Here is a 69,168-nt window from a genome sequence, read left to right on the forward strand (position 1 = left end):
GGCAGGGGCTGCGGGAGTCGGGTCCAGCCCCACTGTAGGTCCGTCTGTTGGAGTCGCTCCTTGCAGATGGGAGGGAGGGGGCATCAGTTCCATCCCAGCTCAGGTGGACAGAGTGCTTCCGTCTGTCCACACCCCGTGTGTGCAGAGCCCACAGCCAGCAGGGACCACAGGGACCGGCCGTCTGAGCCCCAGGAGGGTCAGCCAGTTCCTGCTCCCCGGGCTGTGGGGACCCTGCAGCAGTGATCCCAGAATGCCCTGCCGGTCCCGACTACCAGGTGCAAGGGACGGACAGATAGACGCATGGACATAGCTGGAGAAGAAAGTGAGTCCCTTCTCCTCTGGCAGCTGGGGGACGTGCAAGGCTGCATCTGAAGTCACGAGCGTTCGGAGGATGTGCCCCATTCCTAGGGACTGTCCCCCACCCCTCGGCAGCCATCTCTCTGGGGCATCCTTCCCTCCGTGGCTCACAGGACTAAAGCGTCACTCAGGATGGCTGACCAACAGTCAAGACAGATTCAGGCCTGCCCTCTGCCGGGGGTCACACAGGACCCCAGACACACGCACACGTGGCCCATCCCACAGAGCTCCCAGGACGCACCGGCCCCCGGCCCACTGCCCTGGGCACCAGCACGGTCCTCCTGCCTCAGCTGGGGGTGCTCAGGCAAGGAACCCTCCAGCGCCCGAATCAGCCTCAGAACCAAGAAGTCAGGGGTGACCTGTGCCCCTCGGTCCACGGCAGCTGTGTCCCATGATGCCCCCAGCCCTCCATCTACTGCCCCCAGCACTCCATCTACTGCCCCCAGCCCTCCATCTACTGCCCCCAGCCCTCCATCTGCTGCCACCAGACCTCCATCTACTGCCCCCAACCCTCCATCTACTGCCCCCAGCTCTCCATCTGCTGCCACCAGACCTCCATCTACTGCCCACAGGCCTCCATCTACTGCCCCCAGCACTCCATCTGCTGCCCCCAGCTCTCCATCTGCTGCCCCCAGCCCTCCATCTACTGCCCCCAGCCCTCCATCTACTGCCCCCAGCCCTCCATCTACGGCCCACAGGCCTCCATCTACTGCCCCCAGCACTCCATCTACTGCCCCCAGCTCTCCATCTACTGCCCCCAGACCTCCATCTGCTGCCCCCAGCCCTCCATCTGCTGCCACCAGACCTCCATCTACTGCCCACAGGCCTCCATCTACTGCCCCCAGCACTCCATCTACTGCCCCCAGCTCTCCATCTGCTGCCCCCAGCCCTCCATCTACTGCCCCCAGCCCTCCATCTACGGCCCCCAACCTTCCATCTACTGTCCCCAGCACTCCATCTGCTGCCCCCAGCCCTCAATCTGCTGCCCCCAGCTCTCCATCTGCTGCCCCCAGCCCTCCATCTGCTGCCACCAGACCTCCATCTACTGCCCCCAACCCTCCATCTACTGCCCCCAGCTCTCCATCTGCTGCCACCAGACCTCCATCTACTGCCCACAGGCCTCCATCTACTGCCCCCAGCACTCCATCTGCTGCCCCCAGCTCTCCATCTGCTGCCCCCAGCCCTCCATCTACTGCCCCCAGCCCTCCATCTACTGCCCCCAGCCCTCCATCTACGGCCCACAGGCCTCCATCTACTGCCCCCAGCACTCCATCTACTGCCCCCAGCTCTCCATCTACTGCCCCCAGACCTCCATCTGCTGCCCCCAGCCCTCCATCTGCTGCCACCAGACCTCCATCTACTGCCCACAGGCCTCCATCTACTGCCCCCAGCACTCCATCTACTGCCCCCAGCTCTCCATCTGCTGCCCCCAGCCCTCCATCTACTGCCCCCAGCACTCCATCTACTGCCCCCAGCTCTCCATCTGCTGCCCCCAGCCCTCCATCTACTGCCCCCAGCCCTCCATCTACGGCCCCCAACCTTCCATCTACTGTCCCCAGCACTCCATCTGCTGCCCCCAGCCCTCAATCTGCTGCCCCCAGCTCTCCATCTGCTGCCCCCAGCCCTCCATCTGCTGCCCCCAGATCTCCATCTGCTGCCCCCAGCTCTCCATCTACTGCCCCCAGCTCTCCATCTGCTGTCCCCAGCCCTCCATCTGCTGCCCCCAGCCCTCCATCTACTGCCCCCAGCCCTCCAACTACTGTCCCCAGCCCTCCATCTACTGCCCCCAGCCCTCCATCTACTGCCCCCAGCCCTCCATCTACTGCCCCCAGCCCTCCATCTGCTGCCCCTAGCCCTCCATCTACTGCCCCCAGCCCTCCGTCTGCTGCCCCCAGCTCTCCATCTGCTGCCCCCAGCCCTCCATCTGCTGCCCCCAGCCCTCCATCTACTGCCCCCAGCCCTCCATCTACTGCCCCTAGCCCTCCATCTACTGCCCCCAGCCCTCCGTCTGCTGCCCCCAGCTCTCCATCTGCTGCCCCCAGCCCTCCATCTGCTGCCCCCAGCCCTCCATCTACTGCCCCCAGCCCTCCATCTGCTGCCCCCAGCCCTCCATCTGCTGCCCCCAGCCCTCCATCTGCTGCCCCCAGCCCTCCATCTGCTGCCCCCAGCCCTCCATCTGCTGCCCCCAGCCCTCCATCTGCTGCATCCCCTCCATCATTCAGTGTTAGACAAGGGTGACTGACCGCTGGAGCCAGAGCCAGGCCACCGTGAGTCTCTGCTGCCCTCAGGTGGGCCGTGGCTGCAATAGCAGCGAGCTGTGTGGGGTTGGACCACCTTCACAGGACTGGGGGCTGTGAGGCCGGGGGGCTGATGCTGAGGAGAGAGCAGCTTGGGGATGGAGACGGCGGAGCCCTCGGCGTCCACAGGGCCCTGGGTGCATGAGCTGGGTGCTGACCCCTGGGTCCCGCTGGCTGCCATGGGGTCCCTTACACACACTCGCACACTGTCACTCTTTGTTTTGACCAGAGCTTTTCTGCGGGAGGAGTGACATGGGGAGACTGGAGACCCCCAAGAGCAGGCGGGGTGCCAGCACCCAGGGGTGTGGGCAGCAGCCCGGGGCTCTGCACGGACTTGGCAGACTTCCGTGAGCCGGGATCTCTGCAAACAGGACGTGCGTGACAGTGATGGGCGAATCCTAACAGCCGCTTTGGGCTGTCAGAAAAGCCGTGACGTGTTTTTCTTTTTCTTAGCAAAATGCCATATGACTGCCAACATCCTGGTGAATCTTTGGGCTATACCACTACTGCAAGAAAAAAAGTCCATTAACCACCTCTCAAGATTGCTAGGGAGCCATTTGCATGAATTTGAGCACATAAACGCCAGAAGTGAAGCATCAATCTTGCCATTCTGTAGGGCCTAGCTTTCTAGTGAATCAAAGTTTGCAGGACAAGGCCTCCGTCACTGCTAGTTCTCAGCTACTAAGTGCACATGGAACGGCAGGGTTTGAATCAGCACGATAGAGAGGAGGGAAATGCGGTGATTGGGAGAGAGGCATGTGGCATCATTCTTTGATCCAACAACGACGGCGCTGTCCCAGTGCATGTCAGATGCACCGCACTGTTCAGCCAAGTGCGATTAGCAGCAGGCACGGACGGAGCCAGTCGGGGACATGGCAGGGAACAGCCGCAGGAGCGCAGCCACACGCCACACGCCACACGGCGGGGCCCGCATGGGGAGCCCAGTCAGGGGCACGGAGTTTCTCTGCACCCACAGTGGCAGACCCGGGGTGCACCAAGGGCCATAGGGGATTCAAGATAAAATGGAGTAAATACCCTTTTGCGAAAGGGAGAAGCAGTTCTACGACGTAAACGCACTTCTGAACAGAACTGAGAAGCAGGCGCCAGTCCCTGAGCGGCAGCCGTCTGCTCCCGCTGCGTGGAGGGCGCCACACGGTGCTGGAGCCCAGGCGTCGCGCTAATCTCGGCGCTGACTTCTGGAGTCCGACGTGATGATCCTCCTTCGCGTTTACAGCCGGCTTTGCAAACGGCTACATTCCATGCATGGATAAGGCAAAATTAAATTAAAACCCGGCTCTAAAAGCTAGAGGAAGCTGGACGCGGTGAGCGCAGCTGCCATCTGAGCCCCTGGCGCCGCAAAGGACTTCAGAGCATCGCACATCACAGCCGAGGGAGAGAGAAGAGCCGCGACCTGACAGCTGCTGGCCTCAGGCGCCTCGGTGGCTCTGCGGGAGGCGAGGGGCCCGCATCGCGTCCCCCAATGGTGCGGACGCAGGGGGGCGGCACGGGTGCTGTGAGCTGGGCCCATCGGGAATCTCCTCACAGGGCGGGAAAATGGGCTTCCCGACGGCATGGGAGAGAGGAAGGCTCAAGAGGAAGAGGCCCCGCAGGCCTAGTGAGAGCTGCCTAGTGCAGACGCCTTGTGCCTCTGGGACGGACCCTGTCAGCCCGACCACAGGGCCGTCTGGGATGGACCCTGTCAGCCTGATCACGGGACCGTCTGGGATGGACTCTGTCAGCCTGATCACGGGGCCGTCTGGGATGGACCCTGTCAGCCCGACCACGGGGCCGTCCGGGATGGACCTTGTCAGCCTGATCACGGGGCCAGTCTGGGATGGACCCTGTCAGCCTGATCACGGGGCCGTCTGGGATGGACCCTGTCAGCCTGATCACGGGGCCGTCTGGGATGGACTATGTCAGCCTGATCACGGGGCCGTCTGGGATGGACCTTGTCAGCCTGATCACGGGGCCAGTCTGGGATGGACCCTGTCAGCCTGATCACGGGGCCCTCTGGGATGGACTATGTCAGCCCAACCATGGGGCCATCCGTGATGGACCCTGTCAGCCTGATCACGGGGCCGTCTGGGATGGACCCTGTCAGCCATCTGAAATGAGCGGGCAGTGCAGAGGCAGGACCTCGCCCCCTTTCTCCTGTGACGCCCGCCCACTGCATCGCGCCGTCCCCCTCAGGGAAGCCCATCCCGTGAGGGGAGACAGGAGGCGCCAGCGACGTTTAGTATCAGCAGGAGGCCGAGCCCGTGTCAGACATCGCGCGTTGTCACGGGTCCCGGCGGCTGACTTCAGACCCCGCCGAGAAGGCCCCTGCGAAGTGGAAGCCCAGCCCTCGGGAGGATGGTGTCTGGAGCCTCCCGCCACCCCCGGAGCAGGGAGAGAACAGAGCCGTTGCCGTGATGCAGAGCTCGAGGGAGCCGTGTGAATCCTGCCCAGGGCGGGAACTAAATCATTCAGCAGTTTCTTCCCGGCAAAAGTCGGGCAGCTAATAAAGGAAGAGGCAGAATGTCTCCACTTTGAAACCATCCCGGAGTGAACTGGCAGATCTGACCGCATGATCAGCGCCATCCCTGGGGTGAGCAGAGACCCCGACATCAGCCCGCCCGCCCCCATGCACAGGCCGGGCAGGGCTCCACCCCGGCCTCCCCACTGGCGGCAGCTCCAAGTCTGATCGTACAGGGTGCCCTGCAAACACGGGCACCCATCACGTGCCCGCGGTCAGAAAACTCCAAGCCGTGAGCTGTCCCGCGGGGCTGGCAGAATGTCCTTAGAAGAGAGAGGGGCAGAGAGAGGGGTAAAGTGCAAGGGAGGGATTGTGAGAGCGTGGGGGACAAGAACGGGGAGAGAGGGAAGCAGAAAGCAGAGAGCAGAGCCCCGAGGGGCATCTCAGCTGAGTGACTGTGCAGCCTGACTGTGGTCCCACAGAGAGAGCAGGCAGCCGCCCCCCGGCGCCCAGGGCTGCAGGGAGTCCCTGTGGGAGTGGAGGAGGAGAAGGTGCCTCATCTTCGGCCTCCTGTCCCCCAGTGTGCAGAGAACTGGGAAACGAGGGCCGGGCGGTGGCGCACCTGGTTAAGCGCACTTAGTACAAAGCACAAGGACAGGCCCAGGGATCTGGGTTCAAGCCCCCGGCTCCCCACCTGCCGGGGGGTCGATTTGCAGGCGGTGAAGCAGGTCTGCAGGTGTCTGTCTTTCTCTCTCTCCCTCTCTGTCTTCCCTTCCTCTCTCCATTTCTCTCTGTCCTGTCCAATAAAATGGGAAAATGGCCACCGGCAGTGGATTGGTAGTGCTGGCATGAAGCCCCAGTGATAACCCTGGAGGCAAAAAAAAAAAAAAAAAGAAAGAAAGAAAAGAAAAGAAAGGAAGAGAGAAGGAAAGGAGAGGAGAGGAGAGGAGAGAGAGGAGAGGAGAGGAGAGGAGAGGGAGAGGGAGAGGGAGAGGAGAGGGAGAGGGAGAGGGAGAGGGAGAGGAGAGGGAGAGGGAGAGGGAGAGAGGGAGAGGGAGAGGGAGAGAGAGGGAGAGGGAGAGGGAGAGGGAGAGGAGAGGGAGAGGGAGAGGGAGAGGGAGAGAGGGAGAGGGAGAGGGAGAGGAGAGGGAGAGGGAGAGGGAGAGGGAGAGAGGGAGAGGGAGAGGAGAGGGAGGGAGAGGGAGAGGGAGAGGGAGAGGGAGAGAGGGAGAGGGAGAGGGAGAGGGAGAGGGAGAGGGAGAGGGAGAGGGAGAGGGAGAGGGAGGGGAGGGGGAGGGGGAGAGGGAGAGGGAGGAAGGGGGAGGGGGAGGGGAGGGGGAGGGGGAGAGGGAGAGGGAGAGGGAGAGAGGGAGAGAGAGGAGAGGAGAGGAGAGGAGAGGAGAGGAGAGGAGAGGAGAGGAGAGGAGAGGAGAGGAGAGGAGAGGAGAAGGGAGGGGAATGGAGGGAAGGGAAGGGAAGAAAGGAAGCATCAGCAGAAATCACCACGGCCAGCAGAGGCTCTGTCACCCTGGTGCCTTGCCCTTCCCCAAAGGCCCCACAGGTAGGGCAGCCAAGCCCCAACCCCGCAGAGGGAGACACCACGTCCTCAGAACGTGCAGGGCACAGACATGTCACCCCGGCAGGTGTCTCTTCCCCAAAGGACGGAGATGAACTCCACCCATGACTGGGTCTCCAAGACCCTGGAGGGTGGTTTCAGGACACACCACACAAAGCCAGGGGCCACTCCTCGAACCCAGGGCAGGAAATGCCATGAGGGGCAGCATCCGGGCGCCCCAGGCCCCGTGAGCGCAACTGAGGGGGCTCCGTCTGCACTCAGAGGCCGGCCCCCAGAAACCCAGCCACCTGCAACCGCTGCTCTGGGGAACGTGAGCCGGGCGGGTGAGCTGAGATGCGGTGTCTCTGCAGGCCGGCTCACGGGTCTCAGTCTCTTCCGAGTCTCTGTCCGTGAGAGACGTCGTGAGGGTCTGAGGGGCACTCCCATACCCCCGGTGCACTAAGGCTCTCCAGGAGAAGCCAGACCACCCCTGTTCCCTGTGGGCGCCCCTGGCTGCCACCTCCAGCCCCCAGATGTCCCGTCCCTGCCCCCCGGGCGCTGAGCTGACCAGCTGGGCTCCTCTGCCCCTTCCTGACGGGCCCCACAGGACACCTGCTCTCCAAGGAAGCGCCCAGCCCCAGGGACCCCCGCCCAGTTCCAAGAGCCCACCCCCCAGATGCCCACTGTCTCCGGCAGGGAGATGAGCTGCTCTCATGGTGACAGGGTGCGTGGACACAGCCCGTGGGGAGGTCCCGAGTCCCACAACCCACCCCACGCGGCGAGCCTCTTGGCCCCCAGCCTGTGAAACGCCTCTTGGATGGCTGAGGAAACAGCTTCACCATGTATTTGGTGTGTTTATTGATCTGTCAGTGACGCCGAGGATGTCTGTAAGGCTGTGAACCGGCTCTGCAACGTGTGATCTTTATATCACAGAGCAAATAAGAAAAACCTTGAGCCTCCGAGAAAAAAGCTCTCCCGTCTGTGCTGTGTGGCGAGAGGCCAGAGGGAGGCCACTGGCCAGATGAGGGACGCGGGTGGCCAGGTGGGGCGGCGCACAGAGTGAGGCATCAGCAGAGACCGTCACTCAGTGGCCCCTCCCGGGGATGACCCAGCTGTGAGCAGCACCCAAGCCAATTTCTTCCTCTATTCCTGGGAGAAACGGCACAGCATGGCCCCACACCCTCAGAGGCCCCGGGTGCTGTCCATGGTTCACAGGCCATGCTGGGCGTGGATGGGTCAAGGCTCAAACCCAGGGCCTCGTGCTCCCAGCCCCAGTGGAAAAATAACAGGAATAAAATAAAGCTTTGGTGGGGCGGGCGGTGGTGCACATTGTACTAAGCACAAGGATCCCAGTTTGAGCCCCCGGCTCCCCATCTGTAGGGGGGAAGCTTCCTGAGTGGTGACGCAGGTCTGCAGGCGTCTCTGTCTCTCTCCCTCTCTATCACCCCCTTCCCTCCCAATTTCCGGCTGTCTCTATCCAAATAAATAAATAAAGATAGTTTTTTTTAAAAAAGTCAACGTCAGAGGATCCATGAGGAACTCTGGCCGCTGGAGCAGGTGTCGGAGTGAGCAGGTGTGGCTCAGAGGGTAGGGCTTCCAGGGCTCCAGAGGGTGGAGGTGGGCTGGGACGCAGGCACAGAGAGGACAGGGCGCTGGCCCCCAGCCCACCCACCACCCCTCAGGGCAGTGGGTCCCGTCCAGGCCCGGGAGGGACATGCCACTGCCCCTCCTCCCACACCTCCAGAGGCTACATGTGGGTCCACTCCCCAGGGGAGTGTGGGGCACAGGGCCCTGCACCCCACAGGGGGGACTCACAAGGGTGGCCGGGGTCACCCTCCCTAGAGGACAGGGACAGGAGGGGCAGCACAGGGGCCCTGAGACCACCTGGACCATGGGGTAGGGCTGTGGGGAGTCAGGGAGGGCTTGGAGTTGCCCAACTCTCCTGTCGGGGAGTTGGGGGCATGAGGAATGAGGGTCTGCCCCAGGGGGCTGCCGCCCTGACGTCCAGCCCCAGCCTCCCCCGAGTCCCGTCTCCCCCCACCACGCGTCCCCCTGCACCCTCTGCCCTGGGCTCTCCCACATCTCCCCCTGCAGCACCCCTGACTGCCCCCAGGTGCAAATCTTCTCCCACAACTGGAGCTGCCTGCAGCCAACCCCCCCCCCATCTGGAGACTGAAGCCCACCCCCAGCTTAGAGGTGTCCACCCCCCACCCTGGTTAAGGACGTCCTTGAACAGGACTTGACCCCCGCTAGGCTCTTAGGAGACTGCGAGAGTGGGGTTGGGGCAGCTGGGGCCCCCCAGGTGGGAACAGGGAACTCCAGAGTGGCCAAGGGGTCTGTCCCCAAGCTGCTCTGGCCCCTGTGGCCCAGCCCCTCCCCGGGCCACACTGTCCTTCTACTCCCGGCCCTGGGCTGTAAGTGATGCCAGGCCTACGACGATGGCGTTGCTCTGCCCAGGGTCTGGCAGCTCACAGACAGGCGGGGAGACATCTGGGGAAGGGCTCGGTGCCCGCCTGGTACATGAATCCTGGATCTGATGCCCAGCAAATCAGAAATAAAAACCTGGCCAAACCCCAGAACTCAAGAATGAGTCCCCAGAGCAGGGAGGTCAAGGGCTGGCCCTGGGGACAGCTTTGGAGCCTGGGAGGCGTCACCTGCCCACCTCTGCTCCCACCTCCCATCTGGGCTGGTCTCCCCCCTGGGAAGCGAACCCCCAGCCCTCAGGGCTCCCCCAGTTGGACGGAACTGCCCAGGACATGCACCCCAGCTGGGCCTCCCGTTTGTAGAGAACTTAAAAGAGTTCGTCACAACCTTCGAGAGCAGAAATGCCCCATAGTCATTTGTTCTATCAACACGCAAGGAATGAAATTAACTTTTTAGAGGAAATATTAGTTCAGCACCAAACAGCCTTTCGCTGACAGCTCACCCCCAGCTGCCACCTTGCCGGCCTGAATAAATAATGAGGGCAGAAACAGAAAATACAGCTATTTACCTTAAAGAATAGAATTTCAAATCCCATGAAACACTTGCTGGCATTTCAGGCTTTGATGAAAAAAGAATAGGTTTACACCAAACTGTATTTTCAACAAGTTAATTAAGCCAATAAAGAGAAACTATTTGTGTTTCCTGCTCTAATAATAATTTTAAAAAGATGTGTTTGACCAGCTCTCACCTGGTGGGATATTTGAGAGGCGTACTGCATAGCAAGTAAATGCAAAACTCCACTTCAAGTTCTAATCACTGCTCAGAATTCCACCCGCGAACGAAGCTTCTGCACAGCCCCGCTGTAATTAACTTTCGTTGTTTAGAAAAGCAATGCTATAAAAGTCCATCCTATCACATTTCCCTCCATGCGCACTTTTTTTTTAGTTACACTTAGAAATCTATACACTGAGACTCTCATTTCAACCCAAGACAGTGAGAGCACTTGATGAACTCGTGTGAGAATGGCAAATTGAAGAAGAAAGCAATTAGCAGAAGTGAATTCTGAAACTCACTCACAGAGATCGGACTCTACGTTACATCAACAAGCAGCACTATAGACGCCGGACTTCTGAAGACCCGGCTTCCTGCGACACCACATTCTGCCCACCAGGGACAGGAGGGTGGAGGCGTACCCCACAGTCCTTCTCACCTCCTGAGCCTGGAAGCTCCCATCCAGCAATCTTGTTTCCATCTGCCAAGCAGCTGGACAGAACAGAGGCTCTGGATGTGATGACCACAGACAAGCCACCCAGGACAGGGGCAGGAGTCCATCCACACACTCTGGGTCCTGTCCACACACTCTGGGTCCTGTCCAAACACTCTGGGTACTATCCACACATACTGGGTCCTGTCCACACACTCTGGGTCCATCCACACACTCTGGGTCGTGTCCACACACTCTGGGTCCTGTCCACACACTCTGGGTCCATCCACACACTCTGGATCCATCCATACACTCTGGGTCCTGTCCACACACTCTGGGTCCTGTCCACACACTCTGGGTCCATCCACACACTCTGGGTCCTGTCCACACACTCTGGGTCCATCCACACACTCTGGGTCCATCCACACACTCTGGGTCCATCCACACACTCTGGGTCCATCCACAAACTCTGGGTCCTGTCCACACACTCTGGGTCCATCCACACACTCCGGGTCCATCCACAAACTCTGGGTCCATCCACACACTCTGGGTCCTGTCCACACACTCTGGGTCCATCCACACACTCTGGGTCCATCCAAACACTCTGGGTCCATCCACACACACTGAGTCCTGTCCACACACTCTGGGTCCATCCACACACTCTGGGTCCATCCACACACTCTGGATCCTGTCCACACACTCTGGGTCCTGTCCACACAATCTGGGTCCATCCACACACTCTGGGTCCATCCACAAACTGTGGGTCCTGTCCACACACTCTGGTTCCAACACACACACTTTGGGTCCATCCACACACTCTGGGTCCTGTCCACACACTCTGGGTCCATCCACACACTCTGGGTCCATCCACACACTCTGGGTCCGGTCTACACACTCTGGGTCCATCCACACACTCTGGGTCCCGTCTACACACTCTGGGTCCATCCACACACTCTGGGTCCTGTCCACACACACTGGGTCCTATCCACACACTCTGGTTCCATCTACAAACTCTCTGGGTCCATCCACACACTCTAGGTCCTGTCTACACACTCTGGGTCCATCCACACACTCTGGGTCCTGTCCACACACTCTGGGTCCATCCACACACTCTGGGTCCATCCACACACTCTGGATCCTGTCCACACACTCTGGGTCCTGTCCACACACTCTGGTTCCAACACACACTTTGGGTCCATCAACACACTCTGGGTCCTGTCCACACACTCTGGGTCCATCCACACACTCTGGGTCCATCCACACACTCTGGGGTCCTGTCCACACACTCTGGGTCCATCCACACACTCTGGTTCCATCCACACACTCTGGGTCCATCCACACACTCTGGGGTCCATCCACACACTCTGGGTCCTGTCCACACACTCTGGGTCCTGTCCACACACTCTGGGTCCTGTCCACACACTCTGGGTCCATCCACACACTCTGGTCCCATCCACACACTCTGGGGTCCTGTCCACACACTCTGGGTCCATCCACACACTCTGGATCCTGTCCACACACTCTGGGTCCATCCACACACTCTGGGTCCATCCACACACTCTGGGGTCCTGTCCACACACTCTGGGTCCATCCACACACTCTGGATCCTGTCCACACACTTTGGGTCCTGTCCACACACTCTGGGTCCTGTCCACACACTCTGGTTCCAACACACACTTTGGGTCCATCCACACACTCTGGGTCCTGTCCACACACACTGAGTCCTATCCACACACTCTGGTTCCATCTACACACTCTCTGGGTCCATCCACACACTCTGGGTCCTGTCTACACACTCTGGGTCCATCCACACACTCTGGGTCCTGTCCACACACTCTGGGTCCATCCACACACTCTGGGTCCATCCACACACTCTGGATCCTGTCCACACACTCGGGATCCTGTCCACACACTCTGGGTCCATCCACACACTCTGGGTCCTGTCCACACACTCTGGGTCCATCCACACACTCTGGGTCCATCCACACACTCTGGATCCTGTCCACACACTCTGGGTCCTGTCCACACACTCTGGTTCCATCTACAAACTCTCTGGGTCCATCCACACACTCTGGGTCCTGTCTACACACTTTGGGTCCATCCACACACTCTGGGTCCTGTCCACACACTCTGGGTCCATCCACACACTCTGGGTCCATCCACACACTCTGGATCCTGTCCACACACTCTGGGTCCTGTCCACACACTCTGGTTCCAACACACACTTTGGGTCCATCAACACACTCTGGGTCCTGTCCACACACTCTGGGTCCATCCACACACTCTGGGTCCATCCACACACTCTGGGTCCTGTCCACACACTCTGGGTCCATCCACACACTCTGGTTCCATCCACACACTCTGGGTCCATCCACACACTCTGGGGTCCATCCACACACTCTGGGTCCTGTCCACACACTCTGGGTCCTGTCCACACACTCTGGGTCCTGTCCACACACTCTGGGTCCATCCACACACTCTGGTCCCATCCACACACTCTGGGGTCCTGTCCACACACTCTGGGTCCATCCACACACTCTGGATCCTGTCCACACACTCTGGGTCCATCCACACACTCTGGATCCTGTCCACACACTCTGGGTCCATCCACACACTCTGGGTCCATCCACACACTCTGGATCCTGTCCACACACTCTGGGTCCATCCACACACTCTGGGTCCATCCACACACTCTGGGTCCTGTCCACACACTCTGGGTCCTGTCCACACACTCTGGGTCCATCCACACACTCTGGGTCCATCCACACACTCTGGGTCCATCCACACACTCTGGGTCCTGTCTACACACTCTGGGTCCATCCACACACTCTGGGTCCATCCACATAGTCTGGGTCCATCCACTCTGTGGAGTCCTTCCACACAGTTGTGGGCCTGTCTCCCTGGGTTGCTCCGAGGCTGTGCTGAGGTCATGTGCTCTGCCCCCTGAGAGACCACAAGCCTCCACGCTCTGGGCCCGGCGTGGTCAGTGTCACAGGCTGTGGCTGCAGTGTGTGGTCTTCCCCGGGCACTGACAGACCCTTCTTGGAAGACCCAGCTGCATCAACAGGCATCCGAGCTTACCCTGTGGTCCTGTGGCCATGTCCCCCGTGCTGGGCCTGCGGACAGCCGGGCCCACCTGTCCTACCCTTGTCCCGCCTGTCTCGGGAGCCCAGCCCTGGGCGGTGGCCTCTCCTGTCCCCTGGAGGCTCCAGGCGGCCTGTGGATGGGGATCAGCCCTGCAATGGGTGCAGGGAGGCGGAGCAGCGAGCTAGGGGTGGGGGCCGGGGGAGAGCACCCACTGTCCAGTGTGGGACCCCAGCTCAAGGCCTCCATGAGCCGAGAAGCAGCGTCTCTCCTCTCTGCCTGTCTCTCCCTCTCTCTCTCTTTCTACCTCTTCCCCTCTGCCTGGGGGAGCTGCAGCCCCTTGGGCGGTGCCCCTGCTGAGAAGAGGCTATCTGAGCAGACACCGCCTTCATCCCTCCACAGCAGGGGCCGGGAGGGCTGCCCTCCGGGTGCTGGGATGGGGGCTTAGCAGGCCTCTGTCGGCGCTGGGGGGGGAGCCCGGCACCCTGTGTCCTTGGGTTTGGTTCCATGACCTTGAGGCCCTGGCTGTCTGCCCGGGTGGGGAGCCTCCCAGCCTAATGTGGAGCCTACTTGGGAGCTGCTGCTCCGCAGAAGATTGGGGGAGGCCTCACTAGTGTGCGGGGAGCCCCTGGGCCAGCTTCAAGAGGAAAAAAATCTCACTAACAGGACTTTGATGAAAGCCTGACTTCTCAGCAGCTGGCCTGCAGGAAGGGCTGAGGGGTCCTCACTGCTCAAGTGAAGGGGATCCTCTGCCCGAATCCTGCCTGCCTGCCCAGTGCAGGCCTCTCCACCCCACCCAGGGCCTGGGACTCGAATGAGGACCCAGGAACCAGTACTCCAGGAACCCAGAACCTAGGAGCCAGGACCCAGGAACCAGGACCCAGAAGCCAGGAGCCAGAACCCAGGACCCAGCAGCCAGAACCCAGGAGCCAGAACCCAGGAACCCAGGAGCCAGGGACCCAGAACCCAGAAGCCAGGAGCCAGAACCCAGGACCCAGAAGCCAGGAGCCAGGAGCCAGAACCCAGGACCCAGAACCCAGAACCCAGGAGCCAGGACTCAGGACCCAGCACCCAGCACCCAGGACTAAGGACTTAGGAACCCAGGGACCCAGGACTGAGGACTCAAGAACCCAGGCCGCACGTCCCCCCGCAGTGCCCAGACCCCCGGCCGCAGGTCCCCCTGCAGCGCCCAGACCCCCGGCCGCAGGTCCCCCTGCAGCGCCCAGGCCCCCGGCCGCATGCCCCGCTCTGCCCTAAGCAGCCAGTCACACACCCCCGTCCATCAATATTTCATTCCCTTGACCAGCTTCTCTCCGCCTGCTGTTCTCACTGCCAGTTGCCACCACAAGTGTGTTCAGTCCCCTGGTGTCACCCCGACATGGCGCCCGTCCCCTGGAGCACAGCCAGGAGGGACGGGCGAGCCCTCAGCCTCCCCCAGCGAGGCGACTCCTCCAGAATCGGGGGCTGGACGGGAGGGCATGGGGGCGGCCACAGACCCTCCGCCCTCCCCAGGTGGGTCACCCCTCAGGAGAGTCGGGCTTCCGCGCAGAGTGGTCCAGAGCCTCCCCCCAAAGCTGCAGCTGAGCAGCTGGGGAACGGGGAGATGGAGCAAACCCAGCACCCAAAGGTGCTCACCAAGGCTCAGCTCAGGGTAGGGGTCAGCTCAGGGTGAGGGGTCAGCTCAGGGTGGGGGTCAGCTCAGGGTGATGGGTCAGCTCAGGGTAGGGGTCAGCTCAGGGTGGGGGTTCAGCTCTCCGCCCCGCCCCTCCGTTTCCTTCTCCTAGCGTTCGCCCTTCTTCGGTGGCCAGTCGCCAGTGTCCTCCCGCCTCTCCGCGGTGCTCGCGCGTCCCCTGGCGGCCGGCGGCGGCGCTGCACGGGGGCAGCGAAGGGCAGCAGCGGCCCCGCGTGTTCAGCGCCGTCAGCGCGGCCCCAGCTCCGCAGCCGCCCCAGACCCGCCCCGCAGGCTGAGCCCCGACCGCCCAGCGCGGCGCCTCCCGAGGAGCGGAGACCGTGGCTCCGGCGGGCCCTTCCCCTTCTTCTTCCCCTTCCCCTTCCCGGCCCGCTGCTCACGGGCGCCCAGCCTGTGCCGCCTGCCCGGGCTGCGAGCCCGCCGACCCCCGTGACCCCGCTGTCCCTCGTGTGGCCCTGCCGACCCCCGTGACCCCGTCTCCCCATGTGACCCCGCTGACCCCCCGTGACCCCTGTCCCTCGTGACCCTGCTGACCCCCCGTGACCCCGCTGTCCCTCGTGTGACCCTGCCGATCCCTGTGACCCCACTGTCCCGTGTGACCCTGCTGACCCCCGTGACCCCGCTGTCCCTCTTGTGACCCTGCTGTCCCCCCAACCCCGCCGCCCCCCGTCTCCCCCTCTGGCCGTCATTCTGAACAGGCTGAGGGAGGCAGACAGACCCCGGCAGCCCTGCCTCAGCAGGTGGGGACCGGCTCGGGAAGGTGTCGCTCCACCCGGGGGCAGCGCGGCCACGTGGCAGGGGCCGCGCCCAGGACCTCACACGACCAGATGCGCCCAGGACCTCACACGACCAGATGCGCCCAGGACCTCACACGACCGCAGGCAGAGCTGAGCCGCGGGTCCCCGTGGCCTTCAGAGGGACGGTCCGCTCAGAGGGTCGCCAGCGGGAAGGCCACCGTGCAGGGCGTGCAGGGACCCGCCAGCGGAGACGCAGCCCGGGGCCGGGGGGCAGCGCAGGGGACGGAGACCTGGGGGTCCGGGCGTGAGCAGCTTGGTGCCCGAGCAGGGCAGGCGGGCCAGGCCCGTGAGCAGGACCGCCACGGCGGATGGCATCCAGGAAGTCCCGGTGGCCCAGGTCCGAGATGAGGAGGCGGGGCGTCCCTGCCCGGAAGGCCGCCGACCCGGCGTGATGCCGGCTCAGAGGCCAGGCTGCGGGGACAGGAGACGGGGCTCCAGGGCCAGGGTTCAAGGCCTCGGGCCCCTCACGGAGCCACGGCAGGGTCTAGTCCCAGCAGGCCTTGCAGCCCAAGGCCACCATCTCCGCACCCAGGTCCATGTCCAGTCACCCCCGCAACAGGACAGGACAGCGCGTTTAGGCCAGCAGCCATGCAGCCCGCCGGAGTCTCCCAGGAGAAGGGGGCGGACAGGAGGCCGCCACAAGGGAGCCGCTACGAGGGGCCGAGCCTGCCTGAGGGGGCGAGGGGGGCGGCAGGGCTGGGGGCTCCCGCAAACTGGCGACACTCCCTGCACTGCACTCCTGAGAGCAGCCAGAGCAGCTGGGAGGGTCTGTGTGCAGCCCGCAGTGAGGGCTGGGGGGCGGGCAGCTCTGGCCACGTGCGGGGACTAGACCCTGTGGGCTGACTGTGTGTGGGGGACTAGGCCCTGTGGGCTGACCCACTGCGTGCGGAGGACTAGGCCCTGTGGGCTGACCCACTGTGTGTGGGGGGACTAGACCCTGTGGGCTGACCCACTGCGTGTGGGGGACTAGACCCTGTGAGCTGACTGCGTGCGGGGGACTAGGCCCTGTGGGCTGACTGCGTGCGGGGGGACTAGGCCCCGTGAGCCGACAGCCTCAGAACCGCGAATCACAAATAAGTGTGTGTGTGGGGGGTACTGAGCACAGGCACTTCTGTGCCGAGTCCCCGCGACAGCCCCCCGCGCCCCCCCCCCCGCATCCCGCTCCAGCTCCCCCAGGCGGCCGTGGCCGTGCTGCCCGTCAAAGCCCCTCTGTCCGTCAAGGCCCCTCTGTCCGGCGGCCGAAGGAGCCCTGCCCCCCCCGCCAGTGAGGGGCCGGTGGCCCAAGTGAGGGATCCGCCCTGCCGAGGACTCGGCTGCCAGACGGGCCCTCCTACCCCGACGACCACGGAGAGCAGGGAGAGCAGGCCAGCGCTCCGTGTCCCCGCCCGCACGCCCGCACGCAGCTCCGGCTGGTCTGGCGGCCTTTATTGTGTTCGGCCCGGGCAATGCTGGCACCCACCCGCCGCCCGACCTCGGGATGCACGGAGACGCCTCGTCCTCCGGGCCGGGCCGCACCGCCGGGACGGGCATCCTGCGTCCTGCCTCAGCTCTCTCCGCGCAGCACGGACGGCAGCTCTCCGTTCTCCTTCAGCTCCTGCGGAGACACGTGGCACGACCATGGTCAGGATCGAGGAGTGGGGGCGGGGGCGCCGCAGACAGCGGGCCGTGGACGGTGGCACAGGGCGGGCACACAGGGCCATGGACGGTGGCACAGGGCGGGCACACGGGGCCGTGGATGGTGGCACAGGTGGGCACACGGGGCCGTGAACGGTGGCACAGGCGGGCACACGGGGCCGTGGACGGTGGCACAGGCGGGCACACGGGGCCGTGCCCACAGCCCGCCCGGGGGCCACGCCGGGAGTCTGCGCGTGGGAGCGGCAGTGAGGCCGAGGCCACCCCGTCCCGCAGTCCGGGTGAGGCTGCCGGACGGCCGTGGGGACACTCATGGGCGACAGAGGAAGACGAGGCCCGAGGCCTGGGGCCGCCAAACACCACGGTGGAGACCCTTTCTGCTGGAGACCCGAGGCCCTAGTGAGCCACCTCCACCTGTCACGGGCAGTCGGCCCAGGGCCTTGTGCCAGCCTGCGCCTCCCAGGAACCCGAGCCCGTGCCGGGGCCGACCCACACGGAGGAGGGGGAGGGGGAGGGGGAGGGGGAGGAGGCCGCGGACCGAGGGGCAGGGCAGGCCAGGGGACGGGATTCTGACGCGCGGCTGGGGTGGCCCCGTGAGCAGGCTTCGGGCGCGGGCAGGGGCCGGGGCAGGAGGCCGGAGAGCGCGGGGACGTCCCGTGCCCCCGAGGCGGCGAGAAGGGCCAGAGGCCAGGACGGGGCGCCGCGCTGAGGCCAGGCGTGAACCCCCCACCCCCACCCCCGCCCCCGCCCCCGCCCGCCGCCCGCTCACCTTGACGATGTCCAGGCCGCCCACGAGCTCGCCCTTCACGTACAGCTGCGGGTAGGTGGGCCAGTTGGAGAAAACCTTCAAGCCTTGTCGCACCTGCGGGGACAGGAGCCTGCAGCTACGGGCCAGGAAGCCACCGGGTGGGCGGGACGCGCGGGCGGGCAGAGACTCACCTCCTCGTCCTCCAGGACGTCAAAGGTCTCGAAATCCACGCTGCGAACAGGAGAGTGTGAACAGGAGGCGGACGGCAGGCTACGGGGCGTCTCCCGCTGAGGACGGTCCACTGCGGGCCCAGCGGGTGCGGGCACTGGTGGCGGGGGCGCCCTCTGGGCCGGGCTAGTGTCCACTCAGCACTGCGAGCAGCCCGCGGCCAGCCTCACCCGCCCCCACCAGCACCGCCCAGAGCCGCAGCGCCGGGGGCACGGGGGGCGGGGGGCACGGGCAGAGCTCGGAGCCGGAGGCGGGTGCGGGAAAGTCGCCGCCGCCGCCGGAGCCCAGCGGCCACACCTCCCCGGAGCCAGGACAGGAGCCGCGGCAGCGCCCGGTGTACCTACCCGGTGCCGTCGAGGATCTCCAGCATCTGCCTGCTGAACCCGCACTTGGCCTCCTGCGTGCAGACGGGCGGCTTACGGTGCGTCCCGCTTGGCCGCGGCCACGGGCCCTGCCGACGGCCCCGAGCCGGCGAGCAGCTGGGTGGGCTCCCAGGAGCCCCTCAGGCCGACCAGACTCCCGACCTGAGCCCAAGCCGGTGGACGCCCCTCCCTCCAGACCCTCTGCGGTGCCTGGTGCCCGGACCCCGGTCCCGTCCCGCCCCGTCCCGGGCAGCTGCTCTGTTTGCCACACACGTCACTCGATGGTCCCAGGCTTCCCTCAGTCAGGGAAAGGCCGGCCCCACATCCCCGCATCCCCACGTCCCCGCATCCCCGCATCCCGGAGACGAGCCCAGGGCTGCACACACTTGTCCGCCGGGACCGGCCCAGGAGGAGGAGGCACAGGGCAGTCCCGGCAGGGTGACCCGGCCCTGCCCCGCCGCCAGGTGCGACCGTGAGCCGCGTGGGCTGTGGGCCGTGTCCCCCGCGGGCCTGCTGCACAGCCCTGCGCTCACACCAGCGGGGCCGCTCAGGACGGGACGGGGCTCTTCCCGGCACACGGGCTGGGGGGCTGGGCACCCCACCCCGCCAGGTTGAAGCGGGAGACGGCCGTGGTGGTTCCCACGCAGACGCCAGTCCGACTCAAGCACCAGAGGCGGCGGCCTACCGGGTTGACCCGGAGCCGAAGCCGGAACCGGCCACCCGGCAGGAAGGGCCACCGCCCGCTCTCCCGGGCGACAGACACGGCACCAGGCGGCGGGATCGGAGTCCCAAACCCGGCGGCCGCACGGTCGGCACCACAAGCGGGAGCCGGTCGGCTCAAAGCGTCACTGTCCGCGGCTCGGGGTGAGGCGGTGACCTGGTGGCCCCGCCACTGGCGGACGAGGCGTCGCTCACGGAGCAGTCTGCCCTCACCTGCTTGCTGCCCTTCATGAAGAGCACCACGGCGGCCCGGTTGGTCAGAACTTTGAGCCTGAGGAGAGAGATGCGCGCGGCTCAGCCCGGCCACCCTCCCTGTCCCACTCCCCTCAGCCGGCTTTCCGAGGCGAGGGCCGCTCCTTCGACGTGCAGCCTCAGTCTTCACAGCATGGAAAACGGTGACCAGGAACGGCTCGGCTGGGGCCCACCCAGCGAGGCCCCCGGAGCTTCCAGGAGAGCGGCTGCAGCCTCCACCTTCCCACAAGGCCGCACTGCAGGCCACACGGCCAGGTCCACACTGCAGACCACACTACAGGCCACATTGCAGGCCACACTACAGGTCACACTGCAGGCCACACTGCAGGCCACACGGCCAGGGCCACACTGCAGGGCCACACTGCAGGTCCACACTGCAGGCCACACTACAGGCCACACTGCAAGGCCACACTGCAGGCCACACTACAGGCCACACTGCAGGCCACACTACAGGTCACACTGCAGGCCACACTGCAGGCCACACTGCAGGCCACACGGCCAGGTCCACACTGCAGGCCACACTACAGGTCACACTGCAGGCCACACTACAGGTCACACTGCAGGCCACACTGCAGGCCACACTGCAGGCCACACGGCCAGGTCCACACTGCAGGCCACACTGCAGGTCCACACTACAGGTCACACTGCAGGCCACACTGCAGGCCACATTGCAGGGCCACACTACAGGCCACACTGCAGGGCCACACTACAGGCCACACTGCAGGCCACACTAGCCACACTACAGGTCACACTGCAGGGCCACACTGCAGGCCACACTGCAGGGCCACACTGCAGGGCCACACTGCAAGGCCACACTGCAGGCCACACTACAGGCCACACTGCAAGGCTACACTGCAGGCCACACTGCAGGCCACACTGCAAGGCTACACTGCAGGCCACACTGCAGGGCCACACTACAGGCCACACTGCAAGGCCACACTGCAGGACCACACTACAGGTCACACTGCAAGGCCACACTGCAAGGCCACACTGCAGGCCACACTACAGGTCACACTGCAGGGCCACACTGCAGGCCACACTGCAAGGCCACACTGCAGGCCACACTGCAGGGCCACACTGCAGGGCCACACTACAGGTCACACTGCAGGCCACACTGCAAGGCCACACTGCAGGCCACACTACAGGTCACACTGCAGGGCCACACTGCAAGGCCACACTGCAGGCCACACTGCAGGGCCACACTGCAGGCCACACTACAGGTCACACTGCAGGGCCACACTGCAGGCCACACTGCAGGCCCACACTGCAAGGCCACACTGCAGGCCACACTGCAGGGCACACTGCAGGGCCACACTACAGGTCACACTGCAGGCCACACTACAGGTCACACTGCAGGGCCACACTGCAGGCCACACTGCAAGGCCACACTGCAGGACCACACTACAGGGCCACACTGCAGGGCCACACTACAGGTCACACTGCAAGGCCACACTGCAAGGCCACACTGCAGGCCACACTGCAAGGCCACACTGCAGGGCCACACTGCAGGGCCACACTACAGGCCACACTGCAGGCTACACTGCAGGGCCACACTGCAGGCTACACTGCAAGGCCACACTGCAGGCCACATTGCAGGGCCACACTGCAGGCTACACTGCAGGGCCACACTGCAGGCTACACTGCAGGGCCACACTACAGGCCACACTGCAGGCTACACTGCAAGGCCACACTGCAGGGCCACACTGCAGGCCACACTGCAGGACCACACTACAGGGCCACACTGCAGGCCACACTGCAAGGCCACACTGCAGGCCACACGCCGGGACCCAAGTTCAGGACCCCGCTGCCTGGCCCCAGGGAGCACCAAGCTCCTCTGCCCGTCCTGCCACATGGACCATGAGTGTGGCCGCCCGCACTGGGCTTGCCAGAAGGCCCTTCTCTCTGGGTCACACCCCCAGGCCCTACAGAGCCGCGGGAGGACGGGGTGCCGTCAGGTCCCCACGGGAATCAACCCTCCCGCACAAGTGGCCGCACGAGTGGCCACACAGAGAGGAAGCACGTTCGGGGGGGGACGGACGAGTTCTGACTGGACTTCACTGACCTTTCCTCCAGTTTGGGGGCCTTGGGACAGATCGTATCCAGCTCATCAGACGCTTCCAGCTCCTAGAACGAGCGGGCGGGAGTCCACGTGAGGAGACAACCATGCACTGCAGTGCGGACTCTTGACCAGGCACGTCAGGCGTGAGAGACACGCACACACTCACGCACGCACACACACACTCGCGCACACATGCACTCAGACACGCACGCACACACACGCACACTCAGACATACACACGCACTCACACACATGCACACTCAGACACACACGCGCGCGTGCACACACATACAGACATACACACGCGCACACACACGCACACACGCCCGCCAAGTGCTGCACCTTCCCAAGACGCAGACGCCCACCAGACCTTGACGATGTCGAGCCCCCCGATGAGCTCCCCCGAGACGTAGAGCTGGGGGTAGGTGGGCCAGTTGGAGAAGGTCTTGAGGCCTTGGCGGACTTCTTGGTCGGAGAAGATGTCGAAACTGCTGAACTGAATGTTGTGTCTGTTCAGAATTTCCACCATCTGCTTGCTGAAACCTGCAGGCAGGAGAGGAAGGGACGAACTAGCCTCCCGCACTGACCGCGCTCAAACCCGGGACACCCGGGGCCTCGGGACGGCAGCCCAGCTCTGGGGGCCTGGCTAGGCCGCCCCGGGCAGAGGCGTAAGAGCCGCAGCGAGAGGCCGTCAGAAGGCAGCTGGCGGCCAGAGGCTCGGGGCGGGCTGACGGGACGCGAGCAGAGCCTCTGCCTGGCCACAGCCACGGCCACACGGGAGCTCAGGAAGGCCGGGCCGGGGCGGGGCAAGCTCGGGTCACGGCTCAGGGACGGTCCACGGGGCCGGGCGGCCGCACACCCGGTTAAGCGCTCACGCCACAGTGCGCAAGGACTCAGGTTCAAGCTCCCGGCCCCCAAATGCGGGGAGGAAGCTTCACGAGCGGTGGAGCAGGGCTGCGGGTGGCTGTCTGTCTCCCCCTCCCTCGCTCCATTTCCGTCTCTGTCCAGTAATAAATTGAGAAAGCACAGCCTGTGTCCTGTGCAGACTTAGATGTGCCATGGAAGGACCCAAACTGCAGGTGACAGGTGAGCCGGTCAGACGGTCGGGCCGGGAGACGGCACAGGGCTCTGCTGCAGACTCTGTCTCCCGCCTGAGGCTCTGAGGCCCCGGGTTCGATCCTCAGCGCCACCATAAAGCAGAGCTGAGAGGGCTCTGCTGAAAACCAAACCGCAGAGACGGACTTGGCCTGAGCCCTCTCTCGGAGATGAAACTTCAGCGCGTGACTCGCCGGCCGTGCGGGGCAGAGCCCGGGCACGCTCAGTCTCGCACACAGAGGCGGCGGCGGCGAGCGGGAACGGCAGAGGCCAACGGCAGAGCTGCGTTGGTGACTCCGCAGCAGGATCATGGAAGGACAGAACTCGTGTGCGTGTGCCAGCGGGGCGGGAGGCTGCGCTGCCCTGGTGCTCGTGCTGCGGGGGGAGGCGACCAGGGGCCCCGGGGCTGCTAGAGCTGGACCGGGAGTCGGTGAGGTGCCAGAGGGCGACACCAGAGGGCCGCCCATCTGGTCTGGGCAGGGCAGGGCAGGGCAGGACAGGGCACACACGCGCCCCAGCCCGCCCCTGGAAGGGTCTGAAGACGCCTTGCGGCCGGGGCCTCACCACAGCGGGGCTCGCGCGGCGTGCCCTTCATGAACAGCATGCAGGGGGCGGCGTGGGTGAGCTTCCTCAGGCGCGCGGTGAGGTCCTCCTTCGGGTGCTCGCCGCCAGGCGCCAGGGCAGCGCCGGCCGAGTGACGCGCCACCTTCTTGGTCAGCTCCGGGGCGTGCGCGCCGTCCAGCCGGTCGACCTTCTGGGAGTTCTGGAGAGAAGCCGGCGGGTGAGTCCAAGGGGAGGCAGCTCGGACCCCAGCCGGCCCAGGTTGAGGCAGCGGGCAGCTGCTCCTGTTCTCCTGGCCCTGGAACCCGCTCTCCAAACTCCACCTGGACCCAGGGGGACTGGCAGCAGACTCCCCCCGGGGGATCGTGAAGGGATCTCAGGGGAGCCGGGCGCACCCCCACTCCCAGGACCCTCGTCTGACCAGAACCGGCTCAGGCCTGAGCCCCCAGCTCCCAACCAACTCAGGGACCCCGGGGTCTGCGGCTCGGCGCCCGGACCCCGTCCCTCTCCCAGGGTCCCCGGGTGCGGACATCGCGGGGCAGCCCAGCGCACAGGGACAGAGGCCCGGGCAGGGCAGACCGTGGCATCCCCAGTCTCACCTTGAAAAACAGAAAGGTGGGGACGGAGCTGACCTCGTACTTCTCGGACACTTCAGGGACAGCTTCGGCTTCCAGCTTGAAAGAGAAGGATCGCAGCTCGATGAGAACATCTCCCTCCGAGCTGCTGCCCGTGCAGACGGGGCTCCGGGGAGCGGCCCCAGGTTCACGGCACATTTACGTCGCGAGACCCGCCCGGCCTGCCGCGTCTAACAGGCTCGGGTCTGTTCCGCCGCACAACCCGGAGACGCCTGAGGCCACGAATAAAATCTCGGTGTGCGAGTGACCCGGTGGATTTTCAATCACAGGCAGGTGCTGCCGTCCCGAGAGCCATCCATCACTGACCCCGGGCTTGGCGCGGCCACGGGGCTCGTTCCCTGCCCACAGCACTGCTCGCTCCGGGCACCACTGACTGTCTCGGGGCCGTCCAGCACCCCTGGCAGCTGCGGCCTTCCGCACACCGGGCAGCAGAGAGGAGCGTTCGTTCCTCCAATGAACCGTCGACGTGACGTCCGGCAGCCTTTACTCCTAACTCCTGCAAGGCTGCTGGCCGCCGAGCAGACACCTCGCGGGCGGACCCAGCACCGGGAGGCAGGTCCCCATCCCCGCGGTTGGGCGTGAGGACCTGCTGAGCCCGGTTCCTCGGGGAACAGCCCGTACGTCGAGCCCCCCACGGAAGCCAGCTAAGCAGGGCCTCCACGGCCAGTCCAGGTCGCCGCCGTCACAGCCCAGGGAGTGAGCGCACTGGTGAAAAGTAAATGCTGTGCTTCTCCGAGACAGGACGGTTCCCACGGGGCCCGGGACGCCGGGGGCACCTTCACAGGCCGCTACGGCGCTCTGTGTCTTCACGAGGAGACTGCGGGGTCTGAACTCCCGCCTGGTAGTGTTTAAAAGGAACGAAGGCGGCATCCGGAGACCCGCCGTTTCAGAACAGACTCCGGGGGCCGAGACGGCCGCTAGCCAAGCCACGGGACAGAGGCCGTGACCGGAGGCGTGTCCCCTCCCCACGTCTCTCTCCCTTTCCACGCACGCCCACCTCGTGCCCGCACCTGGGGCCCCAGAGACCGAGCTGGCACCGCAGGGCGCGCAGACACAGACGCAGGGGCCCGGCTCAAGTCCCCACCCTGACACCGCCGCCTCCGGGCCAAAGGCTCCTGGGGCGGGGGTCCTCCGACGGGGCAGCCGGGGAGCGGGGGTCCTCCGACAGGCACGGCAGAGGCCAGGTGCGCCCCAGAACCCACACCCCCAGTCTCTGCAAGGACCCCGCCGGCTGCTAAAGGCAGCTCGCTGGGGAGAAACACAGAGGCCGCCAGGTGATCGGGAGGCGTGACGGCCGTGCCGCAGACGCCAGGGGGCTGAGGAGCAAAGCTGGGCATCTGGCACAGCCCCGGGGCCAGTCGCTTCTGCCAGGGCGACTACCAGCACCAAGGACCGCGGAGATGGCGGCGGGACAGAGGCTCTCAGTGAGGGCAACGTGGGGCCACGTCCAAGGGTCTGTCCGTCCAGGCAAGTGCCCCCCTGGGAACACGTCCAGTCTCGGCTGCCCTGCCACTCCCAGGACACACGTCCAGTCTCAGCTGCCCTGCCCCCCCCAGGACACACGTCCAGTCTCGGCTGCCCTATCCACCCCCAGGACACATGTCCAGTCTCGGCTGCCCTGTCCACCCCCACACACACACGTCCAGTCTCGGCTGCCCCCACACACACATGTCCAGTCTCGGCTGCCCCACACACACACACACGTCCAGTCTCGGCTGCCCTGCCCCCCCCAGGACACACGTTCAGTCTCGGCTGCCCCCCCACCACACACACACGTCCAGTCTCGGCTGCCCTGCCCCCCCAGGACACACGTCCAGTCTCGGCTGCCCTGCCCCCCCCCCGCTCTCCCCCAGAAGCCCTGACCTGGAGAGGCGCCGGCCAAGCGCCAACATGACCGCGAGATCTGACGGGCAGGGCGGGGTGCACCTCACGGTGCACCAGGAGCCAGGTTCAAGCCCCCGGTCCCCACCTGCAGGGGAAGCTTCATGAGCGGTGGAGCAGGGCTGCAGGTCTCTCCTTTCCCACCTCCTCCGCCCCTCTCAATCTCTGTCTCTAGTCAACGATAAACGGATCCAAATATTAAGAAAGAAAAGTCAGTGACACTCTGGCCGCACGCGCAGAGGCTCCTCCCAGAGCTGCAGGCACCTCGGGGGCGGGCGCCACAACTCCAGGCCTGAGGCGGAGCGCCCACCGGGGTGGCACCTACGGGCAGCTGCGGGCGCCGGCCCACCGCCAAAGCCGTGGGTCCTCCCCGTTCCCCCGCCAGCCTCTCTCTACAGGAGAAGCCACTCCCGGCACCTGGGCACCCACGGCCCGGCTGCGAGCTTGCCCACCCCATCGGCGCCTGGACGGCAGACCCGGTACAGGCCAGTGGCGCTCGGCGCTCGGACACCCGCTCGGCTCGGTGCTGATCACGGGCCGGGCGGCCGGACCGCCAAAGCACACAGGTGGCCGTGCGCAAGGACCCGGGTTCAAGCCCCGACCCCGAGTGCAGGCGGAGGAGGTGTGGAGCTGTCCCCGCAGGCGACACGGCCGGTTCTTGGCCGGCCAGGGCACTTCGGCGCCCAGACAGCTGAGCGTCCGCCGTGAGGAGTAATTCTAGCCCCAGCCAATAAATCATTCAGACGGCGCCTGACCTGAGCCGTAACGGGATCCACGGGTGGCAGGGCCGCAATCGCCAACGTTCTGATTGGCCTGGCGGGGCCACAATCAATCTCTCCCGGCACTGCTGAGCCTGAGCGTGGCCTCTGCGGTTCTGTCACCGAGCCGGGCCAGGCCGCTTGCTTGGGGCAAAGCTCAGGCTGCCAGGCGCTGGCGTGGCTCCTTAATTTCAAAGCTGCCTGTTGAGTCCACGCCGAGACACAGCCGGGGGGACTCGGGGCGGGAAGCCTCCCCAGACTCCTGTGCCGGCTGGGACTCCGGGCCGCCTGCCACGCCAACTCCCGGCAGCTGCGTGCACACCAGGCGACCCCCCAGACCGGAGGGACCGCCCGCACACGCCGCACACGCCTCGGGCCCCTCCACCCGCGGCTCTGGTTCCTCCGAGCCGGCGTCGCGTCGGAAGACAGGGTGTGCGAGCGAAACCGGGGTTGGAAAGCCCAGAGGCGGCCGAGCCGGTAGCCTCCACTCACCCTGGCAGGTGAAACCCGAGCTGCCCCCGCCTGCCCTGCCCACCACCCACGGCTCCAGCCTTGCGGAGTCACCGTCCGAGAGACCCTGGGGCTGAGCTCACGCGTTATGGTGCGCAAGGACCCGGGTTCTAGCACCCGGTACCCACCTGCAGGGGGAAAGCTTTGCGAATGGTGAAGCAGGGCTGCGGGTCTCTCTCTCTTCTCTATCTATCACCCCCTCGCTATCCAGTAAAGAAAATGAGGACAGACGGACAGAGAAAGAGAAGGAGCCTGACCCGCGAGCTCCCGGAAGCGGCCCCACCACAGCGAGCGGCCCGCCTGCGACCGCTGAGCCACTGCCCACCCGCGTGCTGGCTCCCCGCCCCCCAGCCTGTCAGGAACAGCAGAGGCACCGCACCCCCGCCCCCTTTCGAGCAGACGCGACCGACACGCACCTTTGCAAAGCCGACCTTGGCGTGCTCCCTGGCTAACTCCGCCATGACCTCGTTCATCTGGGCACACTGTGGGGCCCATGGCGCCCAGAAATGGACGACGAGAAGGGACCTGCGAGACAACAAGCAGGAAAAAAATAAAGCAACGTGGGGGGCAGGGGGAACCCTGAGCACCTGGGGGATCCTGAGCACCTGGGGGATCCTGAGCACCTGGGGGGATCCTGAGCACCTGGGGGAGGACCCTGAGCACCTGGGGGACCCTGAGCACCTGGGGGAGGACCCTGAGCACCTGGGGGGATGCTGAGCACCTGGGGGGATCCTGAGCACCTGGGGGAGGACCCTGAGCACCTGGGGGATCCTGAGCACCTGGGGGGGATCCTGAGCACCTGGGGGGATGCTGAGCACCTGGGAGAACCTGAGCACCTGGGGGAGGACCCTGAGCACCTGGGGGAGGACCCTGAGCACCTGGGGGGATCCTGAGCACCTGGGGGGATCCTGAGCACCTGGGGGAACCCTGAGCACCTGGGGGATCCTGAGCACCTGGGGGGATCCTGAGCACCTGGGGGGGGGATCCTGAGCACCTGGGGGGATCCTGAGCACCTGGGGGGGGGATCCTGAGCACCTGGGGGGATCCTGAGCACCTGGGGGGATCCTGAGCACCTGGGGGACCCTGAGCACCTGGGGGATCCTGAGCACCTGGGGGGATCCTAAGCACCTGGGGGATCCTGAGCACCTGGGGGATCCTGTGCACCTGGGGGGGGGATCCTGAGCACCTGGGGGGATCCTGAGCACCTGGGGGGACCCTGAGCACCTGGGGGATCCTGAGCACCTGGGGGGACCCTGAGCACCTGGGGGGGGATCCTGAGCACCCGGGGGAACCCTGAGCACCTGGGGGATCCTGAGCACCTGGGGGGACCCTGAGCACCTGGGGGGGGATCCTGAGCACCTGGGGGGATCCTGAGCACCTGGGGGATCCTGAGCACCTGGGGGATCCTGAGCACCTGGGGGGGGATCCTGAGCACCTGGGGGGATCCTGAGCACCTGGGGGATCCTGAGCACCTGGGGGATCCTGAGCACCTGGGGGGGGATCCTGAGCACCTGGGGGGATCCTGAGCACCTGGGGGGGGATCCTGAGCACCTGGGGGGATCCTGAGCACCTGGGGGGATCCTGAGCACCTGGGGGGGGATCCTGAGCACCTGGGGGATCCTGAGCACCTGGGGGGGGATCCTGAGCACCTGGGGGGATCCTGAGCACCTGGGGGGATCCTGAGCACCTGGGGGACCCTGAGCACCTGGGGGGCAGCCCGTGCGGGGGGGCCTCTCGCAGGCGGACAGCTCGAGCGCCCGGCGCCCCACCGCCGAGGACACCGCCCGCTGGACGCTGCGGCCCCGCCCGGCCGCGACAATGGGGCTGAGTCGGCGAGTCCCGCCGCCGGGGGTCAGAGGTTAGGGGTCGGGGATCGGCCTTGGGCCGTGACCCCGGGGCGGGGGGTCCCAGTGACGGGACTGGGGTGGCTGAGGGTCGGGTCCGACTCCGAGGTGGTGTCGGGGGTGCGGGGCAGGGGCCGGGTCCGAGGGGGGTGCTGACTCGCCGCGTCCCTTCCGGGGAGGGATGCGGGCGGCCATGCGGGGCAGCGGGGCCTCCCCCCTTCCCAGGCCCGCCGCCCCCAGGCCCTGCGCCCCCGCGGCCCTCACCCGGCCCTGAGGCGCAGCAGCTCCTCGAAGTGCCGGGCAGAGCCGACCTCCAGCACCGCCGCCTCGGCCGCGCCCGCCGCCATGCCGCTGAGCAGCCACGACCAATCGAACGCCGGGCGGCGCGGCGGCACCCAAGGCGGCTGCGCGCGGAAGCCCCGCCCCGAGCTGCGCCTGCGCCTGCGCACGGAGACTGTGACGCACACGCGGGGCGGGGCTTCCGGTCACAGGCCCCGCCCCCGGGCCTGATGGGCGATCGCCGAGGCGGCGCTGGCGGAGCGGGCGGCCGGGGCTCCCGCCTGCGGCCCGGCACCGGGGACCCGCCCCGAGGGCGACGGTCGTGTCCGGGGGTCGGGCCCGGGTCCCGGCTGCCGAGTCCGGGGCTCGGGACCCTCTGCGGCCGGCCCAGTGCGGCGACCACGCGGGGCTCGTTCAGGGGGGGTCTCCGGGACCCTCAGCATGTGCCCCCGCTGCCACCGCAGGGCCCCGCCCCCTCACTGTGCCCCCAACGCGGCGACACCCCGGGCGCCGCCCCCTCCCTCTGCCCCGGCCCCTCCCTCTGCCCCCGCCCCCTCCCTCTGCCCCGCCCCCTCCCTCTGCCCCGCCCCCTCCCTCTGCCCCCGCCCCCTCCCTCTGCCCCGCCCCCTCCCTCTGCCCCGCCCCCGCCCCCTCCCTCTGCCCCGCCCCCTCCCTCTGCCCCCCGCCCCCCTCCCTCTGTCCCCCGCCCCCTCCCACTGCCCCCTCCCTCTGTCCCCCGCCCCCTCCCTCTGCCCCCGCCCCCTCCCTATGCCCCGCCCCCTCCCTCTGCCCCGCCCCCTCCCTCTGCCCCGCCCCCTCCCTCTGCCCCGCCCCCTCCCTCTGCCCCCCGCCCCCCTCCCTCTGTCCCCCGCCCCCTCCCACTGCCCCCTCCCTCTGTCCCCCGCCCCCTCCCTCTGCCCCCCCCCTCCCTCTGCCCCCTCCCTCTGCCCCGCCCCTCCCTCTGCCCCGCCCCCTCCCTCTGCCCCGCCCCCTCCCTCTGCCCCCCGCCCCCCTCCCTCTGTCCCCCGCCCCCCCTCCCTCTGCCCCGCCCCCTACCTCTGCCCCGGCCCCTCCCTCTGCCCCCGGCCCCTCCCTCTGCCCCGCCCCCTCCCTCTGCCCCGCCCCCTCCCTCTGCCCCGCCCCCTCCCTCTGCCCCCGCCCACTCCCTCTGCCCCCGCCCCCCTCCCTCTGCCCCGCCCCCTCCCTCTGCCCCCGCCCCCTCCCTCTGCCCCCGCCCCCTCCCTCTGCCCCGCCCCTCCCTCTGCCCCCGCCCCCCTCCCTCTGCCCCGCCCCCTCCCTCTGCCCCCGCCCCCTCCCTCTGCCCCCGCCCCCTCCCTCTGCCCCGCCCCCTCCCTCTGCCCCCCGCCCCCCTCCCTCTGCCCCCGCCCCCTCCCACTGCCCCCTCCCTCTGCCCCCTCCCTCTGCCCCGCCCCCTCCCTCTGGCCCCCGCCCCCCTCCCTCTGTCCCCCGCCCCCCCTCCCTCTGCCCCCTCCCTCTGCCCCGCCCCTCCCTCTGCCCCCGCCCCCCTCCCTCTGCCCCCGCCCCCTCCCTCTGCCCCGCCCCCTCCCTCTGCCCCCGCCCCCTCCCTCTGCCCCCCCCCACCCTCTGCCCCGCCCCCTCCCTCTGCCCCCGCCCCCTCCCTCTGCCCCGCCCCCTCCCTCTGCCCCCCGCCCCCTCCCTCTGCCCCCGCCCCCCTCCCTCTGCCCCCGCCCCCTCCCTCTGCCCCGCCCCCTCCCTCTGCCCCCCGCCCCCCTCCCTCTGCCCCCGCCCCCTCCCACTGCCCCCTCCCTCTGCCCCCTCCCTCTGCCCCGCCCCCTCCCTCTGGCCCCCGCCCCCCTCCCTCTGTCCCCCGCCCCCCCTCCCTCTGCCCCCTCCCTCTGCCCCGCCCCTCCCTCTGCCCCCGCCCCCCTCCCTCTGCCCCCGCCCCCTCCCTCTGCCCCGCCCCCTCCCTCTGCCCCCGCCCCCTCCCTCTGCCCCCCCCCACCCTCTGCCCCGCCCCCTCCCTCTGCCCCCGCCCCCTCCCTCTGCCCCGCCCCCTCCCTCTGCCCCCCGCCCCCTCCCTCTGCCCCCGCCCCCCTCCCTCTGCCCCCTCCCTCTGCCCCGCCCCTCCCTCTGCCCCGCCCCTTCCCTCTGCCCCCGCCCCCATCCCTCTGCCCCCGCCCCCCTCCCTCTGTCCCCCGCCCCCCCTCCCTCTGCCCCGCCCCCTCCCTCTGCCCCGCCCCCTCCCTCAGCCCCCCGCCCCCCTCCCTCTGTCCCCCGCCCCCCCTCCCTCTGCCCCCGCCCCCTCCCACTGCCCCGCCCCCTCCCTCTGCCCCGCCCCCTCCCTCTGCCCCGCCCCCTCCCTCTGCCCCCGCCCCCTCCCTCTGCCCCCGCCCCCTCCCTCTGCCCCCGCCCCCTCCCTCTGCCCCGCCCCCTCCCTCTGCCCCCGCCCCCTCCCTCTGCCCCGCCCCCTCCCTCTGCCCCCGCCCCCTCCCTCTGCCCCCGCCCCCTCCCTCTGCCCCGCCCCCTCCCTCTGCCCCCCGCCCCCCTCCCTCTGTCCCCCGCCCCCCCTCCCTCTGCCCCCGCCCCCTCCCACTGCCCCCTCCCTCTGTCCCCCGCCCCCTCCCTCTGCCCCCCCCTCCCTCTGCCCCCTCCCTCTGCCCCGCCCCTCCCTCTGCCCCGCCCCCTCCCTCTGCCCCGCCCCCTCCCTCTGCCCCGCCCCCTCCCTCTGTCCCCCGCCCCCCCTCCCTCTGCCCCCGCCCCCTCCCACTGCCCCGCCCCCTACCTCTGCCCCGGCCCCTCCCTCTGCCCCCGGCCCCTCCCTCTGCCCCGCCCCCTCCCTCTGCCCCGCCCCCTCCCTCTGCCCCCGCCCACTCCCTCTGCCCCCGCCCCCCTCCCTCTGCCCCCGCCCCCTCCCTCTGCCCCGCCCCCTCCCTCTGCCCCCGCCCCCTCCCTCTGCCCCGCCCCCTCCCTCTGCCCCCGCCCCCTCCCTCTGCCCCGCCCCTCCCTCTGCCCCCGCCCCCCTCCCTCTGCCCCGCCCCCTCCCTCTGCCCCCGCCCCCTCCCTCTGCCCCCGCCCCCTCCCTCTGCCCCCCGCCCCCCTCCCTCTGCCCCCCGCCCCCCTCCCTCTGCCCCCGCCCCCTCCCACTGCCCCCTCCCTCTGCCCCCTCCCTCTGCCCCGCCCCTCCCTCTGCCCCGCCCCCTCCCTCTGGCCCCCGCCCCCCTCCCTCTGTCCCCCGCCCCCCCTCCCTCTGCCCCCTCCCTCTGCCCCGCCCCTCCCTCTGCCCCCGCCCCCCTCCCTCTGCCCCCTCCCTCTGCCCCGCCCCTCCCTCTGCCCCCGCCCCCCTCCCTCTGCCCCCGCCCCCTCCCTCTGCCCCGCCCCCTCCCTCTGCCCCCGCCCCCTCCCTCTGCCCCGCCCCCACCCTCTGCCCCGCCCCCTCCCTCTGCCCCCGCCCCCTCCCTCTGCCCCGCCCCCTCCCTCTGCCCCGCCCCCTCCCTCTGCCCCCGCCCCCTCCCTCTGCCCCCGCCCCCCTCCCTCTGCCCCCTCCCTCTGCCCCGCCCATCCCTCTGCCCCGCCCCTTCCCTCTGCCCCCGCCCCCATCCCTCTGCCCCCGCCCCCCTCCCTCTGTCCCCCGCGCCCCCTCCCTCTGCCCCGCCCCCTCCCTCTGCCCCGCCCCCTCCCTCAGCCCCCCGCCCCCCTCCCTCTGTCCCCCGCCCCCCCTCCCTCTGCCCCCGCCCCCTCCCTCTGCCCCCTCCCCACTCCCTCTGCCCCGCCCCCCTCCCTCTGCCCCCGCCCCCTCCCTCTGCCCCCGCCCCCCTCCCTCTGCCCCGCCCCCTCCCTCTGCCCCCGCCCCCTCCCTCTGCCCCGCCCCCTCCCTCTGACCCCTCCCTCTGCACCGCCCCTCCCTCTGCCCCGCCCCCTCCCTCTGCCCCGCCCCCTCCCTCTGCCCCCGCCCCCATCCCTCTGCCCCCTCCCTCTGCCCAGCCCCCTCCCTCTGCCCCGCCCCCCTCCCTCTGTCCCCCGCCCCCCCTCCCTCTGCCCCCTCCCCCGCCCACTGCCCCGCCCCCTCCCTCTGCCCCGGCCCCCTCCCTCTGCCCCCGCCCCCTCCCTCTGCCCCGCCCCCTCCCTCTGCCCCCTCCCTCTGCCCCGCCCCCTCCCTCTGCCCCCGCCCCCTCCCTCTGCCCCGCCCCCTCCCTCTGCCCCCGCCCCCTCCCTCTGCCCCGCCCCCTCCCTCTGCCCCCGCCCCCCTCCCTCTGCCCCGCCCCCTCCCTCTGCCCCCGCCCCCTCCCTCTGCCCCGCCCCCTCCCTCTGCCCCCGCCCCCATCCCTCTGCCCCGCCCCCTCCCTCTGCCCCGCCCCCTCCCTCTGCCCCCCGCCCCCCTCCCTCTGTCCCCCGCCCCCCCTCCCTCTGCCCCCGCCCCCTCCCACTGCCCCGCCCCCTCCCTCTGCCCCGGCCCCCTCCCTCTGCCCCCGCCCCCCTCCCTCTGCCCCGCCCCCTCCCTCTGCCCCGCCCCCTCCCTCTGCCCCCGCCCCCTCCCTCTGCCCCCGCCCCCTCCCTCTGCCCCCGCCCCCCTGTGCCCCCGCCCCGGGGCCTCGCCTCTAAGCACCAGGCCCGCCCCACCGCCAGTGACTTGGGGCAGAGACAGGCTGGCAGGCTGCTCTCAGCATCGTGTTGTTCTGCCTGCTCGGTGGAATACTGCTCCGGCTCTGTCAGATGATTAAACCCCTCCCCGCACACACACGCACTCACACACGCACACACACGCATTTTTATTGGCCACGGGAAAAGTTTAGATGACACCGTGACATTTTTGTGTGGTGTGCCGGCTCCTGACAGCCACGGTGACCGTGAACAGCTGCTAGGAGCCGCAGCCTGAGAAATAAGTGCTGCTGAAAGCAGAAAACCCTCCGTTTTTTTTTTCTGTAGTATAAAGATTTTTTAACAGTTTATGTATTGGATAGACGGTCAGACATTGAGAGGGAAGGGAGAGAGACAGACAGACACCTGCAGCCCTGCTTCACCGCTCCACTCGCAAAGCTTTCCCCCTGCAGGTCTGAACCTGGGTCCTCGTGCCGCCACCAGCCGCTATTGACGTTTCTGACCTGTTGATAGCGTGCTTCAGGGCTGAGAGGCTCCATTGTGCAGCTCCGCAGCTCACCCGCCGCCACAGCTGCGGTGCACAGCCTCCCTCCCGCCTCCCAGTGAAACCCCCAGTGCTCACAAGTCTTAGAAACTGTTTGCTTGCTTCTGGTTTTGTTCTGCGTTGTTGTGGGCAAGTCCACGTACATCAGAGCCCTAGATCTGCAACCATCTGCTAGTTGTCTTGCAATTTATTTTCTTTCTTTCTTTCTTTCTTTCTTTCTTTCAATTTTTTTCCTCCTCCAGGGTTATTGCTGGGCTCGGTGCCTGCACCATGAATCCACCGCTCCCGGCGGCCATTTTTCCCCCTTTTATTGCCCTTGTTGTTGTAGCCTCGTTGTGGTTATTATTATTGCCATTGTTGACGTTGGTTATTGCACAGGACAGAGAGAAATGGAGAGAGGAGGGGGGGGAGAGAAAGACAGACACCTGCAGACCCGCTACACCACACACACGCAGTTGGACGGGGAAGACAGAATATTGCAAAACAGGATGTGTAGCTGGTGAGGACTGAAGCACAAGTGTGTGGATTGGCACTGGGAAAGGAGGGCCCACAGGAGAGCCAGCCCCAGACAGCGAGAAGTGGGGGCGTTAAGTTAAAGGGAGAGTCTGCCCTTTTTACAATGTACATTTCTTTAAAAAAAAAAAAAAGTGTGGTTGGTGGCACAGCCACCATTACAGTGCACACATTACAGTGCACCAGGACCCAGGTTCAAGACCCCGGTCCCCACCTGCGGAGGGAAAGCTTTGCGAGTGGGGAAGCAGGACTGCAGGTGTCTCTCTGTCTCTCTCCCTCTCTATCTCTCTTGATTTCTGGCTGTCTCTATCAAATAAATAAAGATAATTAAAAATTCAAACAGGGAGTAGGGTGGTGGCGCAGTGGGTTAAGCGCATGTGACACAAAGCGCAAGGACCAGCATAAGGATCCCGGTTCGAGCCCCCAGCTCCCCACCTGCAGGGGAGTCGCTTCCCAGGCGGTGAAGCAGGTCTGCAGGTGTCTGTCTTTCTCTCCCCCTCTCTGTCTTCCCCTCCTCTCTCCATTTCTCTCTGTCCTGTCTAACAACAACAGCTATAACAATAGTAACAACCACAACAAGGGCAACAAAATGGGGGAAATAGCCTCCAGGAGCAGTGGATTTGTAGTGCTGGCACGAGCCCAGCGACAACCCTGGAGGCCAAAAAAAAAAAAAAAAAAGCGTGAGAGACGCACCTGCAGCCCGGCTCCATCACTCACGGGCTCCAGGGGCGAGACTCGGTCTCACACTCAGGACGTCACCACAGCTCGGATGGAGCTGGAATGAATGGGATTATGTGGGATAAGTCAGGAGAAGAATGAGTGTCCGATGGTCTCCCTCATACATGGCGCTCAGGAAAGAAAGAAAACATCAGGGCGAGAAAAATGAACTCTGGTCCGCACTCCCGGAGGGCAAGGGCAGGAGAAGGCGGCCGGCCGGCTGTGACCCCCATTCCAGCGGAACCCGGCAGACCACTGTGTGTCATCCCATCACCCAGAGGGAGGAGAACCTGGGACACACCAGAGGAAGCCGGGCACCGCTTCTCTGACCGGACAGGGAAGAGGAAAAAGGACGGACACTCGGAGCAGTAAGAGGTGAAGGCTGAATTAGGAAGGAAGTGAAGGCAGGACTAGTGGAAAATGGGCAAACACACACTCTCACTCACACGCTCACACACACACTCACACACACACTCACACACACACTCACACACTCACACACACTCACACACACTCACACACACTCACATACACTCACACACTCACACACACACACTCACACACACTCACATACACACACACTCACACACACACTCACTCACACACACACTCACACACACACTCACACACACTCACTCACACACTCACACACACTCACACACACACACACACTCACACACACACTCACACACACACTCACACACACTCACACTCACACACACTCACACACACACACACTCACACACTCTCACACACACTCACACACTCACACACACACTCACACACACACTCACACACACTCACACACACACTCACACTCACACTCACACACTCACACACACTCACACACACACACACACTCACACACTCTCACACACTCACACACACACTCACACACACACTCACACACACACTCACACACACACTCACACACACACTCACACACACTCACACACACACTCACACCACAATCACACACTCACACACACACTCACACCACAATCACACACTCACACACATACACACACTCACACACACACACACACTCACACACACATACACTCACACACACACTCACACCACAATCACACACTCACACACATACAGACACTCACACACACACACACTCACACACTCACACACACTCACTCACACACACACTCACTCACACACACACTCACACACACACGGAACTTGGGTGTTGAGAGCTGTTAGGAATAACCCAGTTTCTGGGCTCTGAGTCGGTTTTGTCTGGGTGTCGTCAGAGCTCTGGGCTGACACGGCACCTGCGCGCTGCCGCCCTCCCCTGACTCCACAGCGCTGCGGCTTTCTGCAGGGACAGACTCACAGCCATCACTACAGTCTGGCGCCTTGAAGCCTGGGGTCAGCGTGAACAGGGAGCTGAATGTGACGTTCGATGCTTCATGGGATCTGGGGCAGGTGACCGACAGTCACCTACTTCATAGTGGAGTTACTGAAATGGAAAGCAGCAGCCCATAACATATTTCTGAATCTTGTAACACACTTCACAGTGTTCCTATAGGTTTTGTTGTCTAGTCCCTGTAAATTGAGGTTTTTCTCAATCCACATTTTCTGTTTGATTACAGAATTTATCATTTAATGCTAGAGTTTGTAAATCTATGTATTTAGATATACTTATATACAGAGAGATGGTTATAAAGTCAGCTTACAATGGAGGGGATTGGGACACAGAACTCTGGTGGTGGGGTGGTGTGGAATTACGCCTGTTATCATATAATTTTTAATACTTTTATTAGTATTACATCACTAATAAACAAACATGGGGTGGGGTGGAGGGGAGCGAGGCCTGAGGGGGAGGAGGGCTTCAGCTGGAGGCAGGGTGGTGTGCAGACACCTCACACAGGGACATGAAGTGGCACCCACTACGACTGTCATAAATCAAACCAATCGGGGGACCGAAGCCCCATCAGGGGGACGCCCCTGCCTCCCTGCCCCCACCCCCCAGCGCCTCTGAGCACCAGGGCCAGGAGCGGACGGGAAGCTCGCCCCTTCCTCGGAGCCTTTGCTGTCAGCAGCACAATAAACACCTGCAGGGCTTTCCACTAGAAAGAGAAAAAAAAAAGTGAGCCGGGCGGTGGCGCAGCGGGTTAAGCGCACGTGGCATGAAGCGAAAGGACCGGCGTCAGGATCCCGGTTCGAGCCCCCGGCTCCCCACCTGCAGGGGAGTCGCTTCACAGGCGGTGAAGCAGGTCTGCAGGCGTCTGTCTTTCTCTCCCCCTCTCTGTCTTCCCCTCCTCTCTCTATTTCTGTCCTATCCAACAATGATGACAACAATAACAATAATAACTACAACAATAAAACAAGGGCAACAAAAGGGAATAAATAAATAAATAAATAAATAAATAAATAAAACTTAAAAAGAAAAGGAAGGGGGGCAGGTGGCAGCGCACCTGGTTAAGTGCTCACGTTACAGGGCACAGGAGTCATGTTCAAGCCCCTGGTCCCCACCTGCAGGGGGAAGCTTCACATGTGGTCTCTCTTTCCCTCTCTCTCTCTGCCGGGCTCTCTGCCGGGCTCCTTCCCTCTCTCTCTCTGCCGGGCTTCTTCCCCCTCTCTCTGCCAGGCTTCTTCGCAGGCGGGAGCGAGAGGACCAGGGACTCATGGCCGAGTGGGACGCAGTTCAATCTTCATTGCCGGGCTAGCTTCGCAGGAGAGAGCCTCTGGGACTCACGGAGTCGGAAGACAATTCTACTGTGTTTAATCAGAAGATCAGCTGTATGTATAGTCGCCAAGTAGGGTGGAAACAGGACGTGATGTAGAGAGGGTGGCGCGAAAAGAGACTGGTGGAGATCAGGGTGACTGCGAGAGGGGCAGAGCAGAAAGGCAGTGGGAACCAGCGGGACTAAACCAGTGGCCTGCAGGCAGGGCGGGTCCGGTGGTCATGTAAATAGACCAGAGTTAAGCAGGGGGAAGCTGGCATACTGCCTCTCCGTTTCTGTCTCTATCCAATAGTAAACTTTGAATTAAAAGAAAGGAATGGAGGAATGGAGGGAGGGAAGGAGAGAAGGGGGAAGGAAGGAAGAAGGATCTGGGAGGTGGCACCCTGGATAAAGCATCAATTAGACTCTCAAGCATGAGGTCCTGGGCTCAGTCTCCGGACCAGAGTGATGTCTGATTCTTTTATCTTTTTCATTGATACATAAATAAATCTTTTTCTTATTTTATTTATTTTCCCTTTTCTTGTCCTTGTTTCTTATTGTTGTAGTTATGATTGATGTTGTCGTTGTTGGATAGGACAGAGAGACATGGAGAGAGGAGGGGAAGACAGGGAGGGGGAGAGAAAGACAGACACCTGCAGACCTGCTTCACCGCCTGGGAAGCGACTCCCCTGCAGGTGGGGAGCCGGGGGCTCGAACCGGGATCCTGACGCCGGTCCCTGCGCTTAGCCCGCTGCGCTACCGCCTGACCCCCGTAAATAAAATCTTAAAAGAGGAAAGAGAAGAGGGACGAGAAAGAGGAAGGGAGGGAGGGTCCACGGCCCTCGGACAGACCTCGTCATGGCATTTTCCGGGCACAGTGCAGAGAGGCGCCATTCATGGGCACAGATGGGGAGCAGGAAGTGTGGCTCCCAGACCGGCAGAGAGGGCGCCGGGCACCCACCCGGGAAGTGTGTTCCCAGCAGGAAGGGGTGTGCAACCCCCCCCCCCAGCTGCTGGAGTGAGAGCGGGGAGCCACCTCCCCCAGAGACCAGATTTCCTTCCCCTCAGGAGCAGCTTTGGCCTGCAGTGCCCAGAAGGCGGGGAGGTGCCCTGCCCCCCTCATTTGGAGACCCTTCCCTCACAGTTCCACAGGGCTGAGGGGGGGCTGCACGGGGCGGATTTGCACCTGTGGGTGGGCACACATCTCTGTTCTCTGGCTTCCGACCAACGTCCAGGCAGAGAGGAGCTCTGTGCGCTCCTGGGGGCCGTGACCACGCTGGGGTGGGCGGGGAGGGCCCGAGGTCCAGGGCGGGGTCCTGAGGGGCCCCAGGATCAGCCCCCCCACCTGGACCTGGAAAGGGAGCTGAGAGGGGCCTCCGAGGACCTGTCTCTGCAGGAGACTGTACCTTCGGTGCCTCAGACCGGGAAGAAGAGGCCATGACCAGACACGGGACACGGGCCCCCAGTGAGCAGCCCTACTTCTCCTCAGCCGCCTGGACACGTGGGTGCTCCCCATGTCACCCGAAAGCCCAGAGAGAGGGACAGGCCCCGAGGGTCCCCCGTTGACCCCGGGAGCCCAGCCTGTCCCCTGCACCCCCCCCCCCCAGGAATGGCGTCTACGCAGCTACGGAGAGCGGCTATAAAGGTTGTTTATGCTCTCACTGCTAGGTTTTTATTGGCTGTATTTTTGCTGCACTTGCTTGAAAAATAATTATTTCCAAAGAAAAGAAGAATTATACATCCAGTAACTAAATAAGACCTGTGTTTATTAGGGACTGGTGACAGCTGCTGTGACGCGGGGAAGGATTTCGGAGCAGGGAACGGACAGTCGTGGGCACGATTATTTATGACACAGACCTCAAGGCACACCTCCTCCCGGCTCCATCAATAACAGACAGAGCCCCTTTCTGGTACAGAGTGTGCGTGTCGCCCTCTGGCCGCGCCGGGACCTGCGCGGGAGTGGGGGCTGGGCGGCGGGCCCCTGCCCGAGCAACACGTGGAGAAACGCACACCCAGGCCGGACGGAGAGGACAGGACGGGTGTAGCCAGGGCTGGGGAGGGCCCATCATGCATGGTGGCGGGGAATGCAGACCCCGCCTGTGGGAAACTGGTGGGCGAGGTCTCCCAAGTCCTGACCGGGGCACCCCTGGGCGCACCCGTCCCGCTGGCTGGGGTGTGCGTCCCCTTCCCTCCCTCCCTCTCTCTTCTCACCTTCTGTTAAAAAATGGCTGCTGGGAGCGGTGGAGTCTGTGGGCTAGTGACCAAAAGTCTAAAATCAAATTAGACGATGGTGAATTGATCTGTCAGATGGCCCAGCCATCCCTCTCCGGAGCCTCTGTCTGAACCCCACAGAGACACGAACCCGAAAAGCTCTCTGCCCACCCCGGCAGGCAGCCCGCCCGTGTCCAGCTTGCCGGCCCTGGCCCCCAGAAGGCGCTCTGTGATGAGCCTGCCTCTCGGGAAAGCCCCTCCGGCCGCCCTCCAAGAAGTGTCTGGTCACTAACTCACGTGCTTAACCAAGTTATCCCTCTCCCAGCCCACAGGGTGTTTTTCAAGACTCCCCCTGGCCCCGCCACAAAGCAGAGACAGGCCCAAGCGCGGCTCGGCTCTGGCGTGTGTGTGTGTGTGTGTGTGTGTGTGTGTGTGTGTGTTAGGGGTCAGGCCTCATGCCGGCATGCCGGCCTTCGTCACCAAGTCGTCTGTCACCAAGACACTGGAAACGAGTGGGTCTTCCTCTGTGACCACAAAGGTTCGTATTTGCCAAAAGGCCTCAGACGCTCCACGCACAATGACTTCTTCCCCAGCCTCTGCGTCCTAGGACACAAACACCAGCCCAGCCCGAGGGCACCCAGCACAGGCCCGAGCCACCAGCAGCCTCTCTTCCTGACCCTCTGCCGGCCGTGCCCAGCCCGGGCTGTGTGGAGGTGGCCCCGCTGTGGCCTGGCTGGCCCTGTCCCCGTGCTCCAGAGTCCCCGGCCTGCTGTGTCCCCAGTGCATCCATGAGGCCTGGGGCCGCCTCAAGGTGCTGGAGCCACAGAGACTGACCGGTGTCAGACGAGTGGGTGGGAATGTGCCCGATGCAGACGCCCTGCAGACCAGGCAGCCCGTGACAGGTTTTTTTTTCCCTCCAGGGTTATTGCTGGGGCTCGGTGCCTGCAGTATGAATCCACTGCTCCTGGGGGCTATTTTTTTCCTTTTGTTGCCCTCATTGTTGTTATTCTTATTATTCTTATTCATGACGTTGTTGTTGGCTAGAACAGAGAGAAATGGAGAGAGGAGGGGAAGACAGAGAGGGGGAGAGAAAGACAGACACCTGCAGACCTGCTTCACCGCTTGGGAAGCGACTCCCCTGCAGGTGGGGAGCCGGGGCCTCGAACCAGGATCCTCACGCCGGTCCTTGTGCTTTTTGCCACGTGTGCTACCTCCCGACCCCCACGATAGATTTTAAAATCCTTTCTCTGGAGTCACACAACAACAACAAAAAGAGGAAAGGGCTCTGATTCTGGTTCAGATTCAGATTCTGAACAACAGCTGCACAGTTCTGCTGTCCTGGAGTCTGTCTGCGGCCAGAGTAGCTGGTGTTTCTCGATCTGGTGAGGAGCCTGAGGGCAGCGCCGAGTGAGCGTGAGGGCGTGTGTGAGTGGACGTGCGTCCGTGCACACAGGCTCTCCTCAGGACACTGCTCGGAAAGACCCTTTGAGGAGCTGAGTCTGAGCCACTGTCTGCTACTCCTCATTCTTGTGAAGTAGGATTCACTCAACCAACCACAAGAAATCGCTCCCTGAAAAATGCACGTGGTGCCAGGAATTGATCTGCGGGCCGAGAGGGAGACAGAGAGAGCAGAGGAGACAGGCCCGGCACAGGCCGCCATCCCCGAGGCTCACCCAGTGCCATCCAGAGGCTCCCTCATGGTGCCGGGGCTCAAACCCAGGGCCTTGCTCCTGCAGGACCCATCACTGAGCAGCCTTGCAGGCCCAGTCCCCCCACCCCTCACTGGGGAGAGAGACAAAGTCAGAGAGAGTGAGAGACACCCAGCACGGCTTCACCATCCCAGGCGCTCCCCTGGTGGCCCTGCTGGTGTCACGGACGGAGCCTGGGGCCGTGTCTGTGGTGCACCCTGTGCTCTACCCCGGCCATCTCCTCGGCCTCCCCTTCAAGAATTCCGATGCCAACATTCCCTTCAAACTTGAAGGTGACAGTCACCTTCCTCCACATTCTGCCTGTGGAACCAGGAGGCAGTGGCAGGAGCAACAGGGCGAGTCTCCTTCCTCCAAGAGGCAGAGGGCCATGTGGCTGGTCGTTCCTTTAGTCCCAGGTCTGTGGGGGTCCAGGTCTGTGGGGTCCAGGCCTGTGGGGGTCCTGGTCTGCGGGGGTCCAGGTCTGCGGGGGTCCAGATCTGTGGGGGTCCTGGTCTGTGGGGTCCAGGTCTGTGGGGTCCAGGTCTGTGGGGGTCCTGGTCTGCGGGGGTCCAGGTCTGTGGGGTCCAGGTCTGTGGGGTCCAGGCCTGTGGGGGTCCTGGTCTGCGGGGGTCCAGGTCTGCGGGGGTCCAGATATGTGGTGGTCCTGGTCTGTGGGGTCCAGATCTGTGGGGTCCAGGTCTGTGGGGTCCTGGTCTGCGGGGGTCCAGGTCTGTGGGGTGTCCAGGTCTGTGGGGGTCCTGGTCTGCGGGGGTCCAGGTCTGTGGGGGTCCAGGTCTGCGGGGATCCAGATCTGTGGGGGTCCTGGTCTGTGGGGTCCAGGTCTGTGGGGTCCAGGTCTGTGGGGGTCCTGGTCTGCGGGGGTCCAGGTCTGCGGGGGTCCAGATATGTGGGGGTCCTGGTCTGTGGGGTCCAGGTCTGTGGGGTCCAGGTCTGTGGGGGTCCAGATCTGTGGGGGTCCTGGTCTGCGGGGGTCCAGGTCTGTGGGGGTCCTGGTCTGTGGGGGTCCAGATCTGTGGGGGTCCTGGTCTGTGGGGTCCAGGTCTGTGGGGTCCAGGTCTGTGGGGGTCCTGGTCTGCGGGGGTCCAGGTCTGTGGGGTCCAGGTCTGTGGGGTCCAGGCCTGTGGGGGTCCTGGTCTGCGGGGGTCCAGGTCTGCGGGGGTCCAGATATGTGGTGGTCCTGGTCTGTGGGGTCCAGATCTGTGGGGTCCAGGTCTGTGGGGTCCTGGTCTGCGGGGGTCCAGGTCTGTGGGGTGTCCAGGTCTGTGGGGGTCCTGGTCTGCGGGGGTCCAGGTCTGTGGGGGTCCAGGTCTGCGGGGATCCAGATCTGTGGGGGTCCTGGTCTGTGGGGTCCAGGTCTGTGGGGTCCAGGTCTGTGGGGGTCCTGGTCTGCGGGGGTCCAGGTCTGCGGGGGTCCAGATATGTGGGGGTCCTGGTCTGTGGGGTCCAGGTCTGTGGGGTCCAGGTCTGTGGGGGTCCAGGTCTGTGGGGGTCCAGATCTGTGGGGGTCCTGGTCTGCGGGGGTCCAGGTCTGTGGGGGTCCTGGTCTGTGGGGGTCCAGATCTGTGGGGGTCCTGGTCTACGGGGGTCCAGGTCTGTGGGGTGTCCAGGTCTGTGGGGTCCAGGTCTGTGGGGTCCAGGTCTGTGGGGTCCAGGTCTGTGGGGCCCAGGTCTGTGGGGTCCAGGTCTGTGGGGTCCAGGTCTGTGGGGCCCAGGTCTGTGGGGTCCAGGCCTGTGGGGGTCCTGGTCTGCGGGGGTCCAGGTCTGCGGGGGTCCAGATATGTGGGGGTCCTGGTCTGTGGGGTCCAGGTCTGTGGGGTCCAGGTCTGTGGGGTCCAGGTCTGTGGGGCCCAGGTCTGTGGGGTCCAGGTCTGTGGGGTCCAGGTCTGTGGGGCCCAGGTCTGTGGGGTCCAGGTCTGTGGGGCCCAGGTCTGTGGGGCCCAGGTCTGTGGGGTCCAGGTCTGTGGGGTCCAGGTCTGTGGGGGTCCTGGTCTGTGGGGGTCCAGATCTGTGGGGGTCCAGGTCTGCGGGGGTCCAGATATGTGGGGGTCCTGGTCTGTGGGGTCCAGGTCTGTGGGGTCCAGGTCTGTGGGGTCCAGGTCTGTGGGGCCCAGGTCTGTGGGGTCCAGGTCTGTGGGGCCCAGGTCTGTGGGGTCCAGGTCTGTGGGGTCCAGGTCTGGGGGGTCCAGTTCTGTGGGTCCAGGTCTGTGGGGGGTCCTGGTCTGCGGGGTCCAGGTCTGTCGGGTCCAGGTCTGTGGGGGTCCAGGCCTGTGGGTGTCCAGGTCTGTGGGTCCTGGTCTGTGGGGGTCCAGATATGTGGGGGTCCTGGTCTGTGGGGTCCAGGTCTGTGGGGTCCAGGTCTGTGGGGTCCAGGTCTGTGGGGGTCCAGGTCTGTTGGGGTCCAGATCTGTGGGGGTCCTGGTCTGCGGGGGTCCAGGTCTGTGGGGTGTCCAGGTCTGTGGGGGTCCTGGTCTGCGGGGGTCCAGGTCTGTGGGGGTCCTGGTCTGTGGGGGTCCAGATCTGTGGGGGTCCTGGTCTACGGGGGTCCAGGTCTGTGGGGTGTCCAGGTCTGTGGGGTCCAGGTCTGTGGGGTCCAGGTCTGTGGGGTCCAGGTCTGTGGGGCCCAGGTCTGTGGGGTCCAGGTCTGCGGGGTTCCAGGTCTGTGGGTCCAGGTCTGTGGGGGGTCCAGGTCTGTGGGTGTCCAGGTCTGGGGGGTCCAGGTCTGGGGAGTCCAGTTCTGTGGGTCCAGGTCTGTGGGGGGTCCTGGTCTGCGGGGTCCAGGTCTGTCGGGTCCAGGTCTGTGGGGGTCCAGGCCTGTGGGTGTCCAGGTCTGTGGGTCCTGGTCTGTGGGGTCCAGGTCTGTGGGGGTCCAGGCCTGTGGGTGTCCAGGTCTGTGGTTCCAGGTCTGTGGTTCCAGGTCTGTGGGTCCTGGTCTGCGGGGGCCCAGGTCTTGGGGCCCAGAGCTGCAGGGAGCCTCCCGTAGCCGGACCCCACGCTGGCTGACTCTGGGGGGTTCCCTGCCCCTCAGAAACAAGGCAGCAGCAGAGCTGGACCAGACCTAGAACAGGGCCGGAGCCCGAGAGCAGCCACCTTCCCGCTGGACCCCAGGCCCCAGGCCACCCCCCCAAAGGGAGTGTTCCTTTTCTAGGGCTGAGCACAGGCCCCTAAGACCCCTCAGTTTTCTGAAGGGCGCTGTCTCTCTCTGCCGGGAGTCCTGGTAGGAGCGTGTGCGGGCCCTGTCTTTTGTTTTCTAATTTCAAGCAGTCAGAAAATATGGCACTCACAGGCAATCAATTTCTTTTGATTGATAAAAAGGGGTTCATAAAAAGCTCCTCAGAAATAAGAAGCAGGTGGTGATACATCTCTCAGGTGCCTCCTCTCAGTGAGCAGCACTGGGCCTTTACCTCCCTATTCCCTGTGCCCGCGAGTCGTTTATAACCCGCAGTACCGCCAGCCCACCCTCTCCTACGGCATCAGTCATGTTTCCACACGCTGGGGGGCTTCTACTAACTGGGAGCCGAGAGGGAAAACACCCCGTAATTCACGGGAAACCATGTCAGAGACTATGATCAGACATAACCAGCGTGACTGCCTAGGCTGGCAAATAAAAAAAAAAAAAAAAAAAACTTTAGATTTAAAACACCATGAAAAACCTCAGCCTCGTGCCGAGACGCAGGGCAGCCGGCGCCCGGGCACCACCCCACAGCACGCGGCCACTGCCAGCGGGACCGGGCTCCAGAGCTCTGCTTCCTGCCCGGGGCTGTGGCTTGGGGACGCGTGTGGCTCGGACGGGTCCCTGCTTGTCTGCGGCTCCTGCGTCAGCAAAGCAAGAGGGCCGTGTAGGTGCTACTGGTGGGCTGGGCGCAGGCACAGGGCGGTTGAGGGGCCACCATGTCCGCCCAGAGAGAGGACTTGGACAGCAGGACAGATGTCTGTCTTTCTCTTTGGCCTCAGTGAAATCTCCCTGGCTATGACCAGGTCTGCTTCTAGGACACTCTAGAACAGAGAGCCCCCCCCCCCCCCCCCCGGGGCTTTCCTGGGGCAGTCTGCTCGCCTGGTTCCACTTTCTCCCTTTATTTTCTTCCAGATGGAAGGAGAGAGACAGAGGAAGGAGGAGAGGCACTGAAGCTTCCCCTTCACACTACACTCCCATTTGGGGGCCAGGGGCTCGAACCCGGGGCCCTGAGCATTGAAATGTGTAAGTTGTGTCAGGTGAGCTACCTCCCAGCCACCATGCCACAAAAATGCATCCCGGGCTAAGGTGGTCTTGGCACAGAGCAGGGTCCTCTGAACAGGGGCCGAGAGGGGCAGCTTCGGAGTGCCACCCGCTTGGTGAGCCGTTCTCCTCACAGCTCTGCTGGGAGCTGAGGATCCAGCCCAGGCTGTAGGGACAGTGGCCGGCGGGCCTGCAGGGGTCAGGGAGGTGGGCGCTGTCTGGGCAGTGGGACAGCTCAGAGAGTGACGGTGACCAGACTCCAAGTCAGGCCCTGGTGGTGAAGCCAGCTGAGGGGAGCTCCTGGCTGTCAGTCAGGAGCCCATGTCACCAACTGCCCCCCACCCACCAACCACCCAGTGGGACCCACTGCTCAGGATTCCTAGAAAGTAGCCCGATGAACCTGGGTGACAACACAGACTGTGTTCTCTAAACCGCACCCGGCCCAACACACACACACACAGACACACACACACACACACACACAGACACACACACACTCACAGACACACACACACACAACACTCACACACACACACTCACACACACACACAGACACACACACACTCACAGACACACACACAACACTCACACACACTCACAGACACACACACAACACTCACAGACACACACACTCACAGACACACACACTCACAGACACACACACAGACACACACTCACACACACAGACACACTCACAGACACACTCACAGACACACACACTCACAGACACACACACAGACACACACTCACACACACAGACACACTCACAGACACACAGACACACTCACAGACACACACACTAACAGACACACTCACAGACACACACAGACACACACACTCACACACACACTCACAGACACACTCACAGACACACACACTCACAGACACACACACAGACACACACACTCACACACAGACACACTCACACTCACACACACACATACACACTCACACACACACACTCACACTCACACACACACTCACACACACACTCACACACTCACTCACACTCACACACACTCACACACACTCACACACACTCACACACACACTCACACACACACTCACACACACTCACACACACACTCACACTCACACACACACACTCACACACACACTCACACACACTCACACACACTCACACACACTCACACACACACTCACACACACTCACACACACACACACTCACACACACACACTCACACACACACTCACACACACACACACACTCACACACACACTCACACTCACACTCACACACAGTCACACACACTCACACTCACACACACACACACTCACACACACACTCACACTCACACACACACACTCACACACACACACTCACACACACACACACTCACACACACACTCACACTCACACACACACACTCACACTCACTCACACACACTCACACACACACTCACACACACTCACACACACACACTCACACTCACACACTCACACACACACTCACACACACTCACACACACTCACACACACTCACACACACACTCACACACACTCACACACACACACACTCACACACACACTCACACTCACACTCACACACAGTCACACACACTCACACTCACACACACACACACTCACACACACACTCACACTCACACACACACTCACACACACACACTCACACACACACTCACACACACACTCACACTCACACTCACACACAGTCACACACACTCACACTCACACACACACACACTCACACACACACACTCACACACACACACACTCACACACACACACTCACACTCACACACACTCACACACACACACACTCACACTCACACACACACTCACACACACACTCACACACAGTCACACACACTCACACTCACACACACACACTCACACACACACTCACACTCACACACACACACTCACACTCACACACACTCACACTCACACTCACTCACACACACACACACTCACACCAGCAGTAGCAGTGCCGTGATCGCCCCCAGTAGCCCTATTTTCATTTCTGATCTGCCGCCCGCCCCATAGCGCAGTCTGCTGCTGTTGGACAGGACAGACAGAAATCCAGAGGAGGGGAAGACAGGAAGGGGGAGCGACTCCTGCAGGCCCGCCTCACCGCGTACGCAGCAAACTCCCTGCGGCTGGGGAGCCGGGGGCTCGCACAGGGATCCTTGCCTTGGTCCCCGGGCGCTTAACCCACTGGGCTACGTTGCTTATTAGATTTTATTTATGATTGGATACAGACAGAAATGAAGAGGGAGGGAGATAGGGAGGGAGAGGGGCAGAGACACCTGCAGCCTGCTCGTGCAGCTTCCCCCCTGCGGGTGGGGGCCAGGGGCTTGAACCTGGGTCCTTGCGTATCGCAGTGTGTGTGCTTAACCAGGTGCGCCACCACACGGGCCCCTGGGTTCTGTCAGCCAAAGCTTCCGCTGGAGCAGGGCGGCGGCGCCCCTGGCTGAGCGCACATGTCACAGGGCGCAAGGACCCAGATTCCAGCCGCTGGTCCCCACCTGCAGGGGAAAAGCCTTGCAAGTGCTGACGCAGGGCTGCGGGTGTCTCCGCCTCTCTCCCTCCCTCTCCTCGTCTCTCCATTTCCAGCTGTCTCTATCCAATAAATAAATATATAACGAATGAATGAAATATTTTGAAAAAAGTTTCCACTTACCTTTCAAAACTCGCTTTGCGTTATTTGTTTTGTACGAGAGGGTGGCCAGGAGCAGTGTCGCAGCTCCACAGGCCTCGGCCGCACCACAGCAGAGGCCCCAGGCCGCGCAGACCCTCTCCTGCCCCCCATTACTGTCCGCAGATTCGGGGAGGCAGAGCAAGGCTTACCACCCATGCCGCCCACCCATGCCGCCCACCCGATGCCACTTACCGATGCCGCCCACCCGATGCCACTTACCGATGCCGCCCACCAATGCCGCCCACCCGATGCCGCCCACCCGATGCCACTGATGCCACCCACCGATGCCACTTACTGATGCTGCCCACCCAATGCCACTTACCGATGCCATCCACCCGATGCCACTTACCGATGCCGCCCACCGATGCCACTTACCGATGCCACCCACCCGATGCCGCTAACCGATGCCACCCACCGATGCCACTTACCGATGCCGCCCACCCGATGCCGCTGATGCCACCCACCGATGCCACTTACTGATGCTGCCCACCCGATGCCACTTACTGATGCCATCCACCCGATGCCACTTACCGATGCCGCTCACCGATGCCACTTACTGATGCTGCCCACCGATGCCACTTACCGATGCCGCCCACCCGATGCCACTTACCGATGCCGCCCACCCGATGCCACTGATGCCACCCACCGATGCCACTTACCGATGCCGCCCACCGATGCCACTTACCGACGCCGCCCACCCGATGCCGCTAACCATTGCCGCCCACCCGATGCCACTTACCGATGCCGCCCACCGATGCCACTTACTGATGCCGCCCACCGATGCCACTTACCGACGCCGCCCACCCACCCGACGCCGCCCACCGACGCCGCCCACCCAGGGAACTTTCCCGCCAGAGGCTGCGCGGCTGCAGGTGCTGCGAACAGGTCGCTCCCCTGGCTCGACCCTTGGCTGTCCATCCCCGCAGGGGCTCCAGGCTGCTCAGGGACGCCGTCTACACCGCCATCTAGGCCGCCATCGACATTGTCGTCTACACCGCCGTCTACCCCGCCGTCCACCCCGCTGTCCACCCCGCCGTCCACACCGCCGCCACCCCACCGTCACCCCGCCGTCCACACCGCCGTCCACCCCGCCGTCCACACCGCCGTCCACCCCGCCGTCACCCCGCCGTCCACCCCGCCGTCCACCCCGCCGTCCACACCGCCGTCACCCCGCCGTCACCCCGCCGTCCACACCGCCGTCCACACCGCTGTCACCCCGCCGTCACACCGCCGTCCACACCGCCGTCCACACCGCCGTCACCCCGCCGTCCACACCGCCGTCCACACCGCCGTCACCCCGCCGTCCACACCGCCGTCACCCCGCCATCACCCCGCCGTCCACACCGCTGTCACCCCGCCGTCCACCCCGCCGTCACCCCGCCGTCCACCCCGCCGTCACCCCGCCGTCCACACCGCCGTCACCCCGCCGTCCACCCCGCCGTCACCCCGCCGTCCACACCGCCGTCACCCCGCCGTCCACACCGCCGTCCACACCGCTGTCACCCCGCCGTCCACACCGCCGTCCACACCGCCGTCACCCCGCCGTCCACACCGCCGTCCACACCGCTGTCACCCCGCCGTCCACACCGCCGTCACACCGCCGTCCACACCGCCGTCCACACCGCCGTCACCCCGCCGTCCACACCGCCGTCCACACCGCTGTCACCCCGCCGTCCACACCGCCGTCACCCCGCCGTCCACACCGCCGTCACCCCGCCATCACCCCGCCGTCCACACCGCTGTCACCCCGCCGTCACCCCGCCGTCACCCCGCCGTCCACACCGCCGTCACACCGCCGTCCACCCTGCCGTCCACACCGCCGTCACCCCGCCGTCCACACCGCCGTCACCCCGCCGTCACCCCGCCGTCCACACCGCCGTCACCCCGCCGTCCACACCGCCGTCACCCCGCCGTCCACACCGCCGTCACCCCGCCGTCCACACCGCCGGCCTCGGGGGCAGTCAGGGTCCGGCCAGGCGCAAACCCGAGGCCCGGGTGCATCAGCCCAGGTGCTTCGCACTCCGTCTCCAAAATCAAATCGAAGCGGGTCGTATTGTTTAAACATTTTATAGATTTTATTCCCCTTTGTTGCCCTTGTGTTTTACTGTTGTAGCTATTATGGTTATTGCTGTCGTTGTTGTTGGACAGGACAGAGAGACATGGAGAGAGGAGGGGCAGACAGAGAGGGGGAGAGACAGACAGACCCCTGCAGACCTGCTTCCCCGCCTGGGAAGCGACTCCCCTGCAGGCGGGGAGCCGGGGGCTCGAACCCGGGTCCTCAGCGGGTCCCTGCGCTCCGCGCCCCGTGCGCTCAAGCCGCACTGTCACGTGGAAACCGACCGATGTCACGCGCGCACGGACCCCGGTGCTTAGGGAAGAAGAAGCGGAAACACAGCTCTGCACAGTCCCGGCGGCGAGGCCTCCGCCCGGCGCCCGGCCGCGTCCCTGCAGCCCGTCGCCCGCCCATCGGGCCGCCGCTCGCGCGGCTCCGCCCTCCCGCCTGCTGGGCCGCTGGGCAGCCCCCGAGCCACCGCGCCCCAGCGCTGACCGGAAGTCAGCTCTGCCCCGGGACTACAACTCCCAGAGGCCCTCGCGGCCACACCCATGCTGATTGGCCGGCCGAGCCATCCATCGCCAGCCTCCAGGGTTCGATGACCAATCAGGAGAGAGAGGAGGTGGGTGCTGATCCCGCACATCTCGAGTCGGTGGTCAAAAGTTGCATGACCTCCAAAAAGCAGGTCCCGGGACCCCCGACGCCGACTTGGGGGCAGAAGAAGTGCCAGGGCGGCCACTCGCTGCGTCCTGGAGCGGCCGGCCGCCGCCGCCTCCGCGCTCGGACCCGATCTCCGCACCGCAGCCAGCGGCCCGAGCCGCGGAGCCTGAAAATCCCGCCCCCGCCTCCCATTGGCTCGCGCGGAGCACGTGGCGCGGGGAGGGCGTGGACTTGGCGTGCTCCCACAGGTCATTGGCTCTCGGGGTCACGTGGCGGACTTGGGCTTCGGGCCGATGGACACCCTGCTGTTGGGCCGCTGGCGACGGCGGAAGCCGGAGGAGCTGCAGCTTCCGGGGGACGCGGTGAGCTCTCGGGGGCTGGGGGCGGGAGGGCGGCGTCCCCGACCTCTGGGGCGCGTCAGTCCCGCCCCGGAGAACGCGGGAGCGCGCCGGGGAACCGGAGGGAGGGGGCGGAGCCAGGCCAGGGGCGTGGCCAGCAGCACGTGACACGCGGGGCCGGAGCCGGTGGGTGGGGCGCCGGGTGGGCGTGGCGTCGTCGGACCCGCCCTCCGCCCCGGGTCGCGCCTGCGCAGTGCTGCCCCCGCAGGCCGGTCTGCAGCGGGTGGGTGTCCGGGGCTGCCCTGGTGGGGGCGGCGGGCGCGCTGGGGCCCTGTGTCTGCAGTGCCCCGGGGCGGCAGCGGGCAGACGGGGCTGTGCCGGGTGCGTGGTGGGGGAGGGCGGCCTGTGGCCAGGAGTGGCGGGCGCGGGCGCGGGCGGGGAGCTGGGCAGCAGGGTGCCTCTGCCTGCTGTTCCCCCAAGGGGCCTGGCACCTCCCTGACACCCACTTGCATAACCATTATGCTGTCTACCGCGCCCTGTAGCCGCCTTCCTGCAGTATCTGCACAGCTCGGAGGCTCTGGCTTTGCACGAGCTGCACGGCCGTCCCCGCTGTCCCCGCCTGTCCCTGCTCCCTGCCCCCTGCCCCCTGCGGCAGCACCCACTCCCAGGTGCCGGGCACCGAGGGTCCGGGGCCTGACAAGCTGCAGTGTGGGGTCGGTCCGGGCTGGTGAGACGGGGCCCTGCCATCACCAGTGGCTTCAGCCCGCGTTTGTCCTCCCCCTGGGGTCAGCGTTTCTCTCGCGTGACAGCAGGGTGACAAGCCCAGTCTGGCCTCCACGAGCTCACCCTGTGGCTCTGGCTGGGACGGGGTCCGAGGGACAGGGACAAGGAGCTGGGACAGGCCTGAGGGGGAGGAGGTGTGTTGGGAGCAGCTGCAGGCTGGGGGTTGGTCCCTGGGGTGCCGGCAGTGCTGCTGCCCAAAGGCCGTAGCCGCAGGGCTCGCTGGACGGCGGTTGCATGTAGCCACACCCTACCTGGACGGCACAGCAACTTGGCCCTGCCACATATGGGGAGACTGAGGCACACAGCAGTTCACCTGTTGGCCTGCTTGCCTGGGAGTACTCGGCTTGCCGAGGGGGTACTCAGCCGGCCCAGGGGTACTCAGCTGGCCCGGGGGTACTCAGCTTGCCCAGGGGTACTCACCTGGCCCCGGGGGTACTCACCTGGCCCCGGGGGTACTCCGCTGGCCCGGGGGTACTCAGCTGGCCCGGGGGTACTCCGCTTGCCCGGGGGTACTCAGCTAGCCCGGGGATACTCAGCTGGCCCAGGGGTACTCAGCTGGCCCGGGGGTACTCAGCTGGCCCGGGGGTACTCAGCTGACCCAGGGGTACTCAGCTGACCCGGGGGTACTCAGCTAGCCCTGGGGGTACTCAGCTGGCCCGGGGGTTCTCAGCTTGCCCGGGGGTACTCAGCTGGCCGGTGTACTCAGCTGGCCCGGGGGTACTCAGCTTGCCCTGGGGGTACTCAGCTGGCCGGTGTACTCAGCTGGCCCAGGGGTACTCAGCTCGCCCGGGGGTTCTCCGCTTGCCCGGGGGTACTCAGCTAGCCCGGGGATACTCAGCTGGCCCAGGGGTACTCAGCTGGCCCAGGGGTACTCAGCTGGCCCGGGGGTACTCAGCTGGCCCAGGGGTACTCAGCTGGCCCAGGGGTACTCAGCTGGCCCGGGGGTACTCAGCTGGCCCAGGGGTACTCAGCTGGCCCAGGGGTACTCAGCTGGCCCGGGGGTACTCAGCTGGCCCAGGGGTACTCAGCTGGCCCGGGGGTACTCAGCTGGCCCGGGGGTACTCAGCTGGCCCAGGGGTACTCAGCTGGCCCGGGGGTTCTCAGCTTGCCCGGGGGTACTCAGCTGGCCCCAGGGTACTCAGCTTGCCCAGGGACAGATGGAGTCTTTTGTTTCCTGCAGCACCAGGCCTGTGCATGATTCCTCCACTCCTGGATGGGCCAACTCTTCATTTTTGTTGCCTCCAGGCTTATCACTGGGGCTCGGTGCCTGCCCTGTGATTCCACTGCTCCTTGAGGCCATTTTCCCCCATTTTATTGCCTTTATAGCCATTGCTGTTGTTGTTGCCAGACAGGACAGAGAGAAATGGAGAGAGATGGGGAAGACAGAGACGGGGAGAGAAAGACAGACACCTGCAGACCTGCTTCACCGCCTGTGAAGCGAATCCCCTGCAGGTGGGGTGCTGGGGGCTCAAAGCTGGATCCTCGTGCTGGTCCTTGTGCTTTGTGCCACCTGCGCTGAACCTGCTGCGCTACTGCCCAGCACCTGGGCCTACTCTTTAGGCAGAGAGACAACACAGCCCTGGAGCTTCCTGTGTGGGGCCTGGGCCTCACGTGGCATGAAGGCCTGCGCCCTCCCAGATGAGCTGGCACTCGGCCCAGTGCCAGGTCTTTTTTTTTATTTGTTTGTTATTCCTTTTTTAATGTGTGACTGTAATGGTTACAAGTTTGTAGATTGCACCCACCACCCTTCTGTGCCCCCACCCTCCTGCCTCCCAAAGTTCACCACCAGAGTTCTCACAAAGTCTTAGAAACAGTTTGCTTGCATCTGTTTTTTTGTTTATTTGTTTTGCAAGTTCATGTGAATCAGATCTCTAGACTCCGCATGTGAGTGAAACCACCTGGCACTTGTCTTTCATTTCTTTGCTTATTTCTCTAGCCACAGTCACCTCCAGTTCTGTCGGGAAATTGTGAGGATGTGGTTGAGCTGGGCAGGGCTTGACTTGAGGGGACATCCATCCTCTCGTCTTATCAGACTTATTATCTACACAATCATTGTTTTGCCTGACAGATCCCCACCCATTCCATCCCTTTGATCTGTCTTCTTTCTACCTCAAGACCCTCCCTGCCTGCAGGGTAACATTAATCCCACCAGTTAAAACCTTTGCAACAGTTGCTAAGGAAGTTCCTACCTTCCCAGCTCCCTTTTGCCTTTCTCCACCCCTTTCCTAGCCATTTCCGTTTCCGACTTGCCACTTCCGGGTCTGCCCTTTAAAAGCCTGGGCTCTCTGATCAATAAAGACATTGCATTGCCTTGCCACCATGAGCTTGGCTCCTGGGTCATCTCCCTCGAGTCACTGAGTGAGTAGCAGCCCAGGCTGGCTCCGGTCGAGTTCTCTCCAACCCAGAGAGCACGCGCCCGGGAAGAGGTACCCCCACGCTAGCCGGCACAGTTCCATCCATTTTTGTCCCAAAGGACACAATGTTATCTTTTTTTGATGGCAGAGTAGTATTCCATGGAGTACACACCCCATAACATCTTTATCCAGTCATCTGTGGGCGGGCATCTAGGCTCCACCCGCTCTGGCTGCCGTGACTGGCGCAGCCGTGGGCATGGAGGGGCACGTGCCCCCTGGATGAATGCCCGGGAGCAGGCTGCCGGCTCACACCTACGTGCTTATTTGCTGAAGACTCTTCGCACAGTCTTCCAAAGGGGCTGCCCCAGTTTGCAGCCCTCCAGCACTGCCCCCTTTCTGTCCGCAGCCTTGCCAGGCATCAGGCCTCAAGCCCTGGTGTCGTCCGCCCCCCGAGCCTGTCTGGGCTGAACCGCTGCCCGCGGGGGTCTCGAGGAAGCAGCCCAGTGACCCAGCACTCCTGCTTCTCAGTGTTTTGCGTCGTCTCTGTTCTCTGCTTCGTAAAGGCTGGGGCCGTGTTGTCTGCCGCATATGTTAAGAGCATTGGATCTTTGTAGTGGACTACGGCTTCTGAGAGAAAGAGGCCGGCACCTGCTGTGCGGGGGGTCAGACCCGGGGCCCCAAGCGTCCAGGTCCTGTGTCTGTCCTGAGCTCTCTCCCAGCACCAGCCGATTGAGGAGTGTCCCCCACTGGCCTGGAGCCGGGCTTGCCAGTGAGGGGAAGGGCTCCGTGCGTGCAGGGAAGGGAGGTAGGGTTCCTCCTCTCCCCTCTCCTCTCTCTGCGTGCCACCAGCCCCTCTCTGATATTTCCTTTAGTTATTTACTCTGGACAGAGACAGAGAGAAATTGAGGGGGGAGGAGGGGACAGACAAGGAGAGGCAGAGTCACCTGCAGCCCTGCTTCACCACCCACGAAGCTTTGCCCTTGCAGGTGGGGACCCGGGGCTTGAACCCGGCTCCTTGTGTACAGCAATGTGTGCACTTAACCAGGCGCACCACCGCTTTTAGAAGCATCACGGAGAATGCATACTTCACTCGCCGTGAGTGAGGACCTGGGTTCGAGGCTGGCACTGCTTGGAAGCACCAGCTCGATCTTTATGAATGGGGGCATCCTGTGCTGTCTCTCCTGCTCAGTCTCTCTCCCCCGTCTCCCTCTCCATCTCTTCCTGAAGGGTCCCCTGGGAGCAGCGGTGTCCGCAGGTTCGAAGCCTCGGCGCCAAGTAAAAGCACTAAATGCAGACCAACACCCGGGGGCAGTCGCGGCGAAGGTTTGTGGGCGACTGGGGTCAGGAGCCGCCCGTAAGAGCCGTAGGGCCGCGGACTCGTCTGGGACCCAGGCTGGCACTGGCGAGGGGTGGTACTGGCCTCCTGTCAGCAGGCACGCTGCCCAGGTGCCTTGTCCCCCACCCCGGAGGGTTCTGGGAGCAGCTGTTCCAGAGGCCGAGCGCCCGCTCCCCCGGGGGGGCAGACTGGCCCTGTGAGTGGCCCGGGGGAAACTGGGGTCCTTGGGACCCGGGGCCAGTCACCTGCCCGTGGCTCACGGCCCATCAGCAAGGCTGTGTCTCCGCCCCACACAGCATGTGCTCACCCGACTGACTTCTCAGGCAAGACGTCCAGCGTCTGTCCATGTCGAGCGTCTGCCCGTGTCCAGCGTCTGTCCATGTGCAGTGTCTGTGTCCAGTGTCTGCCCGTGTCTAGCGTCTGCCCGTGTCCAGTGTCTGCCCATGTCTAGCATCTGTCCATGTGCAGTGTCTGTGTTCAGCGTCTGTCCATGTATAGTGTCTGTGTCCAGTGTCTAGTGTCTGTGTCCAGTGTCTGTCCATGTCCAGTGTCTGCCCATGTCTAGCGTCTGCCTGTGTCCAGTGTCTGTCCATGTGCAGTGTCTGTGTCCAGCGTCTGCCCATGTCTAGCGTCTGCCTGTGTCCAGTGTCTGTCCATGTGCAGTGTCTGTGTCCAGCGTCTGCCCATGTCTAGCGTCTATGTCCAATGTCTGTGTATGTCCAACATCTGTCCATGTCGAGTGTCTGTCCATGTCCAGTGTTTGTCTATGTCCAGCATATGGCTGTGTCCAGCGTCTATCTGTGTCCAGCATCTGTCTGTGTCCAGCGTCTGTCTGTGTCCAGCGTCTGTGTCCAGCATCTGTCTGTGTCCAGCGTCTGTCTGTGTCCAGCATCTCTCCGTGTCCAGCATCTGTCCGTGTCCAGCGTCTGTCTGTGTCCAGCATCTGTGTCCAGCGTCTGCCCATGTCCAGCGTCTGTCCGTGTCCAGCGCCAGCAGGGCAGCCCAGTACTTTTCTGGCTTCCGCCCAGGATGGCCTCCAGTGACCTTTCAGACCTAGGAAGCCCAGCAGTGTCAGCGCTGGGAGTCATGAGACTGAGCGGGACTGACGGTGGTTCCTGAAGGATCCAGGACATGTCCCCTCACCCCACGGGGCTCTGTGCGCCCCGGAAGTTCCCAGAAGGCAAACCCGAGCAGCCTGCTTCCCGCTGTACGAGCCAGCTGACCTGGGCGTCCTTTGTTTCAGAAGCGAGCGTGCAGGCGGCCGGACGGGGCCACCCCCCCATGGGACTGTCCGCAGGTGACCTGGAGCCCCGAGGAGAAGCACGGCCACCCGGCCCCGAGACCGGAGAGTAACGGGGGCCTGGCTCGCTCGGGGGTAGGTCTCCGCGCCCCACCCGTCAGCTGGGTGACCCCGCGGTGTGTCCTCATGTGTGATCTGCCCACAGGCCCTCGGGAGCGGCGGAGGGAGCCCGGCCCAGCCCTGCCCCCGATGCCTGGCTGGTGAATCTGTAAGTGCCTGGGCCTTCCTGTGGGACCTACAGCCTGCCCCTCATTGCCCACCCGGGGCCGCGTGTCCTGTGGGACCTACAGCCCTGCCCTCACTGCCCACCTGGGGGCCGCGTGTCCTGTGGGGCCTACAGCCCTCCCCTCACTGCCCACCCGGGAGTCTTCCTGTGAGACCTACAGCCTTCCCCTCACTGCCCACCCGGGGGCCGCGTGTCCTGTGGGACCTACAGCCCTGCCCTCACTGCCCACCCAGGGGCCGTGTGTCCTGTGGGACCTACAGCCCTGCCCTCACTGCCCACCCGGGGGCCGCGTGTCCTGTGGGACCTACAGCCCTGCCCTCACTGCCCACCCGGGGGCCGCGTGTCCTGTGGGACCTACAGCCCTGCCCTCACTGCCCACCCGGGGGCCGCGTGTCCTGTGGGGCCTACAGCCCTCCCCTCACTGCCCACCCGGGAGTCTTCCTGTGAGACCTACAGCCCTGCCCCTCACTCCCCACCCGGGGGTCTTCCTGTGAGACCTACAGCCTTCCCCTCACTGCCCACCCGGGGGCCGCATGTCCTGTGGGACCTACAGCCCTGCCCTCACTGCCCACCCAGGGGCCGCGTGTCCTGTGGGACCTACAGCCCTGCCCTCACTGCCCACCCGGGGGCCGCGTGTCCTGTGGGACCTACAGCCCTGCCCTCACTGCCCACCCAGGGGCCGCGTGTCCTGTGTAACCTACAGCCCTGCCCTCACTGCCCACCCAGGGGCCTTCCTGTGGGACCTACAGCCCTGCCCTCACTGCCCACCCGGGAGTCTGTCTGTGGGACCTACAGCCCTGCCCCTCACTGCCCACCCGGGGCCGCGTGTCCTTTGTAACCTACAGCCCTGCCGTCACTGCCCACCCGGGGGCCGCGTGTCCTGTGTAACCTACAGCCCTGCCCTCACTGCCCACCCGGGGGTCTTCCTGTGGGACCTACAGCCCTGCCCTCACTGCCCACCCGGGGGCCGCGTGTCCTGTGGGGCCTACAGCCCTGCCCCTCACTCCCCACCCGGGAGTCTGTCTGTGGGACCTACAGCCCTGCCCCTCACTGCCCACCCGGGGCCGCGTGTCCTGTGTAACCTACAGCCCTGCCGTCACTGCCCACCCGGGGGCCGCGTGTCCTGTGTAACCTACAGCCCTGCCCTCACTGCCCACCCGGGGGCCTTCCTGTGGGACCTAAAGCCCTGCCCTCACTGCCCACCCGGGGGCCGCATGTCCTGTGGGACCTACAGCCCTGCCCCTCACTGCTCACCCGGGGGTCTTCCTGTGGGACCTACAGCCCTGCCCCTCACTGCTCACCCAGGGGCCGCGTGTCCAGTGAGCAGGGGCCGGGGAGAGCCGTCCCATGGGGCTTTTCCTGCCTTCTGCCAGGGCCAAGGGCAGGGGGCACAGCGGGACGTGGGAATACTGGGTGAATGCAGGCCCCTCAGAGCAGGCTCAGGAGGGCGGGTGGCTCAGCGGGCAGGGCACACATCTTCCTGCTGGTGAGGCCCCGAGTTCAAGCCCCAGCCCCACATGGGAGCCCCCGGATGACAGTGGGGAGGAGCCGTGCTCTCTGTCTGTCTCTCTTTCTGTCTGTCTCCTGCCCCCTGAGTAAGTGCAGTAGACAGTGGGCCAGGGAGGCCGCCTGGTGGTGTCATATGCCATGAGGCCCAGAGCAAGTGTGGGGGGAGACGGCCACCCCGTCATCCTGCCATCCTGCCACCCCGCCATGAATGACCGTTCTGAGGAGCGCTGGCCGCCATGGATTCTGCAAACAGGAAGCAGTGTAGCGCCACGTAGACCTTCGGCTTTGCCACCGCGACTCTCACCGCCCTCAGACCTGAGGCAGAGAGGGGGGCCCGTGGGGCAGGTGGGGTGGGGCTGCCTCTGGCTCGCGTTGACTCCGGGGGCGAATCTCTGGCAGCCTCTGCGACTCCCGCCCCTCTGTCCAGACGTCAGGACCCGCTCGGGCCTACGCCGAGGGACATGCTTATTTATTATTTCCTCGGGGACATGCTTGCTCCCCGCCCGCAGGGGAGGCTTGGGTAGTGTGAAGCAGGGCTGCAGCTGCCTGCCTCCTCTCTCCCTCCCCATTCTCTCTCAACCTGTCTCTATCCAAAACAAAGATGTCTTTAAAAAAACCACCTCTTAGGGACTCGGGCGGCAGCGCAGCGGGATAAGCGCAGGTGGTGCAAAGCGCAGGGACCGGCATAACGATCCCGGTTCGAGCCCCCGGCTCCCCACCTGCAGGGGAGTCACTTCACAGGCGGTGAAGCAGGTCTGCAGGTGTCTCCCCTCTCTGTCTTCCCCTCCTCTCTCCATTTCTCTCTGTCTATCCAACAACGATGACAGCAACAACAATAATAAAACAACAGGCAACAAAAGGGAAAATAAATAGTAATAGAATAAAAATAAATCAACCACCTTTTATATTTATGTATGGATTCCCTTTTGTTGCTCTTGTTTTATTGTTGTTGTTGATGATGTCGTCGTTGTTGGATAGGACAGAGAGAAATGGAGAGAGGAGGGGAAGACAGAGAAGAGGAGAGAAAGACAGACACCTGCAGACCTGCTTCACCGCCTGTGAAGCGACTCCCCTGCAGGTGGGGAGCCGGGGGCTCGAACCGGGATCCTTACGCCGGTCCTTGCGCTTTGCGCCACGTGCGCTTAACCTGCTGTGCCACCGCCCGGCTCCCATAAACCATCTTTTAGAACCTTCCATGCGGGAGCAGCAGTGTGCGTGGCTGGTTCCGCCCTGGGAAGCTGATGGAGCTGTGGGATTTGCCTCTGCCAAGCGAGAGTAGATGCCTGGGGTCGGGTCCCGCCGGCGGCCGGGAGCTCCGGGGCTAGGCCGAGCTGGCCTCCGGCCTGAGACCGCTCACCCCGAGGGAACCCTGCTCATCTGGGGCCCCCACGAGCCTGTAAGCACAGCCCCCTTCACACTTGCTCCGGGAGGCGTGCCTCCCGGTCCCCATGCCCAATGTCGTGACTGTCAAGACACGCCGGGCACACCCACACGCAGGCCGGGACACTCACCGTCAGGGACTCTGCCCCTTCTGAGCCAGTGCTGGGGACCAGCCGGCGGCCCTGCATCAGCCCTCTAACCTCGCTTGGACCCGCCGCTGCAGAGCCCAGGTGCCTGTGCTCTGTCCTGCTTGGAGGACTGAGCTCGGGCACGCAGGGGGGAGCAGTGGCCGCATAGCTGTGCGTCCTCTGCCCACGCTGTCTGCCCGGCGGCACCTGTGTGGCGGGGCTGCCCCCCTCCGAGCCCCCCCCCCCGACCCTCCCCGGCTTCCGGGAAGGGGATCTGCGGCCCAGAGCCACACACGCGTGGCGTGTCGGCACATCACTGGCCCTGTGACGCCTCTCTCATTTAAATTTCAGAAAACGCCAGGTCCCGGTTAGTCGTAGTTCTTCTCAGTAAGCTCTCGCCAGGCCTGGGCGGCCCAGTATTTGCACCCTCTCTTTCTGAAAGTCTTATGTAAATAAAGCTCGGAACGCGGATCTGGGGAGTCGCGCCTCCCGCTATTTGAACAGCCTCCGGCCCCGTACGTCTTCTTCTAATAACCTAGCTGGTTTCCCTCCTAAGCTTTTCAAATCATAAGACGCTATTTTTGTATTCAGCGCACCGAGAGGTTCAGAGTTAAATAAAAAGCAAACAGTATTTTTAGCAATGCGGGTCCCAGGGAACGGCGCTTAAGCGTGGATCACCGCCAAGGATGGCAAAGGGAATTCCAGAAAACTTCATTAGCCGCGAGGCTCCATTCCGGGGCTCCTCCCCGGGGCCCAGGCTGCAGCCCGGCCACAGAGACGAGCGGGCCATGGCTTTATTTCTGCTCCTTCACCTTTTCCTGCGGTGCCCGGGCCTGTCCCGCGTGCTGCTCTGCCCCCCTCACCCCTGCCCAGCTGACCCTACTCAGACCCAGAGAGACAGGGAGGGAGGGAGGGAGAGGGGCCAGTGGAGGAGAGACACCACAGCATGCCTCCACTGCCCGCGGAGCTTCCTCTGCTGCTGGACTCGAACCCAGGGCCCAGTAAGGCTACAGAGGCTGTGAGGGTGGCCGCCAGGAGCCTGGCATGTTCTCACCTGGGCCCTCCATGGGGCGTCAGCCCACCCGTGCAGTAGCCCTGCCCCCCTGAGCTCGGCCCCAGCCTGGCACTGGCCTTCCTGCTGTCCGTCCGTCCGTCTGTTCGTCCGGTTCACGCCTGGTTTCTCTGCAGCCTCACGGCTCGTGACCCTGCCCAGGGCCTCCACCTCCCTCTCTCTAGCCTGACTCGGAGTGCCTGCACCCTCCTGTCCTGGGCTCCTGTCCCGGTGGGCAGCCTCCTGGATGCCCTCGCCTTGCCCTCTGTCTGAGGAAGGGCCGCCATTGCTGTGTGGGTGAACGGGCAGGGTCCCACTAGGAACGCTACGGCTCTCTTTCCCCTCAGATCGATGAGATCATGACCTGTGGGGCGTGAACGGGGTCTTGGTGTGCCCGGGGCCGGTGGGTGACCTGGCTGGCCAGTTGCACTCGGAGGCAGGAGACACCTTGGCGCCATACCACCAGCCGCAGAGCTGCCCGGTGCCATGTGCGGTGCCCCCGTGTGACTCTGGGACTCGAACCCTGAGCCGCAGAGCTGCCCGGTGCCACGTGCGGTGCCCCCGTGTGACTCCGGGACTCGAACCCTGAGCCGCAGAGCTGCCTGGTGCCATGTGTGGTGCTCCCGTGTGACTCCGGGGCTCGAACCCTGGGCCACGGAGCTGCCCGGTGCCGTGTGCGGTGCCACCGTGTGACTCTGGGGCTCGAACCCTGGGCCACAAGTGTGGTAGTCTGTGTGCAGGCATGTGCATCCTGAGCCGCTTCCCTGCCCCCGGGGTCCTGCCCGGCTCCTGTGGCGGGCTCTCCCACACAAAGAGGAGGCCAGAGACAGGACCCCTGCCCCCATGTCTGCCAGCTGGGCGCCTGGCATCAGGGACCCCACGCCCAGCAGCCCCACGCCTACCAGACTGTCCCTCACCAATGGCCACATGCGCTGGGGAGGAGGGTGAGCGTGTGAGTGTGTGTGTGTGTGAATGTGTGTGTGAGTGTGTGTGAGTGAGTGTGTGTGAATGTGTGTGAGTGTGTGAATGTGTGTGTGTGTGAGTGAGTGTGAGTGTGTGAGTGTGTGTGTGTGAGTGTGTGTGTGAATGTGTGTGAGTGTGTGTGTGTGTGTGTGAATGTGTGTGAGTGTGTGTGAGAGTGAGTGTGAATGTGTGTGAGTGTGAGTGTGTGTGAGTGAGTGTGAGTGTGTGTGTGTGTGTGAGTGTGTGTGTGAGTGTGTGTATGAGTGTGAGTGTGTGTGTGTGAGTGTGTGTGAGTGAGTGTGTGAGTGTGAGAGTGAGTGTGAGTGAGTGTGTGAGTGTGTGAGCATGTGAGTGAGTGTGTGTGAGTGTGTGTGAATGAGTGTGTGAGTGTGTGTGTGTGAGTGTGTGTGAATGAGTGTGTGTGTGTGTGTGAGTGTGTGTGTGAATGTGTGTGTGTGTGAATGTGTGAGTGTGAATGTGAGTGAGTGAGTGAGTGAGTGTGTGTGTGAAATCACTTTAAAAATTTTTTATTTTATTTATTTTATTTTTGGCTAGGACAGAAATTGAGAGGGGAGAGGAGATAGGGAGGGAGGGACGCTTGCAGCCCTGCTTCACTGCTTGTGAAGTGTCCCCTCTGTAAGTGGGGAGCAGGGGCTTGAACCTGGATCCTTGTACTTCATACTCTGTGCTCTTAACCTAGTCCTCCACTGCCCAGACCCCAAATCACTTTTTTTAAACATTCTTTTATTATTATTATTATTGGATAGAGGCAGAGAGAAATTGAGAGGGGAAAGGGAGATAGAGAGGGAGAGACAGAGAGAGAGAGACACACACCTGCAGCCCTGCTTCACTCGTGAAACTTTCCCCCTGCAGATGGGGGACGGGGCCTTGATCCCAGGTCCTTGTGCACTGCAATGTGAGCATTTTACCAGACACTCCCCCACCTGGCCCCCTTTTTTCTCTCTTTGCCTCCAGGGTTATTGCTGGGGCTCAGTGCCTGCACCACGAGTTCACTTTTCCTCTTTGTTGCCCTTGTTCTTTTAATGTTGTTGTGGTTATTATTTTTGTTGTGATGGATAGGACAGGGAGAAATAGAGGAGGGGAAGACAGAGAGGGGGAGAGATAGACAGACACCTGCAGACCTGCTTCACCGCCTGGGAAGCGACTCTCCTGCAGGTGGGGAGCCGGGGGCTCGAACCGGGAGCCTTACGCTTTGCGCCATGTGCGCTTAACCCGCGGCGCTACCGCCCGACCCCCCTTCTCTAACCAGTCTAGCGGATGCAGCCCGAGTGAGCCGCACCCTCTCGTTGCAGGGACACTTCAGCCACGCGGAGACCCGGTAGAAGGTGCCGTGGGGAGAGGAGCCGCCGGCGAGGGCAGTCCGGGGACTGCAGTGTCCGCCTCCCGGGGGTGCGGTCCTGACTGTTTGGCCACCTCAGGCCTCCCCCTCTCCTGCCTCACGCCCCCTCGCTCTGTGTGTGGGGAGCACTCGCCCTTTTTAATAAAAAGACCTATTTTTGTATGTAAGGTGGCGTCAGACTGTGAGTGGCGTTTTAATCACCGGGTCCCCTTCTCGTGTGTGACCCCCCAGCGGAAGCTCCCAGAATCCCGTTACAGTGATGAGGAGACGTCTCTGTTTCTCTCGGGCGTCTGACCGTGGAGCGGGCCATGGCAGTCCTGGTTCTGGAAGGTCCAGGAGCTGCCTGGCCTAGCGCACAGGGTTCTGGGAGACCCGGGGGGACCTGGGCTCTGGGGTCTCTTCCCAGATGCTGCACTCGCATTCGGGTTTACCCAGGGGCTCCCAGGCCAGGAGGATGGTGGTGTGGCAATCCAGGAGGGCTTCATGTAGGAGGAGGGCGCAGAGGAGGGGGTGTGCATGCCCCTCTGAGAGGGGTGTGGTCCCAGGCTGTGCTGTGGAGACGGGAGGAGAAGAGACGTGCGTCTGAGTCCTGATGTGGACGAGGGGCTGGGACTCGGGATGGAGTGCAGGCCTCACGGAGGGAGTGTGAACGCCAACGCCCACAGGAGCACCGTGGACAGCTGCAGGGCCTCCCTCTTGTCTGTCTGTCTGTTTCTCTAGTCATAGCCACTGAAAGGGCTGGAGAGGTAGCCCGGTGGGCAGAGCACGTGCTCTGCCAGGCATGTGGCCCGGGCTCGAACCCTGGCACAGCGATCAGGCCCGTGGCCTCAAGAGAAGCTCCACACAGGTGTCTCTCCCTCCCTGCCTGTCTGTGTCTGTCTCAGGAAAGGCAGCCCTGGTGCTGGGCTCGCAGGGTCCTGGTCAGCAGGCAGTGAGCACCCGGGCACTGCCCTGACTTGCTGGCGGCCTGTCCTGCCTCCCGAGCACAGTCCTGATGCCCGTGGCACCCACACGTGCAGCCGGGCTCCCTGGGGACAGTCCTGCCTGCCCACCCCCTACGGTGTCAGCCCACAGGGGCACACTGGCCTCGGTGTGGGTGACCCTGGTGACATTGTGGTGTGGCTGGGCATGGTGCCCGTGGGCTGACCCTTCCTGTCTGTGTCCTCCTTTGGAGCCCCCCCACCACACACAGAGCAGTTTCTGGAGTAAAGTTCTGGGTGTCCAATTGGGGTGTGTGTTTCTGACCTTCCCAGTTGCTGTGCTGGGCCATGCGATTTCACCCCCATGGGGGTCAGTGGCATTGGGCAGGGCCGGCAGGGTCCATCCAGACTCCTGAAGCCTGGACTCTTGCCCATTCCCAGTCCTGTGGGCCTGGCTCCTTGCTCCTGGGGCGGGGAGAGGTGAGGCTGTGTAGAACGAGGTGCCCTCCCCCAGCATGGCCTCTGGAGCCTGAGGAGGGGGAGACCTCACCCCGGCGTGTTACCCTCTGACTCAGGATGGTCCCCTGTCCAGCTGTCCAGCAGGGGCCTGTGGGGGTGGCCCCAAGGACAGACTGGTTCCTGCTTCCTAGCCCAGCACCCAGTTTGCAAAAGGCTCCCTGGCTCAGCTCCCGCCCCGGGGGACACTCTTGGCTCCCCAGACTCGCAGGGCTGGCTAGGGCGGGGGTCTGGCGGCTGGGATCCTGGGTCCAGCCTCTGAGTCCTGCGTCTGTGGTCACCCAGGATGTGGTGCCCGGCTGGAGTCCCCACTCGGGCCCCGCGCCAGCCCGGGACAAGGGAGCGCTCACGGTCTGAGGTGCCCAGAGATGGGGTACAGCCTCCTGCTGCCAGAGAGCCAGGGTCCCCGGGGCCACTCCCTGCCCCCACCCCGTCCAGGCCAGCACAGCTGCTCTTGGCGACGGCAGGTTGGCGAGGCCACGGTCCCCAGTAGGCTGTGTGAGAGTTTCAGCAGCGAGCACGTTGCAGCTTGTGACCCAGGGAAGCGGCCAGGCCGGGCCAGGCTGTGGTCACTGGGTGTCCGGGCCTGTCCCTCCATCCAGAGCCGAGGGGGCTGTCCCAGGTGGGCTGGCATACCCGGTCCCAGCTCTCCCTGGGTCCCAGTCCTCCCCGCCTGCTGGACCCCGCCTGCTGGACCCTGCCCCGAGTCAGCATCCCTCACACCTCCCTGGGAGGCTGGTGCTGAGAGTAGCGGCGGGCTCGGGGGCTGAGCTCTGGGCTGCGTGGACTGGCGGCAGGGCCGGAGATGAGGCACCTGCTGGAGCGCACACTTGGCCAGGGACCCTGCGTCCAGCCCCTGCGCAGAGGGGAGGCACCATCAGGACCCCAGGGGAAGTTCCCCGAGCGGTGGTGCGGTGCTGCGGTCTCTCCTCTCCCTCCCCTTCTCCGTCTCCTGAAATGAGAGGTGGAACAGGCCGCCCGGAGCGCCGGGATCGTGCCGGCCAAGACCTCGGTGGCGGGCGACACGGAGACGGTCAGCCAGGCAGTCTGGCCAAGCAGCGCCTGGACACTCCCCAGAACACGGGGTCCGGCCCTCATGTCTGCCCTTCTGCCCGCCATTGGCGCCAGGCAGAGCCCAATCAACGAAACTGCTTCCCGTGCCCCTGAGACCACAGCCAAGCACAGTCTGGGACCAAGAGTCAGAGGCCAAGCAGACCTTGACCGCGGTGTGGGGACGCCCCGGCCAGGAGCGACAGCCCAGCTCGGACCTCTCGTGGGGCTGTCCCTGCCGTCTCCCCCAGTGAGTGGTCCCCGCCCCCCATAAACCACGTGCAGCGGGGACTGGCCCCACAAAGCCTGCAAGGGTGCAGAACCAGGACCTGGGCCAGTGGCTGCCCCCCCACCGCCAGATACCACCGCCTGCTTCCCTGGGCCCCACGCCACCCGCCACCCAGCCCCCCGTCACAGAAGAATTAAAGACAACATCTTCGCTGGGAAGCAATTGTGTGGGGTGGAAGTTCCTGGCCAGGCAAATAAATTGGATTTAAGTATATTACAGTCATAATCTTTCCCCGGGCTCTCCCGGTGCCGCTGAACAGGGAAGGATGAGAATGTCCTCGCAGGCGGGGGGCGACCTGGGGGCCCCGGCCGTACGGCCGGATTTTCAATAACCCGAGACAATCAAACAGGACCGTCCGGCCCGCCGCAATATGGCCCCAGTATAAAGAGCTTATCTGCTAATAAAACTCGGCGGCCGGCACCTGCTGGGCGGCGGCCCCCCAGAAGGACGCTCCGTGAAGATCAGGCGGGTTGGGGGGAATCACGGTGACACTCGGCCCCTTGTTGACCCCCGTCTGACAGTGGGCACCTGTGGGTCGGGGATTAATGTCTCCGCCTTGATTTCCTCGGGGCATTTTGTCCCTGTAATTGCCACCTTCCTGCTCTGACCCGCCCCGGGCTTGCTGGCCAAGGCCCCACACGTGGCCTGCCCTGTGTGCCCCTCATCTGTCACGGGTGACCGCCTGCCTGCCATGGGCATCCAGGATGCTCCTGGGACCTGGGACAGGGCCAGCTGTCCCCCCACGCCCCTCACCCCGGCTGTCCTGCCAGCCCCTGTCCCAGGATGTTTTCCCAGGATGCTCCCTGACCAGGTGGCCTGACACAGCTGTGGGTGCTCACCTGTGTGAGCTCACCTGGTAGAGTGCACACCCTGTCACGTGGGAGGCCATGGTTCCAGCAGCCTGTGGAAGCTCCAGGGCTGGTGCAGGATGGGGGATTGTGGTGCGTGATAGAGCGATGCAACGTGTCTTCGAACAGTGATGGGGCTTGCGCAGAACACTGGAAACAGACGCACCGCACCACGGCAGTGCCTGTGCTGGGGGTTATCCAAGAACAGAAAACACCAGTCTGGATCCAGGCAGCCCACCAGGCCTCACTGCTAGACTGGCACAGACGTGGGAGCAGCCAGGCCCAGGAACAGGGTGGTGCTCAAGACGGACAGGTGTGTGAGGCGACAGCCAGTGGAGTGAGGCCCTCAGTGTATGAGGCCCTGGTGTGTGAGGCCCTGGTGTGTGAGGCCCTGGTGTGTGAGGCCCTGGGTGTGTGAGGTCTTAGGTGTGTGAGAGCCTAGGTGTGCATTTCCCTAGGTGTGCAGGGCCCTGGGTGTGCATGGCCCTGGGTGTGCACGGCCCTGGGTGTGCACGGCCCTGGGAGTGCACGTCCCTGGGTGTGCATGGCCCTTGGAGTGCACGGCCCTGGGTGTGCATGGCCCTGGGTGTGCACGGCCCTGGGTGTGCATGGCCCTGGGTGTGCACGGCCCTGGGTGTGCACGGCCCTGGGTGTTCATGGCCCTGGGTGTGCATGGCCCTTGGTGTGCATGACCCTGGGTGTGCATGGCCCTGGGTGTGCACGGTCCTGGGTGTGCACGGCCCTGGGTGTGCACGGCCCTGGGTGTGCATGGCCCTGGGAGTTCATGGCCCTGTGTGTGCACGGCCCTGGGTGTGCATGGCCCTGG

The 69,168-nt window shown here is 64.4% G+C and overlaps 2 protein-coding genes and 2 pseudogenes across 2 annotated transcripts; 3 read left to right on the plus strand and 1 right to left on the minus strand.

The window, feature by feature from the left end:
- Positions 1–17,267: 17,267 nt before the first annotated feature.
- On the minus strand, positions 17,268–29,563 carry GLRX3 (glutaredoxin 3). The gene is made up of 11 exons (XM_060171081.1): positions 29,413–29,563; positions 27,721–27,829; positions 24,120–24,194; positions 23,524–23,722; positions 22,235–22,407; positions 21,868–21,929; positions 19,767–19,824; positions 18,816–18,868; positions 18,435–18,474; positions 18,265–18,357; positions 17,268–17,457 (listed from the first exon to the last, which is right to left on the minus strand). The coding sequence occupies exons 1-11, from the start codon at positions 29,493–29,495 to the stop codon at positions 17,407–17,409; spliced, it is 996 nt and encodes a 331-aa protein (XP_060027064.1). The 5' UTR covers positions 29,496–29,563; the 3' UTR covers positions 17,268–17,406.
- Positions 29,494–32,644, plus strand: LOC132532866 (basic proline-rich protein-like; annotated as a pseudogene).
- A 62-nt stretch (positions 32,645–32,706) lies between these two features.
- On the plus strand, positions 32,707–33,936 carry LOC132532709 (basic proline-rich protein-like; annotated as a pseudogene).
- An 18,289-nt stretch (positions 33,937–52,225) lies between these two features.
- C14H10orf143 (chromosome 14 C10orf143 homolog) lies at positions 52,226–64,896 on the plus strand. The gene is made up of 4 exons (XM_060171085.1): positions 52,226–52,353; positions 58,046–58,177; positions 58,248–58,310; positions 64,673–64,896. Exons 1-4 carry the CDS (start codon positions 52,285–52,287, stop codon positions 64,700–64,702), a joined length of 294 nt encoding a protein of 97 aa, XP_060027068.1. The 5' UTR covers positions 52,226–52,284; the 3' UTR covers positions 64,703–64,896.
- The last annotated feature ends 4,272 nt before the right edge of the window (positions 64,897–69,168 follow it).

Source organism: Erinaceus europaeus, chromosome 14 (assembly GCF_950295315.1).
Source record: "Erinaceus europaeus chromosome 14, mEriEur2.1, whole genome shotgun sequence".
In the NCBI taxonomy this organism is placed as follows: Eukaryota; Metazoa; Chordata; class Mammalia; order Eulipotyphla; family Erinaceidae; genus Erinaceus; species Erinaceus europaeus.

Bases quoted from the DNA above. Each gene is read 5' to 3' on its own strand.
- GLRX3 (XM_060171081.1), bottom strand. From the start codon at position 29,495: ATGGCGGCGGGCGCGGCCGAGGCGGCGGTGCTGGAGGTCGGCTCTGCC. The intron at 27,830-29,412 runs GTGAGGGCCGCG...GTTGTCTCGCAG, and splicing joins CTGCTGCGCCTCAGGGCCGG to GTCCCTTCTCGTCGTCCATT. The intron at 23,723-24,119 runs GTGAGACTGGGG...GCTTCTCTCCAG, and splicing joins CCACCTTTCTGTTTTTCAAG to AACTCCCAGAAGGTCGACCG.
- C14H10orf143 (XM_060171085.1), top strand. From the start codon at position 52,285: ATGGACACCCTGCTGTTGGGCCGCTGGCGACGGCGGAAGCCGGAGGAG. The intron at 58,178-58,247 runs GTAGGTCTCCGC...ATCTGCCCACAG, and splicing joins GGGGCCTGGCTCGCTCGGGG to GCCCTCGGGAGCGGCGGAGG. The intron at 58,311-64,672 runs GTAAGTGCCTGG...CTCTCGTTGCAG, and splicing joins GATGCCTGGCTGGTGAATCT to GGACACTTCAGCCACGCGGA.